General features: G+C 42.3%; 2 long non-coding RNA genes and 1 pseudogene across 2 annotated transcripts; all 3 read left to right on the forward strand.

The window, feature by feature from the left end:
• Positions 1-14,546: 14,546 nt before the first annotated feature.
• On the forward strand, positions 14,547-16,757 carry LOC123483112. The gene is made up of 3 exons (XR_006658076.1): positions 14,547-14,589; positions 14,747-14,834; positions 16,717-16,757. It is a non-coding gene; the product is annotated as an uncharacterized LOC123483112 (long non-coding RNA).
• Positions 16,758-18,870: 2,113 nt separating this feature from the next.
• On the forward strand, positions 18,871-27,347 carry LOC123483113. The gene is made up of 3 exons (XR_006658077.1): positions 18,871-18,886; positions 26,376-26,495; positions 27,308-27,347. It is a non-coding gene; the product is annotated as an uncharacterized LOC123483113 (long non-coding RNA).
• A 6,658-nt stretch (positions 27,348-34,005) lies between these two features.
• LOC121558862 lies at positions 34,006-35,414 on the forward strand (annotated as a pseudogene).
• Positions 35,415-72,089: the final 36,675 nt, after the last annotated feature.

The raw sequence follows: 72,089 nt of genomic DNA on the forward strand, positions 1-72,089 counted from the left end.
TCTTCTCCTTAGCTGGTGTAACAGCCAATCTCACCCTCTTCACCTTAGCTGGTGTAACAGACAATCTCACCTTCTCCTCCTTAGCTGGTGTAACAGCCAATCTCACCTTCTTCACCTTAGCTGGTGTTCCAGCCAATCTCACCTTCTTCACCTTAGCTGGTGTAACAGCCAATCCCACCTTCTTCACCTTAGCTGGTGTAACAGCCAATCTCACCTTCTTCACCTTAGCTGGTATAACAGCCAATCTCACCTTCTCCTCCTTAGCTGGTGTAACAGCCAATCTCACCTTCTTCTCCTTAGCTGGTGTAACAGCCAATCTCACCTTCTCCTCCTTAGCTGGTGTAACAGCCAATCTCACCTTCTTCACCTTAGCTGGTGTTCCAGCCAATCTCACCTTCTTCTCCTTAGCCGGTGTAACAGCCAATCTCACCTTCTTCACCTTAGCTGGTGTTCCAGCCAATCTCACCTTCTTCTCCTTAGCCGGTGTAACAGCCAATCTCACCTTCTTCTCCTTAGCTGGTGTAACAGCCAATCTCACCTTCTTCACCTTAGCTGGTGTAACAGCCAATCTCACCTTCTTCACCTTAGCTGGTGTAACAGCCAATCTCACCTTCTTCACCTTAGCTGGTGTTCCAGCCAATCTCACCTTCTTCTCCTTAGCTGGTGTAACAGCCAATCTCACCTTCTCCACCTTAGCTGGTGTAACAGCCAATCTCACCTTCTACTCCTTAGCTGGTGTAAAAGCCAATCTCACCTTCTTCTCCTTAGCTGGTGTAACAGCCAATCTCACCTTCTTCACCTTAGCTGGTGTAACAGCCAATCTCACCTTCTTCACCTTAGCTGGTGTAACAGCCAATCTCACCTTATTCACCTTAGCTGGTGTAACAGCCAATCTCACCTTCTTTTCCTTAGCTGGTGTAACAGCCAATCTCACCTTCTCCTCCTTAGCTGGTGTAACAGCCAATCTCACTTTCTTCACCTTAGCTGGTGTTCCAGCCAATCTCACCTTCTTCTCCTTAGCCGGTGTAACAGCCAATCTCACCTTCTCCTCCTTAGCTGGTGTAACAGCCAATCTCACCTTCTTCACCTTAGCTGGTGTAACAGCCAATCTCACCTTATTCACCTTAGCTGGTGTAACAGCCAATCTCACCTTCTTTTCCTTAGCTGGTGTAACAGCCAATCTCACCTTCTCCTCCTTAGCTGGTGTAACAGCCAATCTCACCTTCTTCACCTTAGCTGGTGTAACAGCCAATCTCACCTTCTTCTCCTTAGCTGGTGTAACAGCCAATCTCACCTTCTCCTCCTTAGCTGGTGTAACAGCCAATCTCACCTTCTTCACCTTAGCTGGTGTTCCAGCCAATCTCACCTTCTTCTCCTTAGCCGGTGTAACAGCCAATCTCACCTTCTTCTCCTTAGCTGGTGTAACAGCCAATCTCACCTTCTTCACCTTAGCTGGTGTAACAGCCAATCTCACCTTCTTCACCTTAGCTGGTGTAACAGCCAATCTCACCTTCTTCACCTTAGCTGGTGTAACAGCCAATCTCACCTTCTTCACCTTAGCTGGTGTTCCAGCCAATCTCACCTTCTTCTCCTTAGCTGGTGTAACATCCAATCTCACCTTCTTCACCTTAGCTGGTGTAACATCCAATCTCACCTTCTACTCCTTAGCTGGTGTAACAGCCAATCTCACCTTCTTCTCCTTAGCTGGTGTAACAGCCAATCTCACCTTCTCCTCCTTAGCTGGTGTAACAGCCAATCTCACCTTCTTCACCTTAGCTGGTGTTCCAGCCAATCTCACCTTCTTCTCCTTAGCCGGTGTAACAGCCAATCTCACCTTCTTCTCCTTAGCTGGTGTAAAGCCAATCTCACCTTCTTCACCTTAGCTGGTGTAACAGCCAATCTCACCTTCTTCACTTTAGCTGGTGTAACAGCCAATCTCACCTTATTCACCTTAGCTGGTGTAACAGCCAATCTCACCCTCTTCACCTTAGCTGGTGTAACAGACAATCTCACCTTCTCCTCCTTAGCTGGTGTAACAGCCAATCTCACCTTCTTCACCTTAGCTGGTGTTCCAGCCAATCTCACCTTCTTCACCTTAGCTGGTGTAACAGACAATCCCACCTTCTTCACCTTAGCTGGTGTAACAGCCAATCTCACCTTCTTCACCTTAGCTGGTATAACAGACAATCTCACCTTCTTCTCCTTAGCTGGTGTAACAGCCAATCTCAACTTCTCCTCCTTAGCTGGTGTAACAGCCAATCTCACCTTCTTCTCCTTAGCTGGTGTAACAGCCAATCTCACCTTCTTCACCTTAGCTGGTGTAACAGCCAATCTCACCTTCTTCACCTTAGCTGGTGTTCCAGCCAATCTCACCTTCTTCTCCTTAGCTGGTGTAACATCCAATCTCACCTTCTTCACCTTAGCTGGTGTTCCAGCCAATCTCACCTTCTTCTCCTTAGCCGGTGTAACAGCCAATCTCACCTTCTTCTCCTTAGCTGGTGTAACAGCCAATCTCACCTTCTTTTCCTTAGCTGGTGTAACAGCCAATCTCACCTTCTTCTCCTTAGCTGGTGTAACAGCCAATCTCACCCTCTTCACCTTAGCTGGTGTAACAGACAATCTCACCTTCTTCACCTTAGCTGGTGTAACAGCCAATCTCACCTTCTTCACCTTAGCTGGTGTAACAGCCAATCTCACCTTATTCACCTTAGCTGGTGTAACAGCCAATCTCACCTTCTTCTCCTTAGCTGGTGTAACAGCCAATCTCACCTTCTTCTCCTTAGCTGGTGTAACAGCCAATCTCACCCTCTTCACCTTAGCTGGTGTAACAGACAATCTCACCTTCTCCTCCTTAGCTGGTGTAACAGCCAATCTCACCTTCTTCACCTTAGCTGGTGTTCCAGCCAATCTCACCTTCTTCACCTTAGCTGGTGTAACAGCCAATCCACCTTCTTCACCTTAGCTGGTGTAACAGCCAATCTCACCTTCTTCACCTTAGCTGGTATAACAGCCAATCTCACCTTCTCCTCCTTAGCTGGTGTAACAGCCAATCTCACCTTCTTCTCCTTAGCTGGTGTAACAGCCAATCTCACCTTCTCCTCCTTAGCTGGTGTAACAGCCAATCTCACCTTCTTCACCTTAGCTGGTGTTCCAGCCAATCTCACCTTCTTCTCCTTAGCCGGTGTAACAGCCAATCTCACCTTCTTCTCCTTAGCTGGTGTAACATCCAATCTCACCTTCTTCACCTTAGCTGGTGTAACAGCCAATCTCACCTTCTTCACCTTAGCTGGTGTAACAGCCAATCTCACCTTCTTCACCTTAGCTGGTGTAACAGCCAATCTCACCTTCTTCACCTTAGCTGGTGTTCCAGCCAATCTCACCTTCTTCTCCTTAGCTGGTGTAACATCCAATCTCACCTTCTCCACCTTAGCTGGTGTAACATCCAATCTCACCTTCTACTCCTTAGCTGGTGTAAAAGCCAACCTCACCTTCTTCTCCTTAGCTGGTGTAACAGCCAATCTCACCTTCTTCACCTTAGCTGGTGTAACAGCCAATCTCACCTTCTTCACCTTAGCTGGTGTAACAGCCAATCTCACCTTATTCACCTTAGCTGGTGTAACAGCCAATCTCACCTTCTTTTCCTTAGCTGGTGTAACAGCCAATCTCACCTTCTCCTCCTTAGCTGGTGTAACAGCCAATCTCACTTTCTTCACCTTAGCTGGTGTTCCAGCCAATCTCACCTTCTTCTCCTTAGCCGGTGTAACAGCCAATCTCACCTTCTTCTCCTTAGCTGGTGTAACAGCCAATCTCACCTTCTTCACCTTAGCTGGTGTAACAGCCAATCTCACCTTATTCACCTTAGCTGGTGTAACAGCCAATCTCACCTTCTTTCTCCTTAGCTGGTGTAACAGCCAATCTCACCTTCTCCTCCTTAGCTGGTGTAACAGCCAATCTCACCTTCTTCACCTTAGCTGGTGTAACAGCCAATCTCACCTTCTTCTCCTTAGCTGGTGTAACAGCCAATCTCACCTTCTCCTCCTTAGCTGGTGTAACAGCCAATCTCACCTTCTTCACCTTAGCTGGTGTTCCAGCCAATCTCACCTTCTTCTCCTTAGCCGGTGTAACAGCCAATCTCACCTTCTTCTCCTTAGCTGGTGTAACAGCCAATCTCACCTTCTTCACCTTAGCTGGTGTAACAGCCAATCTCACCTTCTTCACCTTAGCTGGTGTAACAGCCAATCTCACCTTCTTCACCTTAGCTGGTGTAACAGCCAATCTCACCTTCTTCACCTTAGCTGGTGTTCCAGCCAATCTCACCTTCTTCTCCTTAGCTGGTGTAACATCCAATCTCACCTTCTTCACCTTAGCTGGTGTAACATCCAATCTCACCTTCTACTCCTTAGCTGGTGTAACAGCCAATCTCACCTTCTTCTCCTTAGCTGGTGTAACAGCCAATCTCACCTTCTCCTCCTTAGCTGGTGTAACAGCCAATCTCACCTTCTTCACCTTAGCTGGTGTTCCAGCCAATCTCACCCTTCTTCTCCTTAGCCGGTGTAACAGCCAATCTCACCTTCTTCTCCTTAGCTGGTGTAAAAGCCAATCTCACCTTCTTCACCTTAGCTGGTGTAACAGCCAATCTCACCTTCTTCACTTTAGCTGGTGTAACAGCCAATCTCACCTTATTCACCTTAGCTGGTGTAACAGCCAATCTCACCTTCTTCTCCTTAGCTGGTGTAACAGCCAATCTCACCTTCTTCTCCTTAGCTGGTGTAACAGCCAATCTCACCCTCTTCACCTTAGCTGGTGTAACAGACAATCTCACCTTCTCCTCCTTAGCTGGTGTAACAGCCAATCTCACCTTCTTCACCTTAGCTGGTGTTCCAGCCAATCTCACCTTCTTCACCTTAGCTGGTGTAACAGCCAATCCCACCTTCTTCACCTTAGCTGGTGTAACAGCCAATCTCACCTTCTTCTCCTTAGCTGGTGTAACAGCCAATCTCACCTTCTTCACCTTAGCTGGTGTAACAGCCAATCTCACCTTCTTCACCTTAGCTGGTGTTCCAGCCAATCTCACCTTCTTCTCCTTAGCTGGTGTAACATCCAATCTCACCTTCTTCACCTTAGCTGGTGTTCCAGCCAATCTCACCTTCTTCTCCTTAGCCGGTGTAACAGCCAATCTCACCTTCTTCTCCTTAGCTGGTGTAAAAGCCAATCTCACCTTCTTCACCTTAGCTGGTGTAACAGCCAATCTCACCTTCTTCACCTTAGCTGGTGTAACAGCCAATCTCACCTTATTCACCTTAGCTGGTGTAACAGCCAATCTCACCTTCTTCTCCTTAGCTGGTGTAACAGCCAATCTCACCTTCTTCTCCTTAGCTGGTGTAACAGCCAATCTCACCCTCTTCACCTTAGCTGGTGTAACAGACAATCTCACCTTCTCCTCCTTAGCTGGTGTAACAGCCAATCTCACCTTTTTCACCTTAGCTGGTGTTCCAGCCAATCTCACCTTCTTCACCTTAGCTGGTGTAACAGTCAATCCCACCTTCTTCACCTTAGCTGGTGTAACAGCCAATCTCACCTTCTTCACCTTAGCTGGTATAACAGCCAATCTCACCTTCTCCTCCTTAGCTGGTGTAACAGCCAATCTCACCTTCTTCTCCTTAGCTGGTGTAACAGCCAATCTCACCTTCTCCTCCTTAGCTGGTGTAACAGCCAATCTCACCTTCTTCACCTTAGCTGGTGTTCCAGCCAATCTCACCTTCTTCTCCTTAGCCGGTGTAACAGCCAATCTCACCTTCTTCTCCTTAGCTGGTGTAAAAGCCAATCTCACCTTCTTCACCTTAGCTGGTGTAACAGCCAATCTCACCTTCTTCACCTTAGCTGGTGTAACAACCAATCTCACCTTATTCACCTTAGCTGGTGTAACAGCCAATCTCACCTTCTTCTCCTTAGCTGGTGTAACAGCCAATCTCACCTTCTTCTCCTTAGCTGGTGTAACAGCCAATCTCACCCTCTTCACCTTAGCTGGTGTAACAGCCAATCTCACCTTCTCCTCCTTAGCTGGTGTAACAGCCAATCTCACCTTCTTCTCCTTAGCTGGTGTAACAGCCAATCTCACCTTCTTCACCTTAGCTGGTGTAAAGCCAATCTCACCTTCTTCACCTTAGCTGGTGTTCCAGCCAATCTCACCTTATTCTCCTTAGCTGGTGTAACATCCAATCTCACCTTCTTCACCTTAGCTGGTGTAACAGCCAATCTCACCTTCTTCTCCTTAGCTGGCTGGTGTAACAGCCAATCTCACCTTCTTCTCCTTAGCTGGTGTAACAGCCAATCTCACCTTCTTCTCCTTAGCTTGTGTAACAGCCAATCTCACCTTCTCCTCCTTAGCTTGTGTAACAGCCAATCTCACCTTCTTCTCCTTAGCTGGTGTAACAGCCAATCTCACCTTCTCCTCCTTAGCTGGTGTAACAGCCAATCTCAACTTCTTCACCTTAGCTGGTGTTCCAGCCAATCTCACCTTCTTCTCCTTAGCTGGTGTAACAGCCAATCTCACCTTCTTCACCTTAGCTGGTGTTCCAGCCAATCTCACCTTCTTCACCTTAGCTGGTGTAACAGCCAATCTCACCTTCTTCACCTTAGCTGGTGTAACAGCCAATCTCACCTTCTTCACCTTAGCTGGTTTTCCAGCCAATCTCATCTTCTTCTCCTTAGCTGGTGTAACAGCCAATCTCACCTTCTTCACCTTAGCTGGTGTTCCAGCCAATCTCACCTTCTTCACCTTAGCTGGTGTAACAGCCAATCCCACCTTCTTCACCTTAGCTGGTGTAACAGCCAATCTCACCTTCTTCACCTTAGCTGGTATAACAGCCAATCTCACCTTCTCCTCCTTAGCTGGTGTAACAGCCAATCTCACCTTCTTCTCCTTAGCTGGTGTAACAGCCAATCTCACCTTCTCCTCCTTAGCTGGTGTAACAGCCAATCTCACCTTCTTCACCTTAGCTGGTGTTCCAGCCAATCTCACCTTCTTCTCCTTAGCCGGTGTAACAGCCAATCTCACCTTCTTCTCCTTAGCTAGTGTAAAAGCCAATCTCACCTTCTTCACCTTAGCTGGTGTAACAGCCAATCTCACCTTCTTCACCTTAGCTGGTGTAACAACCAATCTCACCTTATTCACCTTAGCTGGTGTAACAGCCAATCTCACCTTCTTCTCCTTAGCTGGTGTAACAGCCAATCTCACCTTCTTCTCCTTAGCTGGTGTAACAGCCAATCTCACCCTCTTCACCTTAGCTGGTGTAACAGCCAATCTCACCTTCTCCTCCTTAGCTGGTGTAACAGCCAATCTCACCTTCTTCTCCTTAGCTGGTGTAACAGCCAATCTCACCTTCTTCACCTTAGCTGGTGTAAAGCCAATCTCACCTTCTTCACCTTAGCTGGTGTTCCAGCCAATCTCACCTTCTTCTCCTTAGCTGGTGTAACATCCAATCTCACCTTCTTCACCTTAGCTGGTGTAACAGCCAATCCTACCTTCTTCTCCTTAGCTGGCTGGTGTAACAGCCAATCTCACCTTCTTCTCCTTAGCTGGTGTAACAGCCAATCTCACCTTCTTCTCCTTAGCTTGTGTAACAGCCAATCTCACCTTCTCCTCCTTAGCTTGTGTAACAGCCAATCTCACCTTCTTCTCCTTAGCTGGTGTAACAGCCAATCTCACCTTCTCCTCCTTAGCTGGTGTAACAGCCAATCTCACCTTCTTCACCTTAGCTGGTGTTCCAGCCAATCTCACCTTCTTCTCCTTAGCTGGTGTAACAGCCAATCTCACCTTCTTCACCTTAGCTGGTGTTCCAGCCAATCTCACCTTCTTCACCTTAGCTGGTGTAACAGCCAATCTCACCTTCTTCACCTTAGCTGGTGTAACAGCCAATCTCACCTTCTTCACCTTAGCTGGTTTTCCAGCCAATCTCATCTTCTTCTCCTTAGCTGGTGTAACAGCCAATCTCACCTTCTCCTCCTTAGCTGGTGTTCCAGCCAATCTCACCTTCTTCACCTTAGCTGGTGTAATAGACAATCTCACCTTCTTCTCCTTAGCTGGTGTAACATCCAATCTCACCTTCTCCTCCTTAGCTGGTGTAACAGACAATCTGACCTTCTTCTCCTTAGCTGGTGTAGCAGCCAAACTCACCTTCTCCTCCTTAGTTGGTGTAACAGCCAATCTCACCTTCTTCTCCTTAGCCGGTGTAACAGCCAATATCACCTTCTTCACCTTAGCTGGTGTAACAGCCAATCTCACCTTCTCCTCCTTAGCTGGTGTAACAGCCAATCTCACCTTCTTCACCTTAGCTGGAGTTCCAGCCAATCTCACCTTCTTCTCATTAGCCGGTGTAACAGCCAATCTCACCTTCTTCTCCTTAGCTGGTGTAACAACCAATCTCACCTTCTTCACCTTAGCTGGTGTAACAGCCAATCTCACCTTCTTCACCTTAGCTGGTGTTCCAGCCAATCTCACCTTCTTCACCTTAGCTGGTGTTCCAGCCAATCTCACCTTCTTCTCCTTAGCTGGTGTAACAGCCAATCTCACCTTCTTCACCTTAGCTGGTGTAACAGCCAATCTCACCTTCTTCTCCTTCGCTGGTGTAACAGCCAATATCACCTTCTTCACCTTAGCTGGTGTTCCAGCCAATCTCACCTTCTTCTCCTTAGCTGGTGTAACAGCCAATCTCACCTTCTTCACCTTAGCTGGTGTAACAGCCAATCTCACCTTCTTCACCTTAGCTGGTGTAACAGCCAATCTCACCTTCTTCTCCTTAGCTGGTGTAACAGCCAATCTCACCTTCTTCTCCTTAGCTGGTGTAACAGCCAATCTCACCCTCTTCACCTTAGCTGGTGTAACAGACAATCTCACCTTCTCCTCCTTAGCTGGTGTAACAGCCAATCTCACCTTTTTCACCTTAGCTGGTGTTCCAGCCAATCTCACCTTCTTCACCTTAGCTGGTGTAACAGTCAATCCCACCTTCTTCACCTTAGCTGGTGTAACAGCCAATCTCACCTTCTTCACCTTAGCTGGTATAACAGCCAATCTCACCTTCTCCTCCTTAGCTGGTGTAACAGCCAATCTCACCTTCTTCTCCTTAGCTGGTGTAACAGCCAATCTCACCTTCTCCTCCTTAGCTGGTGTAACAGCCAATCTCACCTTCTTCACCTTAGCTGGTGTTCCAGCCAATCTCACCTTCTTCTCCTTAGCCGGTGTAACAGCCAATCTCACCTTCTTCTCCTTAGCTGGTGTAAAAGCCAATCTCACCTTCTTCACCTTAGCTGGTGTAACAGCCAATCTCACCTTCTTCACCTTAGCTGGTGTAACAACCAATCTCACCTTATTCACCTTAGCTGGTGTAACAGCCAATCTCACCTTCTTCTCCTTAGCTGGTGTAACAGCCAATCTCACCTTCTTCTCCTTAGCTGGTGTAACAGCCAATCTCACCCTCTTCACCTTAGCTGGTGTAACAGCCAATCTCACCTTCTCCTCCTTAGCTGGTGTAACAGCCAATCTCACCTTCTTCTCCTTAGCTGGTGTAACAGCCAATCTCACCTTCTTCACCTTAGCTGGTGTAAAGCCAATCTCACCTTCTTCACCTTAGCTGGTGTTCCAGCCAATCTCACCTTATTCTCCTTAGCTGGTGTAACATCCAATCTCACCTTCTTCACCTTAGCTGGTGTAACAGCCAATCTCACCTTCTTCTCCTTAGCTGGCTGGTGTAACAGCCAATCTCACCTTCTTCTCCTTAGCTGGTGTAACAGCCAATCTCACCTTCTTCTCCTTAGCTTGTGTAACAGCCAATCTCACCTTCTCCTCCTTAGCTTGTGTAACAGCCAATCTCACCTTCTTCTCCTTAGCTGGTGTAACAGCCAATCTCACCTTCTCCTCCTTAGCTGGTGTAACAGCCAATCTCAACTTCTTCACCTTAGCTGGTGTTCCAGCCAATCTCACCTTCTTCTCCTTAGCTGGTGTAACAGCCAATCTCACCTTCTTCACCTTAGCTGGTGTTCCAGCCAATCTCACCTTCTTCACCTTAGCTGGTGTAACAGCCAATCTCACCTTCTTCACCTTAGCTGGTGTAACAGCCAATCTCACCTTCTTCACCTTAGCTGGTTTTCCAGCCAATCTCATCTTCTTCTCCTTAGCTGGTGTAACAGCCAATCTCACCTTCTTCACCTTAGCTGGTGTTCCAGCCAATCTCACCTTCTTCACCTTAGCTGGTGTAACAGCCAATCCCACCTTCTTCACCTTAGCTGGTGTAACAGCCAATCTCACCTTCTTCACCTTAGCTGGTATAACAGCCAATCTCACCTTCTCCTCCTTAGCTGGTGTAACAGCCAATCTCACCTTCTTCTCCTTAGCTGGTGTAACAGCCAATCTCACCTTCTCCTCCTTAGCTGGTGTAACAGCCAATCTCACCTTCTTCACCTTAGCTGGTGTTCCAGCCAATCTCACCTTCTTCTCCTTAGCCGGGTGTAACAGCCAATCTCACCTTCTTCTCCTTAGCTAGTGTAAAAGCCAATCTCACCTTCTTCACCTTAGCTGGTGTAACAGCCAATCTCACCTTCTTCACCTTAGCTGGTGTAACAACCAATCTCACCTTATTCACCTTAGCTGGTGTAACAGCCAATCTCACCTTCTTCTCCTTAGCTGGTGTAACAGCCAATCTCACCTTCTTCTCCTTAGCTGGTGTAACAGCCAATCTCACCCTCTTCACCTTAGCTGGTGTAACAGCCAATCTCACCTTCTCCTCCTTAGCTGGTGTAACAGCCAATCTCACCTTCTTCTCCTTAGCTGGTGTAACAGCCAATCTCACCTTCTTCACCTTAGCTGGTGTAAAGCCAATCTCACCTTCTTCACCTTAGCTGGTGTTCCAGCCAATCTCACCTTCTTCTCCTTAGCTGGTGTAACATCCAATCTCACCTTCTTCACCTTAGCTGGTGTAACAGCCAATCTCACCTTCTTTCCTTAGCTGGCTGGTGTAACAGCCAATCTCACCTTCTTCTCCTTAGCTGGTGTAACAGCCAATCTCACCTTCTTCTCCTTAGCTTGTGTAACAGCCAATCTCACCTTCTCCTCCTTAGCTTGTGTAACAGCCAATCTCACCTTCTTCTCCTTAGCTGGTGTAACAGCCAATCTCACCTTCTCCTCCTTAGCTGGTGTAACAGCCAATCTCACCTTCTTCACCTTAGCTGGTGTTCCAGCCAATCTCACCTTCTTCTCCTTAGCTGGTGTAACAGCCAATCTCACCTTCTTCACCTTAGCTGGTGTTCCAGCCAATCTCACCTTCTTCACCTTAGCTGGTGTAACAGCCAATCTCACCTTCTTCACCTTAGCTGGTGTAACAGCCAATCTCACCTTCTTCACCTTAGCTGGTTTTCCAGCCAATCTCATCTTCTTCTCCTTAGCTGGTGTAACAGCCAATCTCACCTTCTCCTCCTTAGCTGGTGTTCCAGCCAATCTCACCTTCTTCACCTTAGCTGGTGTAATAGACAATCTCACCTTCTTCTCCTTAGCTGGTGTAACATCCAATCTCACCTTCTCCTCCTTAGCTGGTGTAACAGACAATCTGACCTTCTTCTCCTTAGCTGGTGTAGCAGCCAAACTCACCTTCTCCTCCTTAGTTGGTGTAACAGCCAATCTCACCTTCTTCTCCTTAGCCGATGTAACAGCCAATATCACCTTCTTCACCTTAGCTGGTGTAACAGCCAATCTCACCTTCTCCTCCTTAGCTGGTGTAACAGCCAATCTCACCTTCTTCACCTTAGCTGGAGTTCCAGCCAATCTCACCTTCTTCTCATTAGCCGGTGTAACAGCCAATCTCACCTTCTTCTCCTTAGCTGGTGTAACAACCAATCTCACCTTCTTCACCTTAGCTGGTGTAACAGCCAATCTCACCTTCTTCACCTTAGCTGGTGTTTCAGCCAATCTCACCTTCTTCACCTTAGCTGGTGTTCCAGCCAATCTCACCTTCTCCTCCTTAGCTGGTGTAACAGCCAATCTCACCTTCTTCACCTTAGCTGGTGTAACAGCCAATCTCACCCTTCTTCTCCTTCGCTGGTGTAACAGCCAATATCACCTTCTTCACCTTAGCTGGTGTTCCAGCCAATCTCACCTTCTCCTCCTTAGCTGGTGTAACAGCCAATCTCACCTTCTTCACCTTAGCTGGTGTAACAGCCAATCTCACCTTCTTCTCCTTAGCTGGTGTAACAGCCAATCTCACCTTCTTCTCCTTAGCTGGTGTAACAGCCAATCTCACCTTCTTCACCTTAGCTGGTGTTCCAGCGAATCTCACCTTCTTCTCCTTAGCTGGTGTAACAGCCAATCTCACCTTCTTCTCCTTAGCTGGTGTAACAGCCAATCTCACCTTCTTCTCCTTAGCTGGTGTAACAGCCAATCTCACCTTCTTCTCCTTAGCTGGTGTAACAGCCAATCTCACCTTCTTCACCTTAGCTGGTGTTCCAGCGAATCTCACCTTCTTCTCCTTAGCTGGTGTAACAGCCAATCTCACCTTCTTCTCCTTAGCTGGTGTAACAGCAAATCTCACCTTCTTCACCTTAGCTGGCGTAACAGCCAATGTCCTCTTCTTGCCCTTCTTCTGGGTCTTGGTTCTTAGTGTGGCCAAGCACGGCCGGCACAGAAATTAGGTTTTAGATGGAGACACAGGATCCAGTGGTCTGGCAGTAGGATGACTGGTCTGGGACAAAACACTTGTCCTATTGTATCCTCCTCTGCCTTTAACTCATTCTAAACTACAACCTACATATTGATTCTCAGACATATTGTCCTCACAACCGTCTGTCTCTCCCTATCTCTCAATACTCTCTGTATGTATGTGTGTGTGTGTGTGTGTGTGTGTGTGTGTGTGTGTGTGTGTGTGTGTGTGTGTGTGTGTGTGTGTGTCTGTGTGTGTGTGTGTGTGTCTATATAGTAAATGCTATATATATATTATATGGTTATATAATGATAATTATATATTATATTTATATAAATGACGGTAGTGTGTATATATATATAAATATAATGTGTAAAACTAGCAGTGTGAATGTTAAAACAATAAATGTTATAGAATAAGAGTTTACTGAAAATAATAAGTAATTTAGTGAATAATGGAACAAATGTAGTGAATGTGTCTGTTTGTAAATGAAACCTAGGCTATACAATTATTGTAATATGTAAAATAAACATATCTTTCTTTGATTTATCTTTCCTGGTTGTTATTTCTCAGTGTCTCTGGACAGAAAATGTGCCAAGTCAATAAAGTTATGCACCCAATTTTGTGTTTACTGACGCCTGTAATGACCTGCAAAATGTTGATTGGTTGACAGCCCATCTGTAGATTGTGTGATTTGATTGGACAACGAGTATTTGGAGCCCTTGGTCAAAGTCATTGGATATTCAATTGACACAGTTGCAAAAAAAAGGAGCAAAAAGTCGGTGGTTGAATTTCATTAACGTTTAATGAAAAAGTATGGATTTCAGCAAAAAATGAAAGACACGCAACTACAGAGGACAAACATTTTATGATTCATTATTTTTTGAAGTATTGACCTTGGGAGAATACATAGCCTTTTTAGTGTTTTTCAAAATTGTTATTACACGACAAGTTCAAGCCAATTTTGTCTGCATTTTCAAATTATATATACTTATGTCTTATGCCTTAATTGTAGTAGCGTAACTGTGTTGTGAGATCTTAACTAGAACAATAAGAAACTATTACTGGATATAGTCAATGGGATAGTTGTTGTCATGGTAGACTTTTAAGACTAATTATGTGGCTGGCCACCCCTTTACAACTCGGAAGGCATGGTTTTGCAGATAAATGAGTAAACGTGAACTACACTCTTAAAAGCTTCCTGTAGGATCCTTTAGGATAATATAAGGTAAAAAATATACCTTAAGATTAATTTCAAGCCTATACTCTGCCATCAGCTCGTTGTTGAACCGTTGTAGACTTCAGGGGTTCTTTGAAGAACCCTTTTCAAAAGAGGGGTTCGGTTTGGAACCAGCAGCGCCCTCGTGAGTAAAGGGCGCTCGAGCTTATAATTGAAATTGAGACCGTTGGTCAAAAGACAACTGGAAGCGGGAAGCGCGCGGATGGTTGGAGAGACGCGACCAATAAGAGATGACTTGCATCGGATTGACGTGAAAGGTGAGTGATACCTTAGCTATTCGCTAGCTAAGATAATAATTCATCAAACTACTATCAAATAACTTAAAAACAATACATCATGTAATGTACTCTTGGTTTTTCATCAGCTAGCCAAGCTACATAGCCTGTAATGTTAGCTGGTAATTGTTGTATAAATGTTGGTACGCTTTTAGCTAACGTTAGCTACAGTAGCTAGCTAGTTAAAGTTACTGTAACGTTAGCTAACTTTAGCTAGCTAGACTCAATATTGAGAAATTGTAGTCATTTAAACCCATGATATACTTTCTCACCATCTCCTTCCATCCTCCTCCCGTTAGTACCTGGCTTATCCTGCCCCTGTCCAGTTAAGTGGTGGAGAGTTTGGGAGCTGTGAGCTCGGATAGAAAAATGTATCAACCACCACGAACAGGTAACACACACACACACACACACACACACAGATGACCCAATGTAGATTATGTTCGACTTGACAAAAAGAAGAATATATACCGTAAAACAGATCAGTTTAGCTAGATGCATTTGATATTGAATACTCATGTTGTTTATGTCTAATTGATGTCTTTCAGGTTGGTGTATTGGGGCGGATTGTTCTGTCCTCTGTATTTCAGACCAAAGCAAGACAATGTTTAAAGCTCGCTATGGATCTACTAACAGGTTAGCCTCTAGAAAGTCTTTGGATGTATTTGAAGTGTGATTATAGTGTGTTCTGTGTTACTCCTTTGTCAATCCAATACTAACTGAATAGTGAATCAATCAATCAATACAGTGTGATTATAGTGTGTTCTGTGTAATTCCTTTGTCTTTTCCAATACTAACTGAATGGTGAATGAATGTATTTGCAGTCAATCAATCAATCAATCAATCAATACAGTGTTTGAACAAAATTCAACTCCAGATGAAGAACTGGGACAAGCTACAAATCTCATTGTGGGGTAGGCCACATGTTATGAAGATGGTTAAAGCTCCTAAACTGAATTACATCATCAGCATGTTTCCACTGTCCATACCTGCCTACACCTTTAACACCATAGACAAAATGATTCATTTGGACTATTAAAAGGGTGAGGATGAACCAAGCTAGATTACAGGTAAAGACTTAGAAGGGAGGATTAAAGCTCCCTAACATGTAATTATAGCAAGAAGCCTTTATAACTGCCCAAATAGACTCTCTTTATTGAGAACTCTAATAGGCCAATTTGGGTTGACATGGAAGAAGAACTTAATGCCCCATTTGGAGCATCATATTATCTGAGTCAACACTTAAATGTGGGGCTGCAGAATCCCATAATGTCCCATACTAAGAAATATGGCGTCAGATAAATAAGAGACAGACATCTTCACCTTTCCTGACAAGCTCTGCTTCTTTATGGAACAACCATAAATACAAATGAGGAGGAAAGGTGGTTGTCTGGAAAGACACATTTATTTTTCACTTTTGCTTCATGTGTCAACTTTAATTTGAGTGTGGCTGTGGAAGACTGGTCCCTTGATGATGTCTGCAAGTGGCTGAGTACCAATGATCTCCATGATTCCATCCCATCATTCCAAGGTTCACAATCTTTCTGAAGAATGCCAACTCTCTTCAATTGTCCACTTTGCAACGAGCATTCTTTCTCTGTGTCCAGACGACTCACACATATTGGCCTCTATCACCAGCATGAACCACATTGTCTAATTACCTGTGGACTTAATGGGTGTGGGAAAACAAATAGATGTTTCAGCGCCTATCGGTCACACATCTACCAAAACCACAGAGCTTTTAAGCGCCAACTTAGATGAAAATTTGCCCTCATGATGAATTTGAGACGGGGACTGATCCCATTGAAGATGACATGAGTGATGTAGAGAGTCTGCCAGAGGCTGAATATGTTCAAGCCACAGAGATCAACACTGAGCAGCTAATTGAAGGTCTCAAAATCAATATCTGTCTTTTAATTTTGAAAATCAGGAATCAGCATCCCAGCTACGGTACAGAATAGCATTGTTGAGGACCTCAGAACCATTTTTGATTCATTTATGACACACTACAGTGATCCCCTCAGGTTTCATCTTACAAATAAGCAAATAAACGTGGTTGAACATGACGATCTCAGGGACTTGCTTAACAACTCTGCAGTATTTGAGGAATGCATTAGATGCATAAGCTCTGAGTGGATGCTGGAGCATTACTGTGTGAAAGAATTGGGCATGGTCCGGCCAATTGAAGTACCACTGAGCAACAAAGAAGGTTATAAAACAAGGTGATTTCAATACAGCTACATGGTCCCCAGGCTATATTAATATAAAGAGACATGAGACAAAACAATCATAATGAATCAGATTACATGGACAGGGGGACCTGATCCTGGGTCAGCACTCCTCCTCTGGGACACTTCCCAGGAGTCACCAGGACCAAGAAACAGAACACTTACTGTTGGAAAGTCTAGTTACAGCAGGTGTTTACTGCCATCTAGTGGAAGATACCAATAAAACACTTTATTATCAGGGTGTGGAGACTGCTGAGTGAAACAGAAAGTAAATGTGTTCTTTTGTACAGGATCCATTTTGAGACGACAGAGCAGAAAACACTATATGGAGAGAACAAAAAATAAAGTGAGTATTTCTAAGTATTTCTGAACAATAATCTGTTTTAAAGGACAGAGTATGTGAGTGAATACCTGGAATGCGATATTACTAGTTAGTAGAACTGCCACTTGAGCTGAGTTGCTGACAGACAGCAGTTTTCAAAGTGGAAACTAATCAGTAGGCCTACATGTTATTTAGATTGTCATTAAGGAGACACCTATTTTACAACCCTTTTTCCATAAAACATATTAACGCTGTAGAACTGATGCGCATCAAGAAATAAGGTGACAAATCACAGGAAAACTACTTTAGGCGCTCTAGAGCACGTTAGATACATTCTGTCGGAGGTATGTCGACTTTGCTTATGGAAAACCATATCATGCGAAGGTTTTTACACATGCTCAGTTGTTGGGTCTCGAGTGGAAATTTGAAATGAAAGTTATGGAACTTCCTCATGTGCTTCTGTTATGAGAAAAACTCCACAATGAAACTGACATTAAATGTGGAGAATGATAGATCTGTTGACCATCAAGTAGCCTATTAATTTGTATGCCTATGTAGGCTACTGTAGTCTACCGTTTTATACTATAAATATGTTGAAATGACTGGAGTCGTTGCAAATCATTTTGTGCCACTTGTGTAGCCAACCTGGAGCTGGCAAACAGATGTAATAAATAGCCTTTAACTTCAGTTTATTGTTGTAGTGTTATTATGCAATTAATAATGGCCGTGTTTAGTTAATTCAATTGGAAGTTAAAGTGTCACCATGGTCACAGTTCTATCTCAATTGCTGATCAGATGTTAGAATGCATTAGATTGAAGGTAACAGTCAGCCAGATTAGGCTACAGATATAAAAATAACCTGGCTGTTGTTGACAAGCATAGGCCTATTCAGTTCATATCCATATTATTAATATTTCATTCATTGATTGAAATTACGACCCCATCCTCAGTAGCCTATTCCAGCAGGCTACTGGGCAACAGAAGCACGTCCTACCTCAAAATCGCCTTGCTATTCATGTTAAATAAATTAGTCTGTCAATTTGAACTAAGCAAGCTGCTAAATCGTTCAGTTTACAGCTTGCCTACATGTTGCCCAGGCTACTAGAGGCTATCTGAAATAAGATGTAGGCCTATCAGGGGCTATGTTTTGGCCTAGTTTTCAGGCCTTGTTGGTGGGTTTGGCGGAGTCATTGGGCTAGAAAAAGTCATTGCATTAAATCATCTGACTGTTTGGATGTGTCTGTTAGTAAACTGTTTTATTTCTAAGAGATAATGAATAAAATAGAACAATTGACCTTCAATAATTAGTTGTCACTGTGTTACCCACAACCAACATGCTGCATCTCTGTTTAGGGGTCAGTGGTCTAAAATGAGTCTCTCTGGGGAGAGAGAGGAGGGGGGCCCTGCCTCTAAAATGAGTCTCTTTGGGTGAGTTGACAATATTGTTTAAGAATTTATATTCCAAAACGCTATATGCAAAAAAAAAAATACATTTGTGTTTTTTCATCAGAAATGATTGCTTCAATATAATGTTCTAGATTTTAGATGTGCATGAAAATGAGTTTTTTTTTCCAAAACGCTTTATATCCAATTATATCCAATGTTTAGCTGGATTGTATTGTTCGTATCCTGTATGTTTGACTGTGATATGTGGTTGTCTCACCTAGATATTTTAAGATGAATGCACTTACAGATGCAATATCTTAATTTTACCCAGTTTCTCACAGCAGGAAAATAATCCTGCAGCAACAGCAAATGTGCATTTTTATGTGGATTATAATTAAGGGGCATCGATTTTTCATTAGGGCAAATCAAGTCCGAAACTTTAAGTGGAATTGACCCACTTTAGAAGCCTTTATAAAGCCTTGTAGTGGTTTAATAATTTATTTAAACAATAAAAGCTAATTTACCAACATTTCTGAAAGTGGATATATAGCGTTTTGGAATGAAACTCTCTTATGTTTCCCCATCTGAGTTCAGAGTAGATGAGAGACGTAATGTTTGTCTCTGTTGTGTTGAAGTCCAATCAAGCAGGAGAGACCAGCCTCCCCTGGACCCAGCTGTGTGTCCATGAAGAGTGACTGGTCTATGGATCAACCTGAACACTTTAGAGAGGGAGACTTTTCTACTGAACAAAGGTAAGAAGAACTCATGGGTCATGGTCAGTGAGTTAAACAACACTGTCTCTAGTCATTTCTCCTCTCCCATTTTACCATTTATTTTTGTTGTTTTCATAATCCATAGGCTAATCCTTTTTCCATTTTCATAGTCCTGAAACAATATTAAACTAACACAACATTCCCTGTGTGTGTGTGTGTGTGTGTGTGTGTGTGTGTGTGTGTGTGTGTGTGTGTGTGTGCACTCCTGGATGAGGAGATGTAATCTCTATCCTGATTGCCTAGTCACTTTTACCCCTACCTACATGTACATATTACCTCAACTACCTGGTACCCCTGCACATTGACTCAGTACTGGTACTCCTTGTTTAAAGTCTAGTTATTACCTCAACTACCTGGTACCCCTGCACATTGACTCGGGTACTGGTACTCCTTGTATATAGTCTAGTTATTACGCCAACTACAGTGAGGGAAAAAGTATTTGATCCCCTGCTGATTTTGTATGTTTGCCCACTGACAAAGAAATGATCAATCTATAATTTAAATGGTAGGTTTATTTGAACAGTGAGAGACAGAATAACAACAACAAAATCCAGAAAAACGCATGTCAAAAATTTTATAAATTGATTTGCATTTCAGATGCCATATCTTTAATTTGACCCAGTTTCTCACAGCAGGAAAATAATCCTGCAGCAATAGGAAATATAAATTATTATATTTCATGAACATTTTTTTTGTGGTCGGTACATTTCTCATTAGGGCAAATCAAGTTTGACATTTTTAAAGTGGAAATTACAAACTCTAGAAGCCTTTTTAAAGCTTGAATACACTACAATACGGCAACTGTATTGTAAGTCACTCTGGGCCCGGTTTCCCGATAGCGATGGAATTTAGGCTTACCGAGTGTTTCAAGATGCATCTTTCCTACAACGGCTGAAGATGTAACATGTATTTCCCAAGCACCACGCAGAGAGAACGGTCGCCAAGTGCGTTGCTGGAGCATGTCGTTATTTAGAGGATCGAAAGAAAGGGAGCGCTGCTCTTGGATCAGTTTTCTCCATTCAAATCTTTCCTTAACATTATAATTAGTTCACAATACTGATGACAGATCAGCTCCTAGAGAGATATTACCACCTACGGCTGCAAATATTGAGGCGGCTTATTCTAAATCACAGATTTGGAACATCATTGGGCACATGTTAGGCTACACATCATGAAATATATTGAGACAAATTACAGACCGTAGTCTACAAGTAGCAAAATAGAACTCAATTGATTGAACATGAAATGTATTTCAATTTGATTGAAATAGGACTATAGCCTACTGTTTATATTTAAATGCAGTTATCTCGGTTTTCATTTGAAGCATCATTTTATACGTCGCTTGTTTGCATCAATTGCAAAGACATTTGCAACTTTGTATTTGGGGTCAACTTGGTTCAGAATTTATCGGCGGTCACAGAGAGACGGATATACCATGTGATTCTATGTTTAGCGGAGATCTTCTGTGTATAAAGTGACGTGGAGGGCAAAAAAGCATCTAACGACGCACTTGGCTGTTCTACAAGTGGTCTGAGGCAGGTGTTAGAATATGAGCGTTTTCAAGTGCAACGTTAATAACGATGGTTTTGGGAAACAGCTCAGAGATTTAACAATGCGCCTACGAAGGTTCTAATGATGAACTTAGCCTTAAGATGCTTTTGGGATACCAGGCCCTGGACAAAAACATCTGCTAAATTCTAATTATTTTTTTTAACGATTTTTTATATTGATGTTACAAATGTAGTTATTTGTTACATTTGACTGTGTAAAACCTAGCAGTACTACTTATTTCTCTGAGAGTGAGGCAGATGTACATTCAATAATTAGTTGTCACTGTGTTAACCACAACCAACATGCTGTATCTCTGTTTAGGGGTTAGTGGAGAGAGAGGACCAATTTTCTACTCTGAGACGCTTTGTGGATACGTGCCCAGATCTCAAAATATTGTTTTAAAAAAAGAATAATTTTTGTTTGACATAATAAAAAAAGAATATTACTAATGACTTTAAAGACTGCTTTTAGTTTATTGTGTGGCAGTGCTCATGTCCGTGTTCTGGAACTGTCCGCGTCCCCGTACAGAACTGTCCGCGTCCACGTACGGTTTGGCGCCAAGCATATTGTCCAGTTACGCGCAGAGTGGGCTGAGGTGATGTTGGGAAATAACGACAGAGTTCGTTACAGTGTTGAGACACCGACGTTTATTGTTCAATTTGCTTTTTGCGTAATGGTCAGTGACAGTATGAGTGTAGCCAGATCCTTTTCAGTCGCTATTCTTGGTTAATTGTGTGGTTCACCGGATTCGTCATCATCCTCGAGGGACAGACGAACGACCTGCTAGTTAGCCAAGCTAGTCGGTACAGCTAGCTAAGCTAGCTACTCTACCAGCAGCATCCTAGTTATCCTAGCTACCACTACATCATCACCGGCTGCCTGCTTTTCTTGTGGACCGATGGAGCTCCCGGGTTGTTTCTTCCACCTGTTAAATACCGTGGAGGGCTTCTCCCTCTCTCGTTGACGGATGCTGGCTACCTACCATCCCTCTGTCCGGTTCTCCTCTTCACTAGATGGACGGTAACTTTAGTGTTTAACCCCTCTGTGTCCAAGGACCAAACTTTTTAATAATATTTTCGGGCGCGCCAAGGTTTTTATTGTTTGTAAAACTTTAGTGGAGAGCTCTCAATTTGCCAGATTTTAGGTATATAAAGTGCCTTCAGAAAGTGTTCACACCCCTTGACTTTTTCCACATTTTGTTATGTTAAAGCCTGAATTTAAAATGCATAAAATTCAGATTTATTTGGTCACTGGCCTACACACAATACCCCATAATGTCAAAATGGAATTATGTTTTACGAAGTCTTTACAAATGTAATTAAAAATGAAAAGCTGAAATGTCTTGAATCAGTAAGTATTCAACCCCTTTGTTATGGCAAGCCTGAAAAGTTTCAGGAGTAGAAATGCGCTTAACAAGTCACATAATAAGCAGTAGGAGTGCGTGGGTCAAATCACTGGGGAAGACAAGCCAGAAAAATACATATTACAATCTACAGTTGGTCTGAAGTTTACATACACCTTAGCCAATTACATTTAAACTCAGTTTTTCACAATTCCTGACATTTAATCCTAGTAAGAATTCCCTGTCTTAGGTCAGTTAGGATCACCACTTTATTTTAAGAATGTGAAATGTCTTTCATCACATTCCCAGTGGGTCAAAAGTTTACATACACTCAATTAGTATTTGGTAGTGTTGCCTTTAAATTGTTTAACTTGGGTCAAACGTTTCGGGTAGCCTTCCACAAGCTTCCCACAATAAGTTGGGTGAATTTTTGGCCCATTCCTCCTGACAGAGCTGGTGTAACTGAGTCAGGTTTATAGGCCTCCTTGCTCGCACACGCTTTTTCAGTTCTGCCCACAAATTTTCTATAGGATTGAGGTCAGGGCTTTGTGATGGCCACTCTAATACCTTGACTTTGTTGTCCTTAAGCCATTTTGCCACAACTTTGGAAGTATGCTTGGGGTCATTGTCCCTTTGGAAGACCCATTTGTGACCAAGCTTTAACTTCCTGACTGATGTCTTGAGATGTTGCTTCAAAATATCCACATAATTTTCATTCCTCATGATGCCATCTATTTTGTGAAGTGCTACCAGTCCCGCCTGCAGCAAAGCACCCCAACAGCATAATGCTGCCACCCCTGTGCTTCACGGTTGGGATGGTGTTCTTTGGCTTGCAAGCAACACCCTTTTTCCTCCAAACATAACGATGGTCATTATGGCCAAACAGTTCAATTTTTGTTTCATCAGACCAGAGGACATTTCTCCAAAAAGTATGATCTTCGTCCCCATGTGCAGATGCAAACCGTAGTCTGGCTTTTTTATGGCGGTTTTGGAGCAGTGGCTTCTTCCTTGCTGAGCGGCCTTTCAGGTTATGTCGATATAGGACTCGTTTTAATGTGGATATAGATACTTTTGTACGCGCGTTTCCTCCAGCATCTTCACAAAGTCCTTTGCTGTTGTTCTGGGATTGATTTTCACTTTTCGCACCAAAAGTACGTTCATCTCTAGGAGACAGGACGCGTCTCCCTTCCTGAGCGGTATGACAGCTGCATGGTCCCATGGTGTTTATACTTGCGTACGATTGTTTGTACAGATGAACGTGGTACCTTCAGGCGTTTGGAAATTGCTCAAGATTGTGCAAAGCTGTCATCAAGGCAAAGGGTGGCTACTTTGAAGAATCTCAAATATAAAATATTTTTTTATTTGTTTAATACTTTTTTGGTTACTACATGATTCCATGTGTGTTATTTCATAGTTTTGATGTCTTCACTATTATTCTACAATGTAGAAAATAGTAAAAATTAAAGAAAAACCCTTAAATGAGTAGGTGTGTCCAAACCTTTGACTGGTACTGTATATATGTATTTATTTTTACACATACACTATATATACAAAAGTATGTGGACACCCCATCAAATTAGTGGATTCGGCTATTTCCAGTGCACCCCGTTGCTGACAGGTGTATAAAATCGAGCACACCGCCATGCAATCTCCATAGACAAACATTAGCAGTAGAATGGCTTTACTGAAGAGCACAGTGACTTTCAACGTGGCACGGTCATAGGATGCAACATTTCCAACAAGCTCGCCGCCATTGACTCTGGAGCAGTGGAAACACGATCACACTTGATCACGCTTCACCATCTGGCAGTCCGACCGGACCAATCTGGGTTTGGCGGATGCCAGGAGAACGCCTACCTGCCCTAATGCATAGTGCCAACTGTAAAGTTTGGTGGAGGAGGAATAATGGTCTGGGGCTGTTTTTCGTGGTTCGGGCTAGGCCCCTTAGTTCCAGTGAAGGAAATCTTAACGCTACCGCATACAATGACATTCTAGACGATTCTGTGCACAAAGCAAGGTCCATACAGAAATGGTTTGAACTGGAAGAACTTGACTGGCCTGCACAGAGCCCTGACCTCAACCCCATCGAACACCTTTGGAATGCCTACTGCGAGCCAGGCCTAATCGCCCAACATCAGTGCCCGACCTCACTAATTCTCTTGTTGCTGAATGGAAGCAAGTCCCCGCAGCAATGTTCCAACATCTAGTGGAAAGCCTTCCCAGAAGAGTGGAGGCTGGTATAGCAGCAAAGGGGGAACCAACTCCATATTAATGCCCATGATTTTGGAATGAGATGTTGGACCAGCAGGTGTAATGAGATGTTGGACCAGCAGGTGTAATGAGATGTTGGACCAGCAGGTGTAATGAGATGTTGGACCAGCAGGTGTAATGAGATGTTGGACCAGCAGGTGTAATGAGATGTTGGACCAGCAGGTGTAATGAGATGTTGGACCAGCAGGTGTAATGAGATGTTGGACCAGCAGGTGTAATGAGATGTTGGACCAGCAGGTGTAATGAGATGTTGGACCAGCAGGTGTAATGAGATGTTGGACCAGCAGGTGTAATGAGATGTTGAACCAGCAGGTGTAATGAGATGTTGGACCAGCAGGTGTAATGAGATGTTGGACCAGCAGGTGTAATGAGATGTTGGACCAGCAGGTGTCCACATACTTTTGATAATGTAGTGTCTGTTTGGTGAAGTAATAAAGAAGGGTGTAATATTTTGGGTAGATGTTCCTAGAACAGATTATAACTATATATGGACATATTATAAAGGATGTGCATGAATAGACTCTTAAGGATTAAAGTGGAACTGAGATGAGGAAGTGAATCAGGAGGCTCAATATTAGGAGGGTGTTCTTAATGTTTTTACACTGTTTGTTTGTTGCTTTATGTAATGACATATATTTAAATGCTTTGTGTAATGTCACATAATTTAATGCTTTATGTAATGGCATATATTTTAATGCTTTATGTACACTGAGTGTACAAAACATTATGAACACATGCTTTTTCCATGACATAGATTGATAAGGTGAATCCAGGTGAAAGATATGATCTCTTATTTATGTAACTTGTTAAATCAACTTCAATCAGTGTAGATGAAGGGGAGGAGACAGGTTAATGAATGATTTTTAAGCCTTGAGACAATTGAGACATGGATTGTGTAAATGTGCCATTCAGATGGTGAATAGGCAAGACAAAATATTTACGTGTCTTTGAACGGGTATGGTAGTAGGTACCAGGCACACAGGTTTTTGTCAAGAACTGCAACGCTGCTGGGTTGTTCACGCTCAAAAGTTTCCTGTGTGTATCAAGAATGGTCCACCACCCAAAGGACATCCAGCCATTTTGACCCAACTGTGGGACGCATTGGAGTCAACATGGGCCAGCATCCCTGTGGGGACGCTCGACACCTTGTAGAGTCCATGCCCCGACGAGTTGAGGCTGTTCTGAGGGCAAAAGAGAGGGGAGGTGCAACTCAATATTTGTAAGGTGTTCTTAATGTTTTGTATACTCAGTGTATGTTTGTTGCTTTATGTAATGGCATATGTTTTATTGCTTCATGTAATGTATTTTATCTATTGAAATATAGTTTTGATATATTTTATAATGTAGTTTCATGGTGATTTATTATGTTTTCCAGAATCTCCAACCAAACTCTGAGATCAGTCTCTCCAGTACCCAGTCATCTGTCCATGAAGAGTGACTTCTCTATGGATCAACCTATACATTTTAGTGATGGACCAGTGACCTTTGACCCTAGGTAAGTTACTGGTCAGAGTTGATGATATTACTATTGAAGATGAGAATATTCTAGATCTGAAACCAGATGTATGTTGTGTATCTGAGTATATACTGTAAAGCATCTGCTTATAATTAGTTGTTTATGTCATATATTTTAATACACTGAGTGTACAAAACATTATGAACACCTGCTTTTTCCGTGACATAGATTGATAAGGTGAATCCAGGTGAAAGATATGATCTCTTATTTATGTAACTTGTTAAATCAACTTCAATCAGTGTAGATGAAGAGGAGGAGACAAGTTAAAGAATGATTTTTAAGCCTTGAGACAATTGAGACATGGATTGTGTAAATGTGCCATTCAGATGGTGAATAGGCAAGACAAAATATTTAAGTGCCTTTGAACGGGGTATGGTAGTAGGTACCAGGCACACAGGTTTTTGTCAAGAACTGCAACGCTGCTGGGTTGTTCACGCTCAAAAGTTTCCTGTGTGTATCAAGAATGGTCCTCTACCCAAAGGACATCCAGCCATTTTGACCCAACTGTGGGAAGCATTGGAGTCAACATGGGCCAGCATCCCTGTGGGACGCTTTCGACACCTTGTAGAGTCCATGCCCCGACGAGTTGAGGCTGTTCTGAGGGCAAAAGAGATGGGAGGTGCAACTCAATATTAGGAAGGTGTTCTTAATGTTTTGTATACTCAGTGTATGTTTTTTGCTTTATGTAATGGCATATATTTTATTGCTTCATGTAATGTATTTTATCTATTGAAATATAGTTTTGATATATTTTATAATGTAGTTTCATGGGGATTTATGTTTTCCAGAATCTCCAACCAAATTCGGAGATCAGTCTCTCCAGTACCCAGTCATCTGTCCATGAAGAGTGACTTCTCTATGCATCATCCTATAGATTTTAGTGATGGACCAGTGACCTTTGACCCTAGGTAAGTTACTGGTCAGAGTTGATGATATTACTATTGAAGAGGAGAATCTTCTAGATCTGAAGCCAGATGTATTTTGTGTATCTGAGTATATACTGTAAAGCATCTGCTTATAATTAGTTGTTTATGTCATATATTTTAATACACTGAGTGTACAAAACATTATGAACACCTGCTTTTTCCATGACATAGATTGATGAGATGAATCCAGGTGAAAGATATGATCTCTTATTTATGTAACTTGTTAAATAAACTTCAATCAGTGTAGATGAAGGGGAGGAGACAGGTTAATGAATGATTTTTAAGCCTTGAGACAATTGAGACATGGATTGTGTAAATGTGCCATTCAGATGGTGAATAGGCAAGACAAAATATTTAAGTGCATTTGAACGGGGTATGGTAGTAGGTACCAGGCACACAGGTTTTTGTCAAGAACTGCAACGCTGCTGGGTTGTTAAAGCTCAAACGTTTCCTGTGTGTATCAAGAATGGTCCTCTACCCAAAGGACATCCAGCCATTTTGACACAACTGTGGGACGCATTGGCGTCAACATGGGCCAGCATCCCTGTGGGACGCTTTCGACACCTTGTAGAGTCCATGCCCCGACGAGTTGAGGCTGTTCTGAGGGCAAAAGAGAGGGAGGTGCAACTCAATATTAGGAAGGTGTTCTTAATGTTTTGTATACTCAGTGTATGTTTTTTTGCTTTATGTAATGGCATATATTTTATTGCTTCATGTAATGTATTTTATCTATTGAAATATAGTTTTGATATATTTTATAATGTAGTTTCATGGTGATTTATTATGTTTTCCAGAATCTCCAACCAAACTTCTGAGATCAGTCTCTCCAGTACCCAGTCATCTGTCCATGAAGAGTGACTTCTCTATGGATCAACCTATACATTTTAGTGATGGACCAGTGACCTTTGACCCTAGGTAAGTTACTGGTAGAATGTTTTATATTACTATTGAAGTGGAGAACAAATATGTATTTTGTGTATCTGAGTAGAAACTGTAAAGCAGGAGGGGGCTTTGTGTGTTTTGTCCAATCAGTGTATATTTTAACATGTTGTTTCATAGTGGTTTATTTTGGTCATATAGTTTAGTAATACCACTGTGGACATGTTTCTACTACCTGAGTTCATATAGTTTAGTAATACCACTGTGGACATGTTTCTACAACCTTCTGAGTTCATATAGTTTAGTAATACCACTGTGGACATGTTTCTGCAACCTTCTGAGTTCATATAGTTTAGTAATACCACTGTGGACATGTTTCTACAACCTGAGTTCATATAGTTTAGTAATACCACTGTGGACATGTTTCTACAACCTTCTGAGTTCATATAGTTTAGTAATACCACTGTGGACATGTTTCTACAACCTTCTGAGTTCATATAGTTTAGTAATACCACTGTGGACATGTTTCTACAACCTTCTGAGTTCATATAGTTTAGTAATACCACTGTGGACATGTTTCTACAACCTTCTGAGGTCATATAGTTTAGTAATACCACTGTGGACATGTTATCCATTCCAGAGGCTACTACCACACTCAGAGAGCAGAGTATTCTGTTCCCAGCTGTCTGTCTATGAACAGTATTAACATCTACAATCTCTCTCTCTCCTTTATCTCTGTAGTGGATGGTCTACTCTGTTAGAGGATCAGTATTAACATCTACAATCTCTCTCTCCTTTATCTCCGTAGTGGATGATCTACTCTGTTAAAGGATCAGTATTAACATCTACAATCTCTCTCTCCTTTATCTCTGTAGTGGAAGGTCTACTCTGTTAAAGGATCAGTATTAACATCTACAATCTCTCTCTTCTTTATCTCTGTAGTGGAAGGTCTACTCTGTTAAAGGATCAGTATTAACATCTACAATCTCTCTCTCCTTTATCTCTGTAGTGGAAGGTCTACTCTGTTAGAGGATCAGTATTAACATCTACAATCTCTCTCTCCTTTATCTCTGTAGTGGATGGTCTACTCTGCCAGAGGATCAGTATTAACATCTACAATCTCTCTCTCTCCTTTATCTCTGTAGTGGAAGGTCTACTCTGTTAGAGGATCAGTATTAACATCTACAATCTCTCTCTCTCCTTTATCTCTGTAGTGGATGGTCTACTCTGTTAGAGGATCAGTATTAACATCTACAATCTCTCTCTCTCCTTTATCTCTGTAGTGGATGGTCTACTCTGTTAGAGGATCAGTATTAACATCTACAATCTCTCTCTCCTTTATCGTTGTAGTGGAAGGTCTACTCTGTTAGAGGATCAGTATTAACATCTACAATCTCTCTCTCTCCTTTATCTCTGTAGTGGATGGTCTACTCTGTTAAAGGATCAGTATTAACATCTACAATCTCTCTCTCCTTTATCTCTGTAGTGGATGGTCTACTCTGTTAGAGGATCAGTATTAACATCTACAATCTCTCTCTCCTTTATCTCTGTAGTGGATGGTCTACTCTGCCAGAGGATCAGTATTAACATCTACAATCTCTCTCTCTCTCCTGTATCTCTGTAGTGGATGGTCTACTCTGTTAGAGGATCAGTATTAACATCTACAATCTCTCTCTCCTTTATCTCTGTAGTGGAAGGTCTACTCTGTTAGAGGATCAGTATTAACATCTACAATCTCTCTCTCCTTTATCTCTGTAGTGGATGGTCTACTCTGTTAAAGGATCAGTATTAACATCTACAATCTCTCTCTCCTTTATCTCTGAAGTGGATGGTCTACTCTGTTAAAGGATCAGTATTAACATCTACAATCTCTCTCTCCTTTATCTCTGTAGTGGATGGTATACTCTGTTAGAGGATCAGTATTAACATCTACAATCTCTCTCTCTCCTTTATCTCTGTAGTGGATGGTCTACTCTGTTAGAGGATCAGTATTAACATCTACAATCTCTCTCTCTTCTTTATCTCTGTAGTGGATGGTCTACTCTGTTAGAGGATCAGTATTAACATCTACAATCTCTCTCTCTCCTTTATCTCTGTAGTGGATGGTCTACTCTATTAGAGGATCAGTATTAACATCTACAATCTCTCTCTCCTTTATCTCTGTAGTGGATGGTCTACTCTGTTAAAGGATCAGTATTAACATCTACAATCTCTCTCTCTCTCCTTTATCTCTGTAGTGGATGGTCTACTCTGCCAGAGGATCAGTATTAACATCTACAATCTCTCTCTCCTTTATCTCTGTAGTGGAAGGTCTATTCTGTTAAAGGATCAGTATTAACATCTACAATCTCTCTCTCTCCTTTATCTCTGTAGTGGATGGTCTACTCTGTTAGAGGATCAGTATTAACATCTACAATCTCTCTCTCCTTTATCGCTGTAGTGGAAGGTCTACTCTGTTAAAGGATCAGTATTAACATCTACAATCTCTCTCTCCTTTATCTCTGTAGTGGATGGTCTACTCTGTTAGAGGATCAGTATTAACATCTACAATCTCTCTCTCCTTTATCTCTGTAGTGGATGGTCTACTCTGCCAGAGGATCATTATTAACATCTACAATCTCTCTCTCTCTCTCCTGTATCTCTGTAGTGGATGGTCTACTCTGTTAGAGGATCAGTATTAACATCTACAATCTCTCTCTCCTTTATCTCTGTAGTGGATGGTCTACTCTGTTAGAGGATCAGTATTAACATCTACAATCTCTCTCTCCTTTATCTCTGTAGTGGATGGTCTACTCTGCCAGAGGATCAGTATTAACATCTACAATCTCTCTCTCTCTCCTGTATCTCTGTAGTGGATGGTCTACTCTGTTAGAGGATCAGTATTAACATCTACAATCTCTCTCTCCTTTATCTCTGTAGTGGAAGGTCTACTCTGTTAGAGGATCAGTATTAACATCTACAATCTCTCTCTCCTTTATCTCTGTAGTGGATGGTCTACTCTGTTAAAGGATCAGTATTAACATCTACAATCTCTCTCTCCTTTATCTCTGAAGTGGATGGTCTACTCTGTTAAAGGATCAGTATTAACATCTACAATCTCTCTCTCCTTTATCTCTGTAGTGGATGGTCTACTCTGTTAGAGGATCAGTATTAACATCTACAATCTCTCTCTCTCCTTTATCTCTGTAGTGGATGGTCTACTCTGTTAGAGGATCAGTATTAACATCTACAATCTCTCTCTCTTCTTTATATCTGTAGTGGATGGTCTACTCTGTTAGAGGATCAGTATTAACATCTACAATCTCTCTCTCTCCTTTATCTCTGTAGTGGATGGTCTACTCTATTAGAGGATCAGTATTAACATCTACAATCTCTCTCTCTCCTTTATCTCTGTAGTGGATGGTCTACTCTGTTAAAGGATCAGTATTAACATCTACAATCTCTCTCTCTCTCCTTTATCTCTGTAGTGGATGGTCTACTCTGCCAGAGGATCAGTATTAACATCTACAATCTCTCTCTCCTTTATCTCTGTAGTGGAAGGTCTACTCTGTTAAAGGATCAGTATTAACATCTACAATCTCTCTCTCTCCTTTATCTCTGTAGTGGATGGTCTACTCTGTTAGAGGATCAGTATTAACATCTACAATCTCTCTCTCCTTTATCGCTGTAGTGGAAGGTCTACTCTGTTAAAGGATCAGTATTAACATCTACAATCTCTCTCTCCTTTATCTCTGTAGTGGATGGTCTACTCTGTTAGAGGATCAGTATTAACATCTACAATCTCTCTCTCCTTTATCTCTGTAGTGGATGGTCTACTCTGCCAGAGGATCAGTATTAACATCTACAATCTCTCTCTCTCTCTCTCCTGTATCTCTGTAGTGGATGGTCTACTCTGTTAGAGGATCAGTATTAACATCTACAATCTCTCTCTCCTTTATCTCTGTAGTGGAAGGTCTACTCTGTTAGAGGATCAGTATTAACATCTACAATCTCTCTCTCCTTTATCTCTGTAGTGGATGGTCTACTCTGTTAAAGGATCAGTATTAACATCTACAATCTCTCTCTCCTTTATCTCTGAAGTGGATGGTCTACTCTGTTAAAGGATCAGTATTAACATCTACAATCTCTCTCTCCTTTATCTCTGTAGTGGAAGGTCTACTCTGTTAGAGGATCAGTATTAACATCTACAATCTCTCTCTCCTTTATCTCTGTAGTGGATGTTCTACTCTGTTAGTGGATCAGTATTAACATCTACAATCTCTCTCTCCTTTATCTCTGTAGTGGAAGGTCTACTCTGTTAGAGGATCAGTATTAACATCTACAATCTCTCTCTCTCCTTTATCTCTGTAGTGGATGGTCTACTCTGTTAGAGGATCAGTATTAACATCTACAATCTCTCTCTCTCTCTCTCTCTCTCTCTCTCTCTCTCTCTCTCTCTTTTTCTGTGTCTGTCTGTCTGTCTGTTCTGCCAGAGGATCAGTATTAACATCTACAATCTCTCTCTCCTTTATCTCTGTAGTGGAAGGTCTACTCTGCCAGAGGATCAGTATTAACATCTACAATCTCTCTCTCCTTTATCTCTGTAGTGGATGTTCTACTCTGTTAGAGGATCAGTATTAACATCTACAATCTCTCTCTCTCCTTTATCTCTGTAGTGGATGGTCTACTCTATTAGAGGATCAGTATTAACATCTACAATCTCTCTCTCCTTTATCTCTGTAGTGGATGGTCTACTCTGTTAAAGGATCAGTATTAACATCTACAATCTCTCTCTCTCCTTTATCTCTGTAGTGGATGGTCTACTCTGTTAGAGGATCAGTATTAACATCTACAATCTCTCTCTCCTTTATCGCTGTAGTGGAAGGTCTACTCTGTTAAAGGATCAGTATTAACATCTACAATCTCTCTCTCCTTTATCTCTGTAGTGGATGGTCTACTCTGTTAAAGGATCAGTATTAACACCTACAATCTCTCTCTCCTTTATCTCTGTAGTGGAAGGTCTACTCTGTTAGAGGATCAGTATTAACATCTACAATCTCTCTCTCTCCTTTATCTCTGTAGTGGAAGGTCTACTCTGTTAGAGGATCAGTATTAACATCTACAATCTCTCTCTCTCTCCTTTATCTCTGTAGTGGATGGTCTACTCTGTTAAAGGATCAGTATTAACATCTACAATCTCTCTCTCCTTTATCTCTGTAGTGGATGGTCTACTCTGTTAAAGGATCAGTATTAACATCTACAATCTCTCTCTCTCTCTCCTTTATCTCTATAGTGGAAGGTCTACTCTGTTAAAGGATCAGTATTAACATCTACAATTTCTCTCTCCTTTATCTCTGTAGTGGATGGTCTACTCTGCCAGAGGATCAGTCCAGGTGTGCAGTGTGTCAGCAGGTGCTGAGGGATCCAGTCTCTATCACCTGTGGACACAGGTTCTGCAGACAGTGCATCACCAGATACTGGGAGAAACCTGCTCCTTCAGGAGACTATGACTGTCCTCAGTGTAGAAAGAGATCCAGAACACGGCCTGTACTACAGCAGCTGAGTCAACCCAATAAAACAAGAGGCTCTGAAAACAGTAAGACCACTTGCACACGTGGGCCAAGTCAATACCTTAATATGATTTACAGTAGTTAACTACAATATTATGAGGTAATAGAAGTTACTGTAGTTGTGGAAGGCCCACTTTTCATCCTGTCAATGAATGTTTCTGATACACATCATTTTTCCTCTTCCCTTGTAGTGGATGACAGCCTGCAGAGAGCTATAGTAAACCATAAAGACAGTCTGAAAAGGAGGTATGAATGTGTGATTGAAGGTATGGAAAAAGCAGGGAACCAAACTCCCCTCAACAGGATTTACACAGAGCTCTACATCACAGAGGGAGAGAGTGAAGGGGGTTAACAATGAACATGAGGTGTGGCAGCTAGAGACAGCATCCAGGACACCAACCTCACATGACACAGCAATCCACTGCAATGACATCTTTAAACCCTTACCAGGCCAAGAGAGAAGCATCAGAACTGTGCTGACGAAGGGCATCGCTGGCATCGGAAAAACAGTCTCTGTGCAGAAGTTCATCCTAGACTGGGCTGAAGAGAAGGCGAACCAAGATGTGGATATCATATTTGTGCTTCCTTTCCGGGAGCTGAACTTGATTAAAGATCTCCAGTACAGTCTTCTCAGACTTTTAAATGGCTTCCACACAGAACTAGACATAGGCAATGCAAAGAAACTCACTGCCTGTAAAGCTATGTTCATCTTTGATGGTTTGGATGAAAGCAGACTTCCATTGGATTTCCAGCACAATGAAAAGGTGTCTGATGTCACCCAGACATCGTCTGTCGATGTTCTGCTGACAAACCTCATCAAGGGGAATCTGCTTCCCCTCTGCTCTCCTATGGATAACCTCCCGACCAGCAGCAACCAATCAGATCCCCCCTAAGTGTGTTGACCAGGTGACAGAGGTACGAGGGTTCAATGACCCACAGAAGGAGGAGTACTTCAGGGAAGAGATTCAGTGATGAGGACCTGGCCAGCAGAATCATCTCACACATAAAGACATCAAGGAGCCTCCACATCATGTGCCACATGCCAGTCTTCTGTTGGATTTCTGCTGTAGTCCTTGAACACATGTTGAGTACAGACAAGAGGAGAGAGATGCCCACGACTCTGACTGAGATGTCAATAAACTTCCTGCTCATTCAGACCAGCCAGAAGAACCAGAAGTATCATGGAAGAGATGAGATGGATCAACAGGAGCTCATGGAGTCAGATAAGGAAATTCTTCTGAAGCTGGGGAAGCTGGCGTTTGAAAATCTGGAGAAGGGGTAATCTCATGTTCTATGAAGAAGACCTGAAAGAGTGTGGCATTGATGTCAAAGAAGCCTCAGTGTACTCAGGAGTGTGCACACAAATCTTTAAAGAAGAGTCTGTGTTATTTCAGAGAGTGGTGTACTGCTTTGTTCATCTGAGCATTCAGGAGTTTCTCTCAGCTGTCTACATGTACCATTGTTACACAACCAAGAACATGGATGCACTGAAGCCCTTCCTCAAGAGAAAGTCTAGAGCTGCATCTGAAGAGCTAACCTTGCATGAGCTGCTGAAGAGTACCGTGGATAAAGCCTTGGAGAGCAAGAACGGACACCTGGACCTCTTTGTCCGCTTCCTTCATGGCATGTCACTGGAGTCCAATCAGAAACTCCTACGAGGTCTGGTGACACAGACAGAAAGCAGTCCAGACAGCGTCCAGAAAACAATCCGATCCCTTAAGGTGATGCAGAGGAAGAACATCTCCCCTGAGAGGTGCATTAATCTCTTCCACTGTCTGATAGAGATGAAAGACCATTCAGTACAGGAGGAAATCAAGCGTACTTGAGGTCAGAGAAGAGATCCAAAAACCTCACACTTTCTCAGTGTTCAGCACTGGCCTACATGCTACAGATATCAGAGGAGGTTCTGGATGTGTTTGACCCGAAGGTATACAAGACATCAGAGGAGGGTCGTAGGAGACTGCTCCCAGCTGTGAGAGGCTGCAGGAAAGCTCTGTAAGTATTCATGGAAATATCCCACACCAAAATAAATTGTAGTTACAGCAGCATTTTTATTGGCTGACTGGCTCTGTAAGTACTCATGTGACTATCCCTCAGACCAAACTTTACTGTATGTAAGAACAACAACATTTTCATTGGCTGACTAAACTTTCTATTAGCTGAAAAGTCTTAAACAAACTGTAATACAAACGGATCAGAAAAGTTGTAGCATTGAGACATCTATACACAGTGTTCACATTATTAGTGCAGGGGTAACTGTAAGCAGGAAAAGCTAAATGTAACATTTTAATACAACCTGTCCCTCATGGTATTTACTCTGTTGACAGACTCACTGGCTGTAAACTCACAGACACATCCTGTGAAGTGTTGGCCTCAGTTCTCAGTTCAAACCCCTCAAACCTGAGAGAGCTGGATCTGAGTAACAATGACCTGAAGGATTCAGGAGTGAAGCTGCTCTCTGCTGGACTGGGGAATCCCCACTGTAAACTGGAGACTCTGAGGTCAGTATTCCTGTAGTTGGTCAACAAGTGATAACTGTTCACCAGATCCACATGTGTTTACCAGGCACACATAGTCCACATCATATGTGTTTGGACAGTGAAGCTTACAGTTTTACATTTGGTGCTATGCTCCAGCATTTTGGATTTGAAATTGTTTCATGTTAGGTGACAGTACAGAATGTAAATTTTTATTTGAGGGTATTTTCATACATACCTGTTTTACTGTTTAGAAATGAAAGCACTTTATGTGTCTATTTCTCCCATTTGAAAAAGTCTTAATTATTTGGACAAATTCATTTAGTCATAAGTTTAGTATTTGGTCCCATATTCCTTACCTGCAGTGATTACATCAAGCTTGTGATTCTACAAACGTGTTGAATACATTTGCAGTTTGTCTTGGTTGTGTTTTGGATGATGTTTTTCCCAATAGAAACTGAATGGTGAATAATGTCCTGTCATTTTGGAGTCACTTCACTTGTATAGTCAGTAAGAATAGAAGATGTTTCTGAACACTTCTACATTCATGTGGATGCTACCATGATTATGAATAATCATGAATGAATCGTGAATGATGATGAATGAGAAAGTTACAGAGGAACAAGGATCATACCCCCTCTGTTATTGGTAATGGTGAGAGGTTAGCATGTTTTGTTGTAGCCTCTGTAACTTTCTCACTCATTATTATTCATGATTCATTCATGATTTTTCTTAATCATGGCATCATCAGGATTAATTTAGTAGTGTTTAGAAACATGTTATCTACTCACTTAGACAGAAAATTACTCCAGTCATCATCCACCATTCAGTTACTATCGGGCAAAACATAACCCAAAACACAACCAAAACAAACTGCAAATGCAACCAACGAGTTTACAACCAAATACTCAACTTTTGTCTGCTTTAATGAATTATAAGTCAAATGGTCAGAATACTTATGACTTCTTCAAATGGGGGGACTAGATACATAAAGTGCTTTCATTTCTAAACGGTGAAACAGATATGTATTAAAATACCCTCAAATAAAAGGTGACATTATATACTGTCACCTCATATGAAACATTTGATCTCAAATCCAAAATGCTGGAGTAAAGAGTCACATTTAAAATGTCAGTTTCACTGTCAAAATAGATATGGTGTGGACTGTATACTCAATACAATCTAAATCTGATACCTCACTGTCTGTCTTTTGACTGATACTGCTTTTTAAACTGGTCTGGTCAGTCTACTCAAATATTTGTAATATGCATTTTTCTATCTACAAGCAATACTTTGATAATTTGTCATTTCTAATAATGAAACATTCATTTATGAATAGATATGGCAGGTTTCAGGACACTGATATATCTGAATATGTTGAAAAAAATATACTGCCACTATTTTAACCACCAATGAATAGCAGTGTGGTTTAAATATGATTTGACTCTTTGCAGGCTGTCAGGCTGTCTAGTCACAGAGGAAGGCTGTGCTTCTCTGGTCTCAGCTCTGAAGTCAAACCCCTCACACCTGAGAGAGCTGGACCTGAGTAACAATGACCTGAAGGATTCAGGAGTGAAGCTGCTCTCTGCTGGACTGGGGAATCCCCACTGTAAACTGGAGACTCTGAGGTCAGTATTCCTGTAGTTGGTCAACAAGTGATAACTGTTCACCAGATCCACATGTGTTTACCAGGCACACATAGTCCACACCATATGTGCTTGGACAGTGAAGTTTACAGTTTTACATTTGGTGCTATGCTCCAGCATTTTGGATTTGAGATAGAATGTTTCATATTAAGTGACAGTATATAATGTCACCTTTTATTTGAGGATATTCATACATATCTGTGATACTGTTTAGAAATGAAAGCACTGTATGTATCTAGTTCTCCCCATTTGAAAAAGTCGTAATAATTTGGACACATTCTCTTATATTGTACTAAAGTAATCATAAGTTTAGTATTTGGTCCCATATTCCTTACCTGCAGTGATTACATCAAGCTTGTGATTCTACAAACTTGTTGAATGCATTTGCAGTTTGTCTTGGTTGTGTTTTGGATGATGTTTTTCCCAATAGAAACTGAATGGTGAATAATGTCCTGTCATTTTGGAGTCACTTCACTTGTATTGTCAGTAAGAATAGAAGATGTTTCTGAACACGTCTACATTCATGTGGATGCTACTATGATTATGAATAATCATGAATAATCGTGAATGATGATGAATGAGAAAGTTACAGAGGAACAAGGATCATACCCCCTCTGTTATTGGTAATGGTGAGAGGTTAGCATGTTTTGTTGTAGCCTCTGTAACTTTCTCACTCATTATTATTCATGATTCATTCATGATTTTTCTTAATCATGGCATCATTAGGATTCATTTAGTAATGTTTAGAAACATGTTATCTACTCACTTAGACAGAAAATTACTCCAGTCATCATCCACCATTCAGTTACTATCGGGCAAAACATAACCCAAAACACAACCAAAACAAACTGCAAATGCAACCAACGAGTTTGGACCAAATACTCAACTTTTGACTACTTTAATACACTATAAGTGAAATGGTCAGAATACGTTTGACTTTTTTTTTTTTTTTTGGACTGATACTGCTTTTTAAACTGCTCTGGTCAGTCTACTCAAATATTTGTAATATGCATTTTTCTATCTACAAGCAATACTTTGATAATTTCTAATTTCTAATAATGATACATTCATTTATGAATAGATATGGCAGGTTTCAGGACGCTGATATATCTTAATATGTAGAAAAAAATATACTGCCACTATTTTCACCACCAAAGAATAGCAGTGTGGTTTTTAATATGATTTGACTCTTTGCAGGCTGTCAGGCTGTCTAGTCACAGAGGAAGGCTGTGCTTCTCTGGTCTCAGCTCTGAAGTCAAACCCCTCACACCTGAGAGCTGGATCTGAGTAACAATGACCTGAAGGATTCAGGAGTGGAGCTGCTCTCTGCTGGACTGGGGAATCCCCACTGTAAACTGGAGACTCTGAGGTCAGTATTCCTGTAGTTGGTCAACAAGTGATAACTGTTCACCAGATCCACATGTGTTTACCAGGCACACATAGTCCACACCATATGTGTTTGGACAGTGAAGCTTACAGTTTTAAATTTGGCGCTATGCTCCAGCATTTTGGATTTGAGATATAATGTTTCATATTAGGCAACAGTACAGAATGTCACCTTTTATTTGAGAGTATTTTCATACATATCTGTGTCACTGTTTAGAAATGAAAGCACTTTATGTATCTAGTTCTCCCATTTGAAAAAGTCTTAATAATTTGGACATATTCACTTATATTGTATTAAAGTAGTCATAAGTTTAGTATTTGGTCCCATATTCCTTACCTGCAGTGATTACATCAAGCTTGTGATTCTACAAACTTGTTGAATACATTTGCAGTTTGACTTGGTTGTGTTTTTGGATGATGTTTTTCCCAATAGAAACTGAATGGTGAATAATGTCCTGTCATTTTGGATTCACTTCACTTGTATTGTCAGTAAGAATAGAAGATGTTTCTGAACACTTCTACATTCATGTGGATGCTACCATGATTATGAATAATCATGAATGAATCATGAATGATGATGAATGAGAAAGTTACAGAGGAACAAGGATCATACCCCCTCTGTTATTGGTAATGGTGAGAGGTTAGCATGTTTTGTTGTAGCCTCTGTAACTTTCTCACTCATTATTATTCATGATTCATTCATGATTTTTCTTAATCAAGGCATCATCAGGATTAATTTAGTAGTGTTTAGAAACATGTTATCTACTCACTTAGACAGAAAATTACTCCAGTCATCATCCACCATTCAGTTACTATTGGACAAAACATAACCCAAAACACAACCAAAACAAACTGCAAATGCAACCAACAAGTTTGAGACCAAATACTAAACTTTTGGCTACTTTAATACACTATAAGTGAATTGGTCAGAATACTTATGACATCTTCAAATAGGGGGACTAGATACATAAAGTGCTTTCATTTCTAAACGGTGAAACAGATATGTGTTAAAATACCCTCAAATAAAAGGTGACATTATATACTGTCACCTCATATGAAACATTTGATCTCTAATCCAAAATGGTGGAGTATAGAGCCACATTTAAAATGTTGGCTTCACTGTCAAAATAGAGATGGTGTGGACTGTATACTCAATACAATCTAAATCTGATACCTCACTGTCTGTCTTTTGACTGATACTGCTTTTAAACTGGTCTGGTCAGTCTACTCAAATATGTGTACTATACATATTTCTCTCTACAAGCAATATTATGATAATTTCTAATAATGATACATTAATTTATGAATAGATGTGGCCGGTTTCAGGACACTGGTATATCTTAATATGTAGAAAAAAGATACTGCCACTATTTTGACCACCAAAGAATAGCAGTGTGGTTTTAATATGATTTGACTCTTTGCAGGCTGTCAGGCTGTCTAGTCACAGAGGAAGGCTGTGCTTCTCTGGTCTCAGCTCTGAAGTCAAACCCCTCACACCTGAGAGAGCTGGACCTGAGTAACAATCACCCAGGAGACTCAGGAGTCAGACTGCTCTCTGCTGGACTGGAGGATCCACACTGCAGACTGGAGAAACTCAAGTATGTAGAGGGTTTATGTCAATGTTCATATCAGACATGTTGGAGTTATCAGGCTAGTTAAGACAAACATTCTGACCACCACTTGGACTAAGTTATATAAAGACTGTGTGTGTGTGTGTGTGTGTGTGTGTGTTCAGTGTGTGTGTGTCCAGTGTGTGTGTGTGTCCAGTGTGTGTGTGTGTCCAGCATGTGTGTGTGTCCAGTGTGTGTGTGTTTGTCCAGTGTGTGTGTGTTAGTGTGTGTGAGTCCAGTGTGTGTCCAGTGTGTTTGTGTGTGTGTCCAGTGTGTGTGTGTGTATGTGTGTGTCCGGTGCGTGTGTGTGTGTGTGTCCAGTGTGTGTGTGTGTGTGTGTGTGTCCAGTGCGTGTGTGTGTGTGTTAGTGTTAGTGTGAGTGTGTGTGTGTGAGTGTGTGTGTGTCCAGTGCGTGAGTGTGTGTGTGTGTTTGTGTGTCCAGTGTGTGAGGTGTGTGTGTCCAGTGTGTATCCAGGTGTGTTTGTGTGTCCAGTGTGTGTCCACACAGGACAAACACACAAACTGGATACACACACACACACACACACACAATGGACACACAAACACACTGGATACACACTGGACACACACACACTCACACACTGGACACACACACACACACACAGAGTGGACACACACACACACAAACACACTGGACACACAGTGGACAGACACACACACACACACTGGACACACACAGAGTGGACACACACACACACAATGGACACACACACACAGGACACACTCATACACACACTGGACAAACACACACACTGGGCACACACACACGCACACACACACTGGACACACACGCACACTGGACAAACACACACACACCTACACACACACACAGGACACACACACACTGGACACACACACAAACACACTGGACACACACTGGACTCACACACACACACACTGGACACACACATACACACTGGACTCACACACACACACACACACACACACACACACACTGGACACACACACACAAACTGGACACGCACGCACACAATGGACACATACAAACAAAGGACACACACACACACACACACTGGACACACACACACTTGACACACATACAGACACACACACACACACTGGTCCCAGACACACAAAAAGGAAACACACACACAAATACACACACACACACGCACTGGACACACACACAGACTGGGCACACACACACTGGGCACACACACACACACTGGAAACACACGCACACTGGACAAACACCTACACACACACACAGGACACACACACACTGGACACACACACAAACACACTGGACACACACTGGACTCACACACACACACTGGACACACACACACACACACACTGGACACACACACACTTGACACACATACACACACAAACTGGACACACACAAACACACACACAAACACACACACACACACTGGTCCCAGACACACAAAAAGGAAACACACACACACATACACACACACACACACACACAGACACACACACACACACATACACACACAGACACACACACACACACACACTGGACACAGACACACACAAACACACACTGGACCCACACACACACACTGGACACACACACACACACTCACACACAATGGATACACAGACACACTCACAAACACTAGACACACGCACTGGACACACACACAGACTGGACACACACACACACTGGGCACACACACACGCACTGGACACACACGCACACTGGACAAACACCTACACACACACACACACACACTGGACACATACACAAACACACTGGACACACACTGGACTCACACACACACACTGGACACACACACACACACACACTGGACACACACACACCTGACACACATACACACACAAACTGGACACACACACACACACACACACACACACACACTGGTCCCAGAGACACAAAAAGGAAACACACACACACATACACACACAGACACACACACACACACACACACACTGGACACATACACACACACACACACTGGAAACACACACACACACACAAACATTGGACACACACACACACACACACACTGTACACACACACACTGGACACACACACACAGTGGACACACACACACACACACACACTTGGACAAATGTATATACTGTGTGTGTGTGTGTGTGTGTGTGTGTGTGTGTGTGTGTGTGTGTGTGTGTGTGTGTGTGTGTGTGTGTGTGTGTGTGTGTGTGTGTGTGAGAGTTCAGGTGTATCCCTCAATGACTGTCTGTTCTTCTGCTTACCGCTACAGTGTGGAACATGGTGGAGAGAACACAATGAAACCTGGACTTAGAAAATGTGAGTGTTGACTGCTGTGAAGAATATGACTAAGAATAAGTCTTAATTCAAGTGAAGTCAAAGTCAAAGACCACCATCATTACTTACTTGGTCATATTAAATATCAGCTGTAGTTCTACAGAAGCACAAATCAGGGACACCAAAGTTTACAAAGAGTTGCTTTGACAATGTGTGTGTGTGTGTGGCGTGTTTGTGTTACTTTAGAAATGTGTGTGTGTGTGTTCATGCATGCATGCATGAAGGTGTGTGTGTGTGTGTGTGTGTGTGTGTTCAGGGTGTATGTGTATTCAGGATGTGTGTGTGTGTGTGTATGTAATTAATGTCTGTGTGTGTGTGTGTTGCGTGTTCGTGTTACGTTAGAAATGTGTGTGTGTGTCCAGTGTGTGTGTGTTCAGGATGTGTGTGTGTGTGTGTGTGTGTGTGTGTGTGTGTGTATGTGTGTGTGTGTGTGTGTGTGTGTGTGTGTGTGTGTGTGTGTAATTAATGGGAATAAGTGTGTTTTATTTTACCATACAGTATAACATATGATCATTCAACAAGTCTCAAGTTACCTTAACTTCTCCTTTTGATACCTAGAAACATCTACATTAAATGAATTAGTGAAAAGTGAGTTAACATTCTAATGTGAATGATGATGATTTCTAATATTGTGTCTGGTTTCATCCATCAGATGTCTGTGATCTCACACTGGACCTTAACACAGTAAACAGATTCCTCTCTCTGTCTAAGGAGAACAGAAAGGTGACATGTAGGAGAGAGGAGCAGCCGTATCCTGATCACCCAGAGAGATTTGAGGGCTGTAGTCAGGTGCTGTGTAGAGAGGGTCTGACTGGGCGCTGTTACTGGGAGGTAGAGTGGAGTGGGGAAGGGGCTGATATAGGAGTGACATATAAAGGAATCAGCAGGAGAGGATGGGGTAATGACTGTTGGATTGGATACAATGACAAGTCCTGGAGTCTGACCTGCTCTGACAACAGTTACTCTGCCAGGCACAATAATAAGTCCACTACCATAGACGTCCCCTCCTCCAGCTCCCACAGAGTAGGAGTGTATCTGGACTGGCCAGCCGGCACTCTGTCCTTCTACAGAGTCTCCTCTGACACACTGACCCACCTGAACACATTCCACTCCACATTCACTGAGCCCCTCTATCCAGGGTTTAGGGTTTATGTTAACTCCTCAGTGTCCCTGTAAATAATAACCATGGTAACACTGACACACACACACTAAACACACACACACACACACACTCACACACACACACACACTGGACACACACACACTGTACACACACACACAAACACTGAACACACACAGTGGACACACACAAACACACATACACACACTGGACACAAACAAACACACACACACTGGACAAAAACACAAACACTGGACACACTCACACTGTACACACACACACACACACACTGAACACACACACTGGACACACACACACACTGGACACACACACACACTCTGGACACACACACACACTGGACACACACACACACACTGGACACACACACACACTGGACACACACACACACACACACACACACACACACACACACACACACACACACACACACACACACACACACACACACACACACACACACACACACACACACACACACACACACACAAACACATACACACACTAGACACACACACACACACACTGGACACACACACACACTGGACACACACACACACTGGACACAAAAACACACACACACACACACACACTGGACAAACACACACACACACACACACACACAAACACACTGGACACACACACACTGGACACACTCACACTGGACACACACACACACACACACACTGGACACACACACACACTGTACACACACACACACACACACTGAACACACACACTGGACACACACACACACTGGACACACACACACACTGTACAAATACACACACACACACACTGGACACACACACACTGGACACACACACACTGGACACACACGCACACACGCACCGGACACACACACACACATACACTGGACACAAACACACACACTAGACACACACACACACTGGACAAACACACACACTGGACACACTCACACTGTACACACACACACTGGACACACACACATTGGACACACACACTGGACACACACACACACGGGACACACTCACACACTGGACACACACACACACTGGACACACACACACACACACACACACTGGACAAACACACACACACACACACACTGGACAAACACACACACTGGACACACACACACTGGACACACTCACATACACCGAACACACACACACACACACACACACACACATACATTGGACACACACACACACACACACACACACACACACACACACACACACAAACACACACACACACACACACACACTGGACAAACACACACTGGACACACACACACACTGGACACATACACTGGACACACACACACACCGGACACACACACACACTAGACACACACACACACACACACTGAACACACACACTGGACACACACACACACACACACACACACACTGGACACACACAAACACACACACACACACACACACACACTGGACAAACACACACACTGGACACACATTTTGATGAAAGGAAATCCCATATAGCCTACTGGACAGGACTTTGCTATGGCATCTTCTGTTTGGGTGTCTCAGGTCAGGTCTGAGCCATGATCAGAATGTGTCTCTCTGTCTATTTCCAGCCCTGCCATTTCTACCTGTCCTGATCTAGTGTTTCACCCCTGACCTCCTCACACCGTCTCACTGTCCATGTCTGCTTTTAGCTCCCACCTCTACTTCACTGTGTTATAATGGACCTTATGCTTGTTATGTCACCTCTGTAACCAGTTATCAAACATACTGACCTTTCTGACCCTATCCCATGGCCCTACTTTCTACAACTGAACATTTAAATTCCTCTATTAGTTTTATTTAGTGTCCATTTACTTATTTATGTATTTGTTGTATATTGGGGTTGTGCTGCAGAGCATCATGGGTGTTTGTATGTGTTGAGATGATCACGTTCCAGATAAATGGTTGAACTGATTCCTGTCTCCTGTCTCATCATTATTGAATTGTTATACAGACGTGGTTATAAAACCCACGAGACATAACAAAAGATTGGTGATGAGTAAGTCTGAATCTACAGGAGCTATTCTGTCTGGAAGAAGTGGGTTTTTACAACTGTTTAAAACTGTTATTTTCTGTGGTATAGAATAGGCTAATGTTAGCACAGTGTATTGATAGCAGAGGCAAGTGCATAGTCTAGCTAGCTAAGAAAGAGAGTTAACCAGTGGTGTAAAGTACTTAAGTAAAAATACTTTAAAGTACTACTTAAGTAGTTTTTTTGGGTATCTGTACTTGACTTTACTATTTATATTTTTGACAACTTTTACTTTTACTTCACTACATTCCTAAAGAAAATAATATACTTTTTACTCCATACATTTTCCCTGACACCCAAATGTACTCGTTACATTTTGAATGCTTAGCAGGACAGAAAATGGTCCAATTCACACACTTATCAAGAGAACATCCCTACTGCCTCTGATCTGGCAGACTCACTAAACACAAATGCTTTGTTTGTAAATTGTCTGAATGTTGGAGTTTGCCTCTGGCTGAACGTACATTTTAAAAACAAGAAAATCGTCTGGTTTGCTTTATGTAAGGAATTTGAAATGATTTGTACTTAAGTATATTTTAGCAATTACATTTACTTTTGATACTTAAGTATATTTAAAACCAAACACTTTTAGACTTTTACTGAAGTAGTATTTTACTGGGTGACTTTCACTTTTGGTTGAGTCATTTTCTATTAAGGTATCTTTACTTTTACTCAAGTATGACAATTGGGTACTTTTTCCACCACTGGAGTTAACATCGTCATGGACGGCAGAAAAGGACTGGAGACGGACATCGGAGTGGGAAAACAACGTGATTAAAAAGGAAGAATATACAGTGATTAAAGGAAAGGACATTTATTCAACTGTGAAGACAAACCTTTTAATTAAAACTGCTAAATTAGCGAATTTAGGTGGAAACTTCAGTGAGTGAAGTGAATGAAGATCACGTGACTGAGGAAAATATTGCTTTGGTTGAGGACAATATTGAAGTGAGTGACAATCAGGAGCTTATTGAGATACGAAAAATTATTGGAAATGTCGGAAAAATTGGACAGTTTGATAAAAATATTGAGCAGTGGAGCTCATATACAGAACGATTTGAATATTTTGTTCTTGTAAATGACATGGATGAGGACAACATTGTGCCTACATGTTTTAGTGTAATGGGGCCAAAGACATTTAATTTACTAGGCAGCCTGCTACAGCCAGACAGAACAGGTAATAAGACGTATGGGGATATTGTGGAGATACTTAAAGGACAATTTTCACCAGAACCACTAGTTAATGCTGAAAGGTTCAGGTTCCACAGGAGACATCAGGAAGAGGGAGAATCAGTAACAATGTTTGCTGCTGCATTAAATAAATATCAGAACATTGAGTTAAATGCTGTTGTAAATTACATCATTAGAGACAGACTAGTATGTGGGCTACGGAGTGAAGCTACACAAAAGAGACTGTTGACTGAAAGTCATCTGATCTTGGCAAAGGACATTGAAATCAGTGTGTCCATGGAACTAGCTGCTAAAGAGGCTCACCAGTTGAGTTCATCAGGAACTTAGTGGGTTCATCTAACAATCCTAATCACCAGCTGATACATTGTAATCACCTTCCACCTAGAAAACATAATTTAATGAAAATCATAACCTCTCTGTGTGATCTATGTAATCAAGGTGCCTTGGACTCCTTTAATCATATGTACTGGGAGTGACCAGGGGACATTGTTTGGGAAAGTGATACCCTCTGTCTTATCTGCAGTAGTGGATATCATCATACTTTGTTCCCCAAAACTGTTATCACTTAATGATAATTCACCACTGTCATTACAGAAAAGACGTTTAATGTTGTCAAGTTTGACAGCAGCTAAAAATATGTTGTCAACCACCACGCCTCATTGGATCAGCACTTTTATAGATACAGTTGAAGTCGGAAGTTTACATACACCTTAGCCAAATACATTTAAACTCAGTTTATCACATTTCCTGACATTTAATCCTAGTAGAAATTCCCCGTCTTAGGTCAGTTAGGATCACCACTTTATTTTAAGAATGTGAAATGTCAGAATAATAGTAGAGAGCATGATTTATTTCAGCTTTTAGTTCTTTCATCACATTCCCAGTGGGTCAGAAGTTTACATACACTCAATTAGTATTTGGTAGCATTGCCTTTAAATTGTTTAACTTGGGACAAACGTTTCGGGTAGCCTTCCACAAGCTTCCCACAATAAGTTGGGTGAATTTTGGCCCATTCCTCCTGACAGAGCTGGTGTAACTGAGTCAGGTTTGTAGGCCTCCTTGCTCGCACACGCTTTTTCAGTTCTGCCCACATATTTTCTATAGGATTGAGGTCAGGGCTTTGTGATGGCCACTCCAATACCTTGACTTTGTTGTCCTTAAGCCATTTTGCCACAACTTTGGAAGTATGCTTGGGGTCATTGTCCATTTGGAAAACCCATTTGCGACCAAGCTTTAACTTCCTGACTGATGTCTTGAGATGTTGCTTCAATATATCCACATAATTTTCCTTCCTCATGATGCCGTCTATTTTGTGAAGTGCACCAGTCCCTCCTGCAGCAAAGCACCCCCACAGCATGATGCTGCCACCCCCGTGCTTCACGGTTGGGATGGTGTTCTTTGGCTTGCAAGTCCCCCCCACTTTCCTCCAAACATAACGATGGTCATTATGGCCAAACAGTTCTATTTTTGTTTCATCAGACCAGAGGACATTTCTCCAAAAAGTACGATCCATGTCCCCATGTGCAGTTGCAAACCGTAGTCTGGCTTTTTTATGGCAGTTTTGGAGCAGTGGCTTCTTCCTTGCTGAGCGGCCTTTCAGGTTATGTCGATATAGGACTCGTTTTTACTGTGGATATAGATACCTTTGTACCTGTTTCCTCCAGCATCTTCACAAGGTCCTTTGCTGTTGTTCTGGGATTGATTTGCACTTTTCGCACTCAAAGTACGTTCATCTCTAGGAGACAGAATGCGTCTCCTTCCTGAGCGGTATGACGTCTGCGTGGTTCCATGGTGTTTATACTTGCGTACTATTGTTTGTACAGATGAACGTGGTACCTTCAGGTGTTTGGAAATTGCTCCCAAGGATGAACCAAACTTGTGGAGGTCTACAATTTCTTTTCCGAGGTCTTTTCTGATTTATTTTGATTTTCCCATGATGTCAAGCAAAGAGACACTGAGTTTGAAGGTAGGCCTTGAAATACATCCACAGGAACACCTCCAATTGACTCAAATTATGTCAATTAGCCTATAAGAATCTTCTAAAGCCATGACATAATTTTCTGGAATTCTCCAAGCTGTTTAAAGGCACAGTCAACTTAGTGTATGTAAACTTCTGACCCACTGGAATTGTGATACAGTGATTATAAGTGAAATAATCTGTCTCTAAACAATTGTTGGAAAAATTACTTGTGTCAAGCACAAAGTAGATGTCCTAACCGACTTGCCAAAAACTATAGTTTGTTAAGAAGAAATTTGTGGAGTGGTTGAAAAACAAGTTTTAATTACTCCAACCTAAGTGTATGTAAACTTCCGACTTCAACTATATATACATACAGTGGGGAGAACAAGTATTTGATACACTGCCGATTTTGCAGATTTTCCTACTTAAAAAGCATGTAGAGGTCTGTAATTTTTATCATGGGTACACTTCAACTGTGAGGGACGGAATTTAAAACAAAAATCCAGAAAATCACGTTGTATGATTTTTAAGTAATTAATTTGCATTTTATTGCATGACATAAGTATTTGATCACCTACCAACCAGTAAGAAGTCCGGCTCTCACAGACCTGTTAGTTTTTCTTTAAGAAGCCCTCCTGTTCTCCACTCATTACCTGTATTAACTGCACCTGTTTGAACTCGTTACCTGTATAAAAGACCCCTGTCCACACACTCAATCAAACAGACTCCAACCTCTCCACAATGGCCAAGACCAGAGAGCTGTGTAAGGACATCAGGGATAAAATTGTAGACCTGCACAAGGCTGGGATGGGCTACAGGACAATAGGCAAGCAGCTTGGTGAGAAGGCAACAACTGTTGGCGTAATTATTAGAAAATGGAAGAAGTTCAAGATGACGGTCAATCACCCTCGGTCTGGGGCTCCATGCAAGATCTCACCTCGTGGGGCATCAATGATCATGAGGAAGGTGAGGGATCAGCCCAGAACTACACGGCAGGACCTGGTCAATGACCTGAAGAGAGCTGGGACCACAGTCTCAAAGAAAACCATTAGTAACACACTACGCCGTCATGGATTAAAATCCTGCAGCGCACGCAAGGTCCCCCTGCTCAAGCCAACGCATGTCCAGGCCCGTCTGAAGTTTGCCAATGACCATATGGATGATCCAGAGGAGGAATGGGAGAAGGTCATGGTCTGATGAGACAAAAATAGAGCTTTTTGGTCTAAACTCCACTCGCCGTGTATGGAGGAAGAAGAAGGATGAGTACAACCCCAAGAACACCATCCCAACCGTGAAGCATGGAGGTGGAAACATCATTCTTTGGGGATGCAAAGGGGACAGGACGACTGCACCATATTGAGGGGAGGATGGATGGGGCCATGTATCGCGAGATCTTGGCCAACAACATCCTTCCCTCAGTAAGAACATTGAAGATGGGTCGTGGCTGGGTCTTCCAGCATGACAACGACCCGAAACACACAGCCAGGGCAAATAAGGAGTGGCTCCGTAAGAAGCATCTCAAGGTCCTGGAGTGGCCTAGCCAGTCTCCAGACCTGAACCCAATAGAAAATCTTTGGAGGGAGCTGAAAGTCCGTATTGCCCAGCGACAGCCCCGAAACCTGAAGGATCTGGAGAAGGTATGTATGGAGGAGTGGGCCAAAATCCCTGCTGCAGTGTGTGCAAACCTGGTCAAGACCTACAGGAAATGTATGATCTCTGTCATTGCAAACAAAGGTTTCTGTACCAAATATAAAGTTCTGCTTTTCTGATGTATCAAATACTTATGTCATGCAATAAAATGCAAATTAATTACTTAAAAATCATACAATGTGATTTTCTGGATTTTTGTCTTAGATTCCGTCTCTCACAGTTGAAGTGTACCTATGATAAAAAATTACAGACCTCTACGTGCTTTGTAAGTAGGAAAACCTGCAAAATCGGCAGTGTATCAAATACTTGTTCTCCCCACTGTATATATATACACACATATACATATACATATATATATATATATATATATACACACATATACATATATATATATATACATACATACATACACATCCTTTTTAGAAATATATTTCCCTTTATTTCTTTCCAACCCCACCACCCCTTCCCTAATTGGAGTAAACTAGTGAACAACAAGGTTTAGGCCTCTACTTCCAGCTTATACAGTCAATTTTACAATAATTCTATTTTGTTTGTTTTTACTCCTGAACTTCCTCTACCCTTAACCTCTCCGATCATTTTCATGATGTCCATCCGGTTTGCTTCTATATGCCATATATTTCTAACTGTGCTCTTTCACAAAAGCTCTCAACCTATAACCTATATACTTGTTATGCTTATTATGGACACAGTATGGTTACATTATTAGTTATCTTATTGTTATTGCTTGGTGTTAGTTGTTATTAGTCCCATCCTTAAACTCCATTCAACACCTCCCATCTATCTCTTAACACCATCCATATTGGATTTCTATTTGCCATATATATTTCAACCGTACTGTGATGTTTTACAAAACTTCTGAACCTTTATATTCTCATTGTTTCTACAGATTGTAAATTGAAAATAAACATTTTTGCTAAAAGTATTATTATATTATTGATCGATTGACTATGACTTTTCAGATCACCCAGTAATGCTATCTGCAGGGTTAGCTCCAGGTAAATATTGCAATCCTTTAGCCATTCCTGGACCTGTGTCCAAAAACAAGCTACAAATGGACAGTACCAAAACAAATGATCTAATGATTCTGTGTCTTCGCAGCAAAATCTGCAGAGCTGGGAAGATTGTATCCCCCATATAAATAACATTATATTGGTTGCAAGAATTTAATATAATAATTTAAATTGAAAAATTCTAAGATTTGAATCCGGTGTCGTTTTGCATATCAGTTCATAAACACTATGCAATGGAATTGGTACGTCAAAAATCTCTTCCCAACTATTTGCAATCTATATGGGACGGCTGTCAATCTTTTGGTCCTTAAATGAAACTGGTATACTTTTTTATTTATCACAGTTTTCTTTAACCAATTATGTTCTTTAATGCAAGGCCGACAGACAAGTTCCTTACTTTCTCCCCCTTCCACTTTCCTCTTCCATTTTTGCGGTAATGCTGCAATTATTTGGTTGTAATTTTGGGTAGAACAGACATTTCCATATGTTTTTGTTAGCTGCATGTGTGGTGATGCAGTTTGTTAGGGACTCTTTCTATACTGATGCGGCGGGGGGGAGCCTTCTCTGTGAAAGCTAAGGTGCCGATGTCACATGACAAGGGTTCCCTCTACCTAGAGATCGTAGACATGCAAGTATCTTATCTGAGGCAGGCGCTTCAGTCTGTGGGCTGCGCAAAGTTTTGGACTGAGCATATTATTGCAGAAAAATTCCCAAACAGACAGGAGTAAATCCAGCTTCTCTCATATGAAAACGAACACTGTTCCTCCCTGTCAAATGGGAATCACTGCGGGTTGCCCTGATAAAAAGTGCAATTTCTTCAATTTGAAGGCAAACACTTGTGTGTTTCTTATGTTAAAAATAAATGGTGTAAGACAGGAAAGAATTAAATGAAATAAATATAGAACGGAATGTGATGCTGCTCAGTTGAAATATGCCATGCATAAAAGGTTTCCTATGTGTAGATAAAGACTAAAGATAAAGCTATGTATGTAGAATGTAATGCAGGTCAACTGTGTTAGAAGTTATTTCCTGTCTTACACTATTTACTTTTAACATAAGAAACACACAAGTGTTTCCCTTCAAATGGAAGAAATTGCATTTTCACTAAATATACAGTTAAATAACGCTGACTGACACCCAATAGCTTCAGGATGCTATATCCAGTTAAATAACGCTGACTGACACCCAATAGCTTCAGGATGCTGAGCACTAATGCTAGCTTATTAGAAGTCTATGATTGTCTTGTCTGTTCCATCTCCCCCCTCCCTCCCCCCTCTCAGCAGGTTTGACCCATCCCCACTCCCCTCCCTCCCTCCCCTCTCCCTCCATCCCTCCCTCCCCCCTCTCCCTCCCTCCCTCCTCCCTCCCTCCCTCCAACCCTCCCTCCCTCCCTCCCTCCCTCCCTCCCTCCATCCCTCCCTCCCTCCCTCCCTCCCTCCTCCCTCCTCCCTCCTCCCTCCTCCTCCCTCCTCCCTCCCTCCCTCTCAGCAGGTTTGACCCATCCCCACTCCTCTCCCTCCTACCTCCCTCCCCCACCTCCCTCCCTCCCTCCTCCCTCCCTCCCTCCCTCCTCCCTCCCTCCCTCCCTCCCTCCCTCCCTCCCTCCCTCCCTCCTCCCTCCCTCCCTCCCTCCCTCCCTTCCTCCCCCTCTCCCTCCCCCCCTCTCAGCAGGTTTGACCCATCCCCACTCCTCTCCCTCCCTCCCTCCCTCCCTCCCTCCCTCCCTCCCTCCCTCCTCCCTCCCTCCCTCCCCCCACCTCCCTCCCTCCTCCCTCCCTCCCTCCCTCCTCCCTCCCCCCTCTCCCTCCCCCTCTCAGCAGGTTTGACCCATCCCCACTCCTCTCCCTCCGTCCCTCCCCCTCTCCCTCCCCCTCTCAGCAGGTTTGACCCATCCCCTCTCCCCTCCCTCCCTCCCTCCCTCCCTCCCCTCTCCCTCCCCCCTCTCAGCAGGTTTGACCCATCCCCTCTCCCCTCCCTCCCTCCCTCCCTCCCTCCCTCCCTCCCTCCCTCCCATCCCTCTCAGCAGGTTTGACCCATCCCCACTCCTCTCCCCTCCCTACCTCCCTCCCCCACCTCCCTGACGAATCAGGTAAATGTAACATATTGTGTTTAGAACTTGAAAGGAGAGTAAAGCTTCGTAATATCTTATGTCAGACAGTTTATGGATTCCTTGATCTATGGACGCCCATTCCCGCCACACATAAAACAAAAACAAAACGTTTATTCTATTTCGAAATGTCAAGATACTTAGTGTGTGTGTCTGTTTGTTTGTCAGCCCCAGTGCTTTTGTTAATGAATAGAAAATAATCTGTAGTCCGACTACAAAGTGCATAATATCCACTTCATGGATTGTGTTAATGGTGAAGATGCATAAAGATGGTGGCCCCCATGTACTTACCACAAATACCTTGTTTGCTAAGTTTGCCGTATTGTACAGTGCTCTCCATTACTAATTTTTTTGTTTTGTCATGAACACAGTATACTTGATCCCAATTTTAGCTCCAAGGTGGTGGACCGAGTGGCGCAGCAGTCTAAGGTACTGTATTGCAGTGCTAGAGGTATACTTATAGACCCGGGTTCAATCCCTGGCTGTATCATGATCGGGAGTCCCATAGGGCGGCGCACAGCGTTGTCCAGGTTAGGGGAGGGTTTGGCCGGGGTAGGCCGTCATTGTAAATAAGGATTTGTTCTTAACTGACTTGCCGAGTTAAATACATTTTAAAAAGTAGATTGTGCTGATTTACTGGTACACTGAACCATGTTGCACACCGTAGTTTAAGAACTCTGTGGACCAGTAGTAAAAACAATGACGTCATATCTGAATTCGTCCATCTTTATGCACCTTGAAATTTTAACTCTGGTATGGAGTGGTTTGCTGTGTGTTGGATTCAATGTATTGGACTGTAGAGAAAGGTTGTTAAGGTAACGATATGCTGTCATTGGATCATTAAAGAAATCATCAGTTCAAGTGTACATGTCAAATGTGTGTGTACAGGATGGATTACTTTTATAGTTTCCTACGAGGCAGGAAAGTTCCGGAGGAGACTATTAGAGAGATGGAGAAAGAGAAGGCGCAAAAGTGAAGATTGATCCAGATAGTGTTGTTTTCCCAGGAATCAAGCTGTTTATTCAATACATTTCCACTGGTTCAAATTACATATATTTTGTAATAACTCCCCACTTGAAGTAAATTATGGTTATGAACTTATACAACTATTGATGTTTTATGTCAATGGAAAATATATTATTTAGATTTTCTTCCCTGCATTAGAGTGATGAAAGTGTGCTTCCACTCACGAGTGATGACCAGCTAAGCGCCTACCAACCGTCCTACGGGGATCGCCTTGCCATTCTCACATACTGCAGGCAGAAGACTAAAAGCCTTGCCAAACGAAAATCTAGACTGTTTGACAGATTCAAATTCAAGTTAAAGGCAAAGCAGAGCCATCAGTCAACAGATCAATCGTCACAGGAAGAGAACTCAAGTGGAGAGACAAAATCAAGACCTGCTCAGATGAACAACAGACACATGTAGGTGGGGTGGCTCATCAATCAGAGGAAGAACATAACCTTTGTCAAGTCAGAGCCAGGCGAGGTGGGGGCACCCGCAAAGTTGATGTCCCCAAGGACAGGGGAAAGAACTCAAATAAATGGCACAGAATTTATATTTTCCAAATGGAGAAAATGTTAATGGAAAAATCGAAGACTTTGATGTGGATCTGACAGATTACTAAGAAAAATAATATGGCATTTAGCAGACACTTTTATCCAAAGCGACTTACAGTCATGTGTGCATACATTTTTACGTATGGGTGGTCCCGGGGATCGAACCCACTACCCTGGTGTTACAAGCGCCGTGCTCTACCAATTGAGCTACAGAGGACCACATTCAATTGATGACAGCATCACAGTTGGACAATTATATGAAGCCACAAAGTTTAATATAATGAGGTTCTACCTGACATCACAAGGAAGGTAAGAGGCAAATGGAACTAATGGAAGGGAAGAAGCAAATGGAACTAATGGAAGGGAAGAGGCAAATGGAACTAATGGAAGGGAAGAAGCAAATGTTGCTGCTGATGACAATGAAACACTCTCCAGGTTCTCAAGACCTCCCAGATACTCATATAAGCATTCTGCTGTTACAAGCCCTCCCAGATACTCATATAAGCATTCTGCTGTTACAAGACCTCCCAGATACTCATATAAGCATTCTGCTGTTACAAGCCCTCCCAGATACTCATATAAGCACTCTGCTGTTACAAGACCTCCCAGATACTCATATAAGCCTTCTGCTGTTACAAGACCTCCCAGATACTCATATAAGCATTATGTTGTTACAAGCCCTCCCAGATACTCATATAAGCATTCTGCTGTTACAAGCCCTCCCAGATACTCATATAAGCATTCTGCTGTTACAAGCCCTCCCAGATACTCATATAAGCATTCTGCTGTTACAAGCCCTCCCAGATACTCATATAAGCATTCTGCTGTTACAAGCCCTCCCAGATACTCATATAAGCGTTCTGCTGTTACAAGCCCTCCCAGATACTCATATAAGCATTCTGCTGTTACAAGCCCTGACTCTTCACCCCCTGAGCAGGTGACCCAAAACACTGACATTATGGAGAAGGCTTTTACAGGAGCAAGCACAGACTTATTATATACAGAGGATATGCAATCTATAATGTATGTCAGTCTTATGGATGAGAGCAATATTGTCCCAGTTGGCAGTGGAGAACATCCAGGGATAGGTGACCTCAGGCTGGAGGACACGTTACCTCTTGGGAGAACCTCAGACAATACGGCCAGGATAGAAGACCTCAGGCTGGAGGACACGTTACCTCTTGGGAGAACCTCAGACAATACGGCCAGGATAGAAGACCTCAGGCTGGAGGGAACTTCACCTCTTGAGGGAACTACCACTAATGCAGCAAAGAGTATAACCCTAGTTGTCCACCGAGGCCAAGTACTTAAGGAACTGATCCACCATTTCTGTGATGACACTCTACTCTAAGCTGACATTCAGATCAAACTCATTCTTCCTGATGGAAAGTAGGAACATCTGAGTTCTGGGAGGAGTTTAACCACCAATGCACCATGGGTAATCGTGCAAGGTGCCATTTCTTCAACACAATTTAGAGGAAAAGGAGTGGCAAAGTGTAGGCCGCATTATTACAGTAGGATGGAGAAAGGAGAGATACCTACCTGTGAAGATGGCTCCAACAATATTGGAACAAGCAGCTTTTGGAGCAGTGAGTTCTGATCTTGTGGATAACTTCTTGAAGTACATAACTGAAGGGGAGCTCCTGACCTTGGAGGTCTGTCGGTCAGATTACAGCAGTGTAGATCCAGAGGAGTTGACAGAAATCCTGGATATTCACAGCTGTCCAAAGAAGGCAAAAGCAGACGACCTGGAAGAGATTCTACAGGAGTTGTTGTACTAAACTCAGATTCTATAGCCAGCACACATCATAGAGCAGAGGGCAACTACACTCTCTCCATTTAAACAGGAGATGACAGGGATCTTTGGTGCTTACCAAGACCTACAGCCAACAGGAAGAAAAGTGCAGAAGTCCATGGTTTTTCCAACTACCATGACAGCACAGGAAAAGGACATCCAGCGATGTATGATGACATATCTAAGAGAAGCAGATTCACAGAGGCCATGTCAGTTCCTCCGGTTCTGATCTGTTGTTTGGCGAAGACAACCGCAGTCAGCTTTACAGAGATCCAAGGCTTCCAGTGGAAGACCACTAGTGCATACCTGCAGTTGTCACGCCCTGGCTCTGGGGACTCTAGTATGTTGAGCCAGGGTGTGAGTTTTCATTTGTTTATGTTCTAGTTGTTGTATATCTATGTTGGCCAGGGTGGCTCCCAATCAGAGACGGCTGTAGCTCATTGTCTCTGATTGGGAGTCATACTTAGGTAGCCGTTAGGCATTCATTATTTGTGGTTTCTTGTTCTTATTTGGTTTGTGTTAAACCGTAGACATCACGTTATCGTCTGTTGTTTTGATCGTGTGATCATTCTCTAAATAAATATGTTCACCTTCAACGCTGCGCCTTGGTCCTCCTCCTTAGACGATCGTGACAGCAGTTCTGCGCTAAAGTTTTCAATATACTATGACAACTACCCAGACTTTAGATCTGAGATGAACAAGATTCTAGAGAGTAGAGTGTGGGTGATGGACATTGAGTAGTAGGGAGAGAGTGGCACACCTAGTTCATGTCTTTGGATGAATAATGTGTTCACCTGTATTCAATGGTTGAACCAATTTGGATGATACCTCTGTTGGTACAGAGGTAGTTTTATGTTTCCTGGTCAGATTTAGATATGGAGTCATCACACATTTCACCCCTGGGGGCATGGTCTCTGAAAAAATGCATCCAAAGAAATGTCTGTGTGAGTTTGAGATAGTTGGTCTTTAAACAATGCAATGTTATTACCATGTTTGTACAAAAATGGTTGTTTTAAAATTGTTGTTTTTGATTGAATCACAACAATAAGGTTGCTTTGATACTAAACACAATAGAGAGGGTTGCAAATGATTTCCATAATAGATGTACATTAGTCCTCCTTTCCCATCGATTACCATCTCACCCAGAGTTGGTCCCTTTTATTGAAGAAAGGATCTCCTTCAGGGTCATAAACTAAATGTGAGGACATACAGTTCTGTTATGTCAGTTGTGGTATTTAACAGGACATTATGTCTGTTGTGGTATTTATCAATCAATCAATTTTATTTTATATAGCCCTTCTTACATCAGCTAATATCTCGAAGTGCTGTACAGAAACCCAGCCTAAAACCCCAAACAGCTAGTAATGCAGGTGTAGAAGCACGGTGGCTAGGAAAAACTCCCTAGAAAGGCGAAAACCTAGGAAGAAACCTAGAGAGGAACCAGGCTATGAGGGGTGGCCAGTCCTCTTCTGGCTGTGCCGGGTGGAGATTATAACAGAACCATGCCAAGATGTTCAAAAATGTTCATAAGTGACAAGCATGGTCAAATAATAATCAGGAATAAATCTCAGTTGGCTTTTCATAGCCGATCATTAAGAGTTGAAAACAGCAGGTCTGGGACAGGTAGGGGTTCCATAACCGCAGGCAGAACAGTTGAAACTGGAATAGCAGCAAGGCCAGGCGGACTGGGGACAGCAAGGAGTCACCACGGCCGGTAGTCCCGGCGTATGGTCCTAGGGCTCAGGTCTCTCAGTTGGCTTTTCATAGCCGATCATTAAGAGTTGAAAACAGCAGGTCTGGGACAGGTAGGGGTTTCGTAGCCGCAGGCAGAACAGTTGAAACTGGAATAGCAGCAAGGCCAGGCGGACTGGGGACAGCAAGGTGTCATCATGCCCGGTAGTCCTGACGTATGGTCCTAGGGCTCAGGTTCTCAGAGAGAAAGAGAGAAACGAGAGAATTAGAGAGAGCATACTTAAATTCACACAGGACACTGGATAAGACAGGAGAAGTACTCCAGGTATAACCAACTAACCCCAGCCCCCCCGACACATAAACTACTGCAGCATAAATACTGGAGGCTGAGACAGGAGCGGTCGGAGAAACCCCGGACAGGGCCAAACAGGAAGGATATAACCCCACCCACTCCGCCAAAGCACAGCCCCCGCACCACTAGAGGGATATCCCCAACCACCAACTTACAATCCTGAGACAAGGCGAGTATAGCCCACAGAGGTCTCCACCACAGCACAAACCAAGGGGGGCCAACCCAGACAGGAAGATCACGTCAGTAACTCAACCCCACTCAAGTGACGCACCCCTCCCAGGGGACGGCATGAAAGAGCACCAGCAAGCCAGTGACTCAGCCCCTGCAACAGGGTTAGAGGCAGAGAACCCCAGTGGAGAGGGAACCCGGCCTGGCAGAGACAGCGGGGCTGTTCGTTGCTCCAGCCTTTCCGTTCACCTTCACACTCCTGGGCCAGACTACACTCAATCGTATGACCTACTGAAGAGATAAGTCTTCAGTAAAGACTTAAAGGTTGAGACCGAGTCTGCGTCTCTCACATGGGTAGGCAGACTGTTCCATAAAAATGGAGATCTATAGGAGAAAGCCCTGCCTCCGCTGTTTGCTTAGAAATTCTAGGGACAATTAGGAGGCCTGCGTCTTGTGACCGTAAGCGTACGTATTGGTATATACGGCAGGACCAACTCGGAAAGATAGGTAGGAGCAAGCCCATGTAACGCTTTATAGGTTAACAGTAAAACCTTGAAATCAGCCCTTGCCTTAACAGGAAGCCAGTGTAGGGAAGCTAGCACTGGAGTAATATGATCAAATTTCTTGGTTCTAGTCAGGATTCTAGCAGCCGTATTTAGCACTAACTGAAGTTTATTTAGTGCTTTATCCGGGTAGCCGGAAAATAGAGCATTGCAGTAGTCTAACCTAGAAGTAACAAATGCATGGATTAATTTTTCTGCATCATTTTGGACAGAAAATTTCTGATTTTTGCAATGTTACGTAGATGGAAAAAAGCTGTCCTTGAAACAGTCTTGATATGTTCGTCAAAAGAGATCAGGGTCAAGAAACGCCGGAGGTCCTTCACAGTTTTATTTGAGACGACTTTACAACCATCAAGATGAATTGTCAGATTTAACAGAAGATCTCTTTGTTTCTTGGGACCTAGAACAAGCATCTCTGTTTTGTCGAGTTTAAAAGTAAAAGTTTTCAGCCATCCACTTCCTTATGTCTGAAACACAGGCTTCTAGCGAGGGCAATTTTGGGGCTTCACCATGTTTCATTGAAATGTACAGCTGTGTGTCATCCGCATAGCAGTGAAAGTTATTTTTGAGAGGAATGGAAGATTCGATATAGGCCGATAGTTTTTTATATTTTCCGGGTCAAGGTTTGGCTTTTTTCAAGAGAGGCTTTATCACTGCCACTTTTAGTGAGTTTGGTACACATCCGGTGGATAGAGAGCTGTTTATTATGTTCAACATAGGAGGGCCAAGCACAGGAAGCAGCTCCTTCAGCAGTTTAGTAGGAATAGGATCCAGTATGCAGCTTGAAGGTTTAGAGGCCATGATTATTTTCATCATTGTGTCAAGAGATATAGTACTAAAACACTTGAAGTGTCTCTCCCGATCCCAGGCCCTCGCAGAGTCTGTGCAGATCCAGGACAGCTAAGCCCTGGAGGAATACGCAGATTCAAAGAGGAGTCCGTAATTTGCTTTCTAATGGTCATGATCTTTTCCTCAAAGAAGTTCATGAATTTATCACTGCTGAAGTGAAAGCCATCCTCTCTTGGGGAATGCTGCTTTTAGTTAGCTTTGCAACAGTATCAAAAAGAAATTTTGGATTGTTCTTATTTTCCTCGATTAAGTTGGAAAAGTAGGATGATCGAGCAGCAGTGAGGGCTCTTCGGTACTGCACGGTACTGTCTTTCCAAGCTAGTCGGAAGACTTCCAGTTTGGTGTGGCGCCATTTCCGTTCCAATTTCCTGGAAGCTTGCTTCAAAGCTCGGGTATTTTCTGTATACCAGGGAGCTAGTTTCTTATGACAAATGTTTTTTCGTTTTTAGGGTGCAACTGCATCTAGGGTATTGCGCAAGGTTAAATTGAGTTCCTCAGTTAAGTGGTTAACTGATTTTTGTCCTCTGACGTCCCTTGGGTAGGCAGAAGGAGTCTGGAAGGGCATCAATGAATTTTTGTGTTGTCTGAGAAATTTATAGCACGACTTTTGATGCTCCTTGGTTGGGGTCTGAGCAGATTATTTGTTGCGATTGCAAACGTAATAAAATGGTGGTCCGATAGTCAGGATTTTGTGGAAAAACATTAAGATCTACAACATTTATTCCATGGGACAAAACTAGGTCCAGAGTATGACTGTGGCAGTGAGTAGGTCCAGAGACATGTTGGACAAAACCCACTGAGTCGATAATGGCTCCGAAAGACTTTTGGAGTGGGTCTGTGGACTTCTCCATGTGAATATTAAAATCACCAAAAATTAGAATATGATCTGCTATGACTACAAGGTCTGATAGGAATTCAGGAAACTCAGAGAGGAACGCTGTATATGGCCCAGGAGGCCTGTAAAACAGTAGCTATAAAAAGTGATTGAGTAGGCTGCATAGATTTCATGACTAGAAGCTCAAAAGATGAAAACGCCATTTTTTTTTGTAAATTGAAATTTGCTATCGTAAATGTTAGCAACACCTCCGCCCTTTTGCGGGATGCACGGGAATATGGTCACTAGTGTAACCAGGAGGTGAGGCCTCATTTAACACAGCAAATTCATCAGGCTTAAGCCATGTTTCAGTCAGGCCAATCACATCAAGATTATGATCAGTGATTAGTTCATTGACTATGACTGCCTTTGAAGTGAGGGATCTAACATTAAGTAACCCTATTTTGAGATGTGAGGTATCACGATCTCTTTCAATAATGGCAGGAATGGAGGAGGTCTTTATCCTAATAAGATTGCTAGGGTGAACACCGCCATGTTTAGTTTTGCCCAACCTAGGTCGAGGCACAGACACAGTCTCAATGGGTATGGCTGAGCTGACTACACTGACTGTGCTATTGGAGACTCCACTAAGCTGGCAGGTTGGCTAACAGCCTGCTGCCTGACCTGCACCCTATTTCACTGTGGGGCTAGAGGAGTTAGAGCCCTATCTATGTTGGTAGATAAGAGGGAGAGCACCCCTCCAGCTAGGATGGAGTCCGTCACTCCTCAGCAGGTCAGGCTTGGTCCTGTTTGTGGGTGAGTCCCAGAAAGAGGGCCATTATCCACAAATGTTATCTTTTGGGAGGGGCAGAAAACAGTTTTCAACCAGCGATTAAGTGCTGAGACTCTGCTGTAGAGCTCGTCACTTCCCCTAACTGGGAGGGGGCCAGAGACAATTACTCGATGCCGACACATCTTTCTAGCTGATTTACACGCTGAAGCTATGTTGCACTTGGTGACCTCTGACTGTTTCATCCTAACATCGTTGGTGCCGGCGTGGATAACAATATCTCTATACTCTCTACACTGCGCCAGTTTTAGCTTTAGCCAGCACCATCTTTAGATTAGCCTTAACGTCGGTAGCCCTGCCCCCTGGTAAACAGTGTATGATCGCTGGGTGATTCGTTTTAAGTCTAATACTGCGGGTAATGGAGTCGCCAATGACTAGGGTTTTCAATTTGTCAGAGCTAATGGTGGGAGCCTTCGGCGTCTCAGACCCCGTAACGGGAGGAGTAGAGACAAGAGAAGACTCAGACTCAGACTCCGACCCGCTACATAATGGGGAAAAACCGGTTGAAGGTTTCTGTCGGCTGAATGAGCTGACACCGGTTGAGCATTCCAACAGTATTTCCCTCCAGAAGCCATGAGAAAGTTGTCCGGCTGCGGGGACTGTGCGGGGGATTTATACTAACGTTACTGTCTGTACTTACTGGTGGCACAGACGCTGTTTCTTCCTTTCCTACACTGAAATTACCCTTGCCTAACGATTGCGTCTGAAGCTGGGCTTGTAGCACAGCTATTCTCGCCCGTAAGGCGATCGTTCTCCTGTATATTATGAGTACAGCGACTGCAATTAGAAGACATCATGTTAATGTTACTACTTAGCTTCGGCTGTTGAAGATGTTGATGAACCATGTCCAGATAAAGCGTCGAGTGAAAAAAGTTGAATAAGGGAAAAAAGTTGCGATGGAAAAAAGGAAAATAACGTAAAGTTGGCAGCTAAAACGCACAGGAAAATGACTCTTCTGTCTCGGGATAAACGTCCGGGGTGAAAAAGTTTAACGAAAAAAGATGTGTGAGGACAAAACTAAAAAGTTGGTAAATTTGTTGAACACAGAGATTGATTAAACGTTTATTAAAAGTAAAACGTGAATAGTTTGGCAGGTAGCCAAGTAGCAACAAACAGCACAGCAGCACGGAGACAATGCGGAAGCGAGACGGAAGTCACGTGAGTAAAGGAATGCTACCACGAATTTAACAGGACATTGTGTCTGTTGTGGTATTTAACAGGACATTGTGTCTGTTGTGGTATTTAACAGGACATTGTGTCTGTTGTGGTATTTAACAGGACATTGTGGCTGTTGTGGTATTTAACAGGACATTGTGTCTGTTGTGGTATTTAACAGGACATTGTGTCTGTTGTGGTATTTAACAGGACATTGTGTCTGTTGTGGTATTTAACAGGACATTGTGTCTGTTGTGGTATTTAACAGGACATTGTGGCTGTTGTGGTATTTAACAGGACATTGTGTCTGTTGTGGTATTTAACAGGACATTATGTCTGTTGTGGTATTTAACAGGACATTATGTCTGTTGTGGTATTTAACAGAACATTATGTCTGTTGTGGTATTTAACAGGACATTATGTCTGTTGTGGTATTTAACAGGACATTGTGTCTGTTGTGGTATTTAACAGGACATTGTGTCTGTTGTGGTATTTAACAGGACATTGTGTCTGTTGTGGTATTTAACAGGACATTGTGTCTGTTGTGGTATTTAACAGGACATTGTGTCTGTTGTGGTATTTAACAGGACATTGTGTCTGTTGTGGTATTTAACAGGACATTATGTCTGTTGTGGTATTTAACAGGACATTGTGTCTGTTGTGGTATTTAACAGGACATTGTGTCTGTTGTGGTATTTAACAGGACATTGTGTCTGTTGTGGTATTTAACAGGACATTGTGTCTGTTGTGGTATTTAACAGGACATTGTGGCTGTTGTGGTATTTAACAGGACATTGTGTCTGTTGTGGTATTTAACAGGACTTTGTGTCTGTTGTGGTATTTAACAGGACATTGTGTCTGTTGTGGTATTTAACAGGACATTGTGCCTGTTGTGGTATTTAACAGGACATTGTGGTTGTTGTGACCTCACTCTGACACCTCTTATTTTTTCTCATATCACATCTCAATTGAAATCAGCAGTTGAAACATTAACAAAGTGAATTCCCCGCCACTGTTTCGGTAAAAAGCTGAGGGATGGGGCTGGAGAAATGTAACCACTCAAATTCATAGACATAGCAATGGATGCATGACCATCCGTGATTTTTAAGCATGTTTGGGGGCTATATAGTGTTTGTTTACATTCACTTTGTTTACGAAGTAAAACAAGCATATATTTTGGGTTCTGATGAGGTACGACAGTTGAACTAAACTCATGAGGCATTTATAAGTTATGACCGATTCTTCAAGAATCAATGGGTACATACATTATTATTCATTTATAAGTCCAAAAATGAATGTAGTAACTGCAGATTGGATCTTTAAGTGAGAGAAGAAGCTGTAATCCTCAACACCCAGTCCATCAAGGATCATTTGATGACGTCTGATGTATAGGTCAGTCATTTCATACACATCATCAGACATAAGGTTGTGTTCTGAGTTCAACACAAAGGTGAAACACATCCTCATCACAAGGGTAGTCTTTAAAAGCACAGTCCTCCTGACTAATACCAGCTTCCCTAGGGTCCTCCTGACTAATATCAGCTTTCCTAGGGTCCTCCTGACTAATATCAGCTTCCCTAGGGTCCTCCTGACTAATATCAGCTTCCCTAGGGTCCTCCTGACTAATATCAGCTTCCCTAGGGTCCTCCTGACTAATATCAGCTTCCTTATGGTCCTCCTGACTAATATCAGCTTCCCTAGGGTCCTCCTGACTAATATCAGCTTCCCTAGGGTCCTCCTGACTAATATGAGCTTCCTTATGGTCCTCCTGACTAATATCAGCTTCCCTAGGGTCCTCCTGACTAATATCAGCTTCCCTAGGGTCCTCCTGACTAATATCAGCTTCCCTAGGGTCCTCCTGACTAATATCAGCTTCCCTAGGGTCCTCCTGACTAATATCAGCTTCCCTAGGGTCCTCCTGACTAATATCAGCTTCCCTAGGGTCCTCCTGACTAATATCAGCTTCCTTATGGTCCTCCTGACTAATATCAGCTTCCTTATGGTCCTCCTGACAAATATCAGCTTCCTTATGGTCCTCCTGACTAATACCAGCTTCCCTAGGGTCCTCCTGACTAATATCAGCTTCCCTAGGGTCCTCCTGACTAATATCAGCTTCCCTAGGATCCACAGGTTGGAAGGAGTTCTGGGCGCCGTAAAGGTTGGGTAAATCATACATCATTATTGGCCGACCATTGGGAACCCGAGAGGAAATAATATTACTGAATGGAAAATGTGAGATTCCACCGAGCTGCAGATTGGAGCACAATAGTTGACACTGACCTGACATATTGCTTAAGAGAGTCTTAAAAAGTTGCTTACCAGAAGAAAATATTATTGATACATAAAGTTGGGAATTCGTTGGGAAGTAAAAGATACTGAAATTAAATCTGACTTGGAATACACACGGTACAATGACATGATGACTGAGTCCAGACTACTGAACTAACTATATGAACCAGACTACTGAACTAACTATATGAACCAGACTACTGAACTAACTATATGAACCAGACTACTCAACTAACTATATGAACCAGACTACTGAACTAACTATATGAACCAGACTACTCAACTAACTATATGAACCAGACTACTGAACTAACTATATGAACCAGACTACTGAACTAACTATATGAACCAGACTACTGAACTAACTATATGGAACCAGACTACTGAACTAACTATATGCACCAGACTACTGAACTAACTATATGAACCAGACTACTGAACTAACTATATGAACCAGACTACTGAACTAACTATATGAACCAGACTACTGAACTAACTATATGAACCAGACTACTGAACTAACTATATGAACCAGACTACTGAACTAACTATATGAACCAGACTACTGAACTAACTATATGAACCAGACTACTGAACTAACTATATGAACCAGACTACTCAACTAACTATATGAACCAGACTACTCAACTAACTATATGAACCAGACTACTGAACTAACTATATGAACCAGACTACTGAACTAACTATATGAACCAGACTACTGAACTAACTATATGAACCAGACTACTGAACTACCTACTGTATATGAACCAGACTACTGAACTAACTATATGAACCAGACTACTGAACTAACTATATGAACCAGACTACTGAACTAACTATATGAACCAGACTACTGAACTAACTATATGATCCAGACTACTGAACTAACTATATGAACCAGACTACTGAACTAACTATATGAACCAGACTACTGAACTAACTATATGAACCAGACTACTGAACTAACTATATGAACCAGACTACTGAACTAATTATATGATCCAGACTACTGAACTAACTATATGAACCAGACTACTCAACTAACTATATGAACCAGACTACTGAACTAACTATATGAACCAGAATACTCAACTAACTATATGAACCAGACTACTCAACTAACTATATGAACCAGAATACTCAACTAACTATATGAACCAGACTACTCAACTAACTAGATGAACCAGACTACTGAACTAACTATATGAACCTGACTACTGAACTAACTATATGAACCAGACTACTGAACTAACTATATGAACCAGACTACTCAACTAACTATATGAACCAGACTACTGAACTAACTATATGAACCAGACTACTGAACTAACTATATGAACCCAGACTACTGAACTAACTATATGAACCAGACTACTGAACTAACTATATGAACCAGACTACTCAACTAACTATATGCCAAACAGACTACTGAACTAACTACTATGAACCAGACTACTGAACTAACTATATGAACCCAGACTACTCAACTAACTATATGAACCAGACTACTGAGACTAACTATATGAAACAGACTACTGAACTAACTATATGAACCAGACTACTGAACTAACTATATGAACCCAGACTACTGAACTAACTATATGAACCAGACTACTGAACTAACTATATGAACCAGACTACTCAACTAACTATATGAACAGACTACTGAACTAACTATATGAACCAGACTACTGAACTAACTATATGAACCCAGACTACTGAACTAACTATATGAACAGACTACTGAACTAACTATATGAACCAGACTACTCAACTAACTGAGAGATGATATTACCTGTATTGTGTTTTGGAAACAAAACTGGATTAGAGATTTGTCCAGGAGAGATTCTGCAGAGTGTCCTTCTCCTCTGAGCTGGTCAAAAATAGTCCATCCAAAACTCTCAACATTGACTTCTCCGAGTGAGCCACCAACGCTCAATTCTTTGATTTCCAGTGTTGGGGCCCAAAGTGACGCAGTCTGTTCCAGCCTCATCCACAGAGTGACGCAGACATTTTTGATTCTCTGCAATATGGGTGTTTTCAGTTCCATGATCGAGCCTCAATCTATAGCTGTATCCGTTTCTGTCATTCACAGCGTCCATGAAATACCCAGAGACGACCCAGAGACGACCCAGAGACGACCCCAGGATCATTGTTTGTCATTGTTTGTCTCGTAGCCTTCTAGCCATATCCTTTTAGGTGAAAACCCGTCGATGCATCCACTGGTACATATTCCATAAGGTTTTAACTTGTCGTAACCACCCACATGCCAAACATAAGGCGGTTTCTCAGGCGGTTTCTTGCTCGCAGGTTGACACCCTGACCATCCTGAAGGCACAGAAGTTGACGGACAGTTTCCCTGTCGGTAACTATTCCGGCCATCCAACATTTCTGGTGCGTCCAGCGGTAGCCATGTTGTCGACCTGATGTTTGAAGCTGCTGGTGTATGAAGGAGAGCACCTCTGCTTCATCTGTTCTGTTTTTAACCCACCAGAGATGATTCCTACTTAGAACTCCTTCTGTCGGAAGACGTATTGTTATGTTGAGTGATTCCTCCAATAATAACATTTCGTTGTTGGTGAATCCACGCTGGAAGTAGTCCTCAATGATATTGTCCATTGTCTATGTAGGAAGTTAAGACAATTAGGCTCTTATCAGGGCCACCAATACATCCCAACCAATCAATGTAGACACAGGGAATCTTGAGACTCAGACAAATGAGGTAAGCCCCTCCCCCTCTAATTACACAAATTATTACATCACAATATCAGCTAAACAATGTAAAATAAATAACCCAGTTTATCATAAACTATACAGACTCTTATAGGTAGGGATGTGGCCTCCTTTTCACAATTCAGAACCAGACCTGTACATCCGTTTAACCTTACAAATCAATTAAAAACATTGAACAGCAATCAGAATATGGTGATTAAACCAGCAGATAAGGGGGCTCAGATTGTTGTAATGGATAAAGTGAAAATCTTCTTGAAACCAATAGACAATAGGATCATGTTAAACACTATGTGCTACATAGCCCCCAGGGTATATGAATATAAAGAGACAGGAGACAAAACATTGGACCTGTAGAATGGAATAAGTTATAAGACCTCTATGATTCATTTCATTTGTCAGTTCTTCCTGCTAATGTGAGATGTTTAGATGACATAACATTTGAGGACACATACTGTAATTTAGCTGGCCATCTTTTTCCCTCCCTTTCTGGCTGCCCTCCCCCTTCCCTTCTAAGTTCAAGGTGGTTTTATTTGTCATATACATGGAGTTAACAGTGCAATGAAATGCTGACTAGCAGGTTAACCTCTTGACAACAATAGAACAAGTCAGTAGCTAAGTTAATATAAAAGAGTAATACAATAGTAATAAACCCTGCATTCATAACTATCCTTAACATACCTGGGGTGTTTCTGGGATAGAGGGTTGATATAAAAGTCAATATAATCAGCAATACAGGAAGATTCTGAGACACAATCACTTACTATTGGTCAGCCGTAGGAACGCCAACGTCTCAGGAGATATGTATTTTAGGCAGTAAGTAAAACTGCCTAGGCCTTGGAGAATATGCCCCAAAAAGATAGACCATCTGTTTATCTGTAATGTACTTATCCTCACATAGTTTACTCACTATCTCCTGGATTAATCTTTGTGTTTTCCGGTTGTGTTGAGTGGGACAATGGAACATAGTGTTTACCATTATCCTATTGGCTATTGGCTTCAAGAAGATATTCACTTTATCCATTGCAACAATCTGAGCCCCTTATCTGCTGGTTTAATCACTATATTCTGATGTTCAATGTTTCTAGAGCTTGATTTTTTTGAAAAAATGTGTAAGGTTAAGCTGATATACAGGTCGGGTTCTGAATTGTGAAAAGGAAGCCACATCCCTACGTATAACAGTCTGTATAGTTTCTGACACTGACTCAACTGAGGTTCCCAATGTGAGGGTTTGGAAATAGTATATGAGGAAAATCTGTTTCATAATCAAAATGATCTAATAACTTCAATCTTCTATGATAGAAGTGTAGATCCCTCCGGAGCTCCCCGCAGTCCACCTGTTTAGGAGTTGGTATGAAAGTCAGTCCTCTTTCTAGAACCTCACTCTCGGCTTGGTTGAGCCCAATGGGACATTGCTGGTCAAGACCTCAAATCGGTTGTGAAGTAGTATGGACATATTGATGGAACAAGGTCACTAAACTGGTGGTTAGACAGGGTAGATCCAAGAGCAGGCCTCTGCTGTCATCTAGAGGGCGTTTTCTCTGTACTGCTTGACACATGGAGACTCAATGGAGGCACAGTGCAAAGTGCTCAAAGTAAGGCCCAAACAATTGTTTGTCAGGCTGGGATCTATAAAGCAGTATGTTATTCAATTAGATGCCAACTAATATTCATACAGGGGGACAATAGGTGGGGCAGGAGGAAGAATGGTGTTCCTGATTTTCAGAGGAATTCCCCCTTATTTTTTTTAAGCTTCAGATTGAGATTGTTGTTATTCTCCAATATGTTTTCTTCAGTGAGCCACTCTGGATTCTCAAAGGGGAAAACTCCCTCTATTCTCCACTAGAGAGTTGGAGCTCCATGCTTTTGCTGGGAATTGTCCACTGTTGGTATACATTTATTTTGTCCCAAAAATACCAAAATAAAAGGTGTATTTGTCTAGTTTTAGCTGAGTCCCCAGTTAGCATCCATGTGGCTCATTGAAAAGTTTCAACAAAAAAAACGTACTCCCTGACGTTTTCACCACAATAGGCTTCTTCAGACAATGGACAAAAAGTAGCCAAACAAAGCCAAAGGAGAGTGATGAGCAGCAGCAGCATCATCAAACCAGCGAAGCCGCCGGCAAGCCCAACAGTGATGATGCTGCCGAGCTCCAGTTAGCTCCGGTGCAGAGCCTACCCACCCCTTCCACAAGCACCGCCAGGATAATGGCTCACAGCCCCCTCCACCTCCGACTGTTCCTGACTATCTTGGAACAGAGGTGCCAGCCCAGATTAGCCTGAGAATCCTACCGTAGCCGCAGGTTTTCTGTCCAAAACCTTCATTTAATAGCAACTGGTTCATAAGAAGAGAGTGTCTGGAATACTCACTGAAGATGCTGCATTGCTGAAAGTTCTGCGTGGGGTCCATCTATTGGGAGATGGCTAACTAGTCTGTATTTTCCACTGATTCATATGGATGCCAGTGCACACATTGGCTGTAAAAGTGGGTAAAAACAGAAAAGCATATAAGTGTAGCTATGTGGTCTTTACTTGGGTGTGTTTCAGCAGGGTGAGATCATAGAGATGCTTCCAAGTCAGTATTTTTCAGAACTCATAAAATCCTTTACACAATCTGATGGGATGAATGTTCAACCCCATTTAAATAACCATAAAGTCTATATAGCACCTTTAAGTTAAGACCTCACAGATCTGTTCATGGCAAAGCAGTTCAATTAACGATATTAATTGACTCTTAAAGAATATAACTTATAAATCATGAGCCTCATCTTGAGGAGTCACCTGTGACAGTATTCATAAAGAGTAGGAGTACTGATCTGGGATCAGTTTTTCCTTTTAGATCATAATGAAACAGATTAAATGGACAGGGGGGACCTGATCCTAGATCAGCACTCCTCCTCTGGGAAACTGCATGTATGAAACCGAACACATAGTCGTAGTCTAGTTACAGCAGGTGTTTACTGCCATCTAGTGGAAGATACCAATAAAACACTTTATTATCAGGAAGGGGAGACGACTGAGCTGAAACTGAATGTACAGGATCCATTTGGAGATGACAGAGCAGAAAACACTATATGGAGATAACTGAAAAATAAAGTAAGTATTTCTGAACAATAGTCTATTCTAATGGACAGAGTAAGATAATGAATACCTGGAATGAGATATTACTAGTTAGTAGAACTGCTACTCGAAATGTATGACTGTAAGTCGCTTTGGATAAAAACGTCTGTCAAATGGCATATTATTATAATCAGTAGGCCTTAGTGTTATCAGGTAGGCTATTATCATTGTCATTATTGAGACACCTATTTTACAACCCTTATTCCATATGAAACATATTAACGCTGTAGAACTGATGCACATCAAGAAATAAGGTGACAAAGCACAGGAAAACTACTTTAGGCGCTCTAGAGCACGTTAGATACATTCTGTCGGAGGTGGTTTAAACTGCATTCTAATGTCGACTTTGCTTATGGAAAACCATATCATGCGAAGGTTTTTACACATGCTCTGTTCTTGGGTTTTGTTATCAGCAAAACGTCTGGTGAAGATGGTGCAGGAGCTTTTCAATGATATGGTTTGATGTTTATCTCAGGGTTTCTCAATCCTTTTGTTCTTGTCCAGGACTTACACACCTGATTCAACTAATCATCAAATATTTTAAGACAGTTTATTTGAGCACTGTTAACAATTATTATAGGCCACAGTAAAATCGTTTTTTTTGGAGAGAAAAAAACAGCTAAATCTGGTTTTCGAGTAAATTAT

Source organism: Coregonus clupeaformis, unplaced genomic scaffold (assembly GCF_020615455.1).
Source record: "Coregonus clupeaformis isolate EN_2021a unplaced genomic scaffold, ASM2061545v1 scaf0031, whole genome shotgun sequence".
NCBI lineage: Eukaryota > Metazoa > Chordata > Actinopteri > Salmoniformes > Salmonidae > Coregonus > Coregonus clupeaformis.